The 72,089-nt window shown below is 41.6% G+C and overlaps 3 protein-coding genes across 5 annotated transcripts; 2 read left to right on the top strand and 1 right to left on the bottom strand.

Annotated features, from left to right (window-relative positions):
• Window positions 1-16,457: 16,457 nt before the first annotated feature.
• On the top strand, window positions 16,458-21,882 carry LOC126470036 (small nuclear ribonucleoprotein Sm D1). The gene is made up of 4 exons (XM_050097532.1): window positions 16,458-16,692; window positions 17,016-17,092; window positions 21,266-21,463; window positions 21,577-21,882. Exons 1-4 carry the CDS (start codon window positions 16,679-16,681, stop codon window positions 21,645-21,647), a joined length of 360 nt encoding a protein of 119 aa, XP_049953489.1. The 5' UTR covers window positions 16,458-16,678; the 3' UTR covers window positions 21,648-21,882.
• Window positions 21,883-26,924: 5,042 nt separating this feature from the next.
• On the top strand, window positions 26,925-31,598 carry LOC126470014 (uncharacterized). Its single transcript, XM_050097493.1, has 2 exons — window positions 26,925-31,038; window positions 31,579-31,598. Exon 1 carries the CDS (start codon window positions 27,141-27,143, stop codon window positions 28,713-28,715), a length of 1,575 nt encoding a protein of 524 aa, XP_049953450.1. The 5' UTR covers window positions 26,925-27,140; the 3' UTR covers window positions 28,716-31,038; window positions 31,579-31,598.
• A 15,480-nt stretch (window positions 31,599-47,078) lies between these two features.
• Window positions 47,079-71,220, bottom strand: LOC126470021 (uncharacterized). 3 transcript variants are annotated; one of them, XM_050097518.1, is made up of 3 exons: window positions 71,040-71,220; window positions 47,658-47,752; window positions 47,079-47,357 (listed from the first exon to the last, which is right to left on the bottom strand). In XM_050097518.1, exons 1-3 carry the CDS (start codon window positions 71,082-71,084, stop codon window positions 47,186-47,188), a joined length of 312 nt encoding a protein of 103 aa, XP_049953475.1. In that variant the 5' UTR covers window positions 71,085-71,220; the 3' UTR covers window positions 47,079-47,185. The 3 variants fall into 3 exon arrangements, 2 of the variants coding, with proteins under 2 accessions (XP_049953475.1, XP_049953467.1); XM_050097510.1 differs by lacking the exon at window positions 71,040-71,220 and adding an exon at window positions 62,112-62,259; XR_007586110.1 differs by lacking the exon at window positions 71,040-71,220 and adding an exon at window positions 58,931-62,105 and having other exon boundaries at window positions 47,316-47,357.
• Window positions 71,221-72,089: the final 869 nt, after the last annotated feature.

Below are 72,089 nucleotides of genomic sequence, written 5' to 3'. Positions count from 1 at the left end.
ACGACATGATCTGGTAGCAAACCCGTGAAGAATATCAGAAGTTATAACGCCGGGAAAGTCTACAAAATCACATCCAAAGCCTCTACGGGGAGGAGATGGTGAGTCTTGTTAGAAAGTTGGATAATTTTCGTAAGAAGAAAGGGAAGTTACTGAGTGCACTTGTGTTTTTATTGAGATGTCGGGATGAGCGTATTATCCCTAAATTTGCCAGAATTAATCATTATATTGACACAAAAGCAGCCAACAAAATCAAGAAGCGGGCCAGTCCAGCATTGGTACGGGAACGTATTCGTTTTACGCGGCCACAACTGGACTTTGTATCCAAAGATTTATATTATTTGCACTTAGAAATTTCTTCAAGGCTATCTGCCACATCGTGGGAATGGGTGGATAGCGCTTCATGGGCTTTTTCGGATTCAGTGCAGAAAATTGCTATTAGTAAACAGTCATCTAAGTTCCGACGTCTCTGTGTTTCTACTACAATGTCTGGTTACGACACCCGCCAGCAGGTGGTTATTAATCTTACGAATCAGGAATTTTATGATGCTACATTATCTGTTTTGGAAAAAGGTTTAAATTTTGCACCTACTCCTAAGAGGACTCCTATTACTGATTTTATTTGTGCTGTAGAACAAGCTGTGGCCCGCCTTCCTGAGAACAGGGCAGAAGAGATCAGGCAGGAGGTTGCCTATAAACTTCGTCGAGTTCCCGCTCCACGGAGTAATATACCATCTTGCGAAAGGGCTGCTATTCGGTCTCTGAGAGAAAATCGGGATGTAATAATTCTACCGGCTAATAAAGGTAATGCCATAGTTATTCTCTCACGTGAGGATTATGTCGCCAAAATGGATCTTTTGTTAGAGGAATCGGCCTATCGAAAAATCAAAAATGATCCCACAGATTGTATAAAATGGAAGATCCTCTCACTTTTAAAGAAGAGCTCCTTACCTAGTGATGTCATCAAGAAATTTCATCCTGGTGCGGCGATTCCTCCAAGATTGTATGGTTACCCAACATTCATAAGAGTGGTATTCCTCTGCGTCCCATTGTCAGCAACTTGGGCGCCCCTACCTATAATTTGGCCAAATATTTAGCTTCAGTCCTCACGCCATTTGTGGGAAAATGTGAACACCATATCAAATTCGTCCGACTTTATTTGACGATTAAAAAGTCTGTACTGTGGTCCTTCTGACTTGCTCGTTAGCTTTGATGTTATTCCTCTCTTCACTCAGGTTCCTCTTGAAGAGACCATGTTACATATCGGTGAGAAATTATATGAAGAAACTACCAAGTTATGTCGTCATGTGTTGACTTCAACATATTTTCTTTTTAATGATGTATATTTTTAGCAAATTGACAGGGTGGCTATGGGGAGACCATTCTCCCCCATAGTCGCCAACCTTTTTATGGAAGACTTTGAGGACATGGCACTCAAAACTTCGTTTCTTAAACCAAAGTGTTTTTTGAGTTATGTTGATGACATTCTTATGGTTTGGCCACATGGAACTGATGCTTTGAATCGTTTCTAAGATAATTTTAATTGTCTACATCCGAGTAGTAAATTTATTATGGAAATTGAAAGAGATGGTAAACTTCCATTTCTTGATGTTTTAGTGCAAAGAAAGGATGATGGAACTTTTGGACGTAGTGTGCAAAGGAAACCCGCTCTTACTGACCACTATCTTCATGCGACCAGTTGTCATCCACCACACCAACGTAGTGGAGTTTTGCGGACTCTCGTTAGAAGAGCTTATACCATTTCAGACGACGATCATTTGAAAGAAGAACTTGATCATTTGAAGATTGTTTTTAAATAGAATGGATATACGGAACAACAAATATGTCGTGCTCTTTAGTTTGGTCTGTCATGTGAGCCAATAAAGGATACTTTTGAATCGGTTGCTTGTTTACCCTTTGCGGGAAGTATATCAACCAAAATTTTAAGAATTTTAAGAAAACATAATATTAAAAGTGTTTTTACGCCAGTGGCCAAGACTGGAGCCCTTCTTGGCTCAGTTAAAGATAATGTGGGCTTGAGGAGGCCCAGGGTTTATGAAATTCCGCGTCACTGTACAAAGAAGTATATTGGTCAAATTATTCGAACTATTCAGGACCGGTGCGTGGAACATCATCGGCACACTCGGTTGTTCCAGCTTGAGAAGTCGGCAGTGGCGGAACATTGCCTTAACGAAGAACACAGGATGATGTATGACAAGACACAATTCATCTCTCCTGCTTCTTGCTATTGGGAATGTGTTCTTAAAGAATTGATTGAAATTAGATTATCCAGTAATATTATTAAAAGGGATAAAGGTTTTCCTCTAAGTAAGATATGGAATCCGATTTTGTCCGACATTAAACAACAACGGTCTTTTTTTCGATCATTGGATTCTTCCAACTAATGCTATTGCGATTTATCGTTTCTGCCGTCTTCTCCCAGCGGCGCGCTGCGTGTTTACTTGCCGCCTGGAGGCGCTGCCCCTCATCTCACGCACGCGCGGTGCTCTCTTCGTGGTGTATAAAGGTTTCCGTCATTGTGGCTAGAATTCAGTTCCGGCGAGGCAGTGCACTAGCATTAACTCACCTGAAGATGGCGGCCAGCTGGTCCGCCGAAATATTATGTCAGGACGACGACATGATCCAGCTGCAAACCCGTGAAGAATATCAGAAGTTATTACGCCGGGAAAGTCTACGAAATCACTCCACAGTATTGCTAGATCCTTCTCAGCATCACAACCCTTTCAGACGACACCATCAAAACTTTTTCCTTCTCTCTAACTGAAAGCCCAGATCACGTAAGAAACAAATTGACCGGCCTGACGGCGGAACAAGCAACCGTAAAAATAGCTTTCCCGTCGGTCAACAGATATCGTAAGCGACGCTACAATGCTAACTGACCTGTCCATGTCGCGGAATTGGCAACACTGTATCTTCGGTGACGTGAATGACGCTGATTTGCTTTTGGCTAGTGCGCTGTGCGTGAAATGTATTCATCACACTGCTGACTGTAGCTTATGATCGGATGTGGTTTTTCCCGAGTTTTCAATCTAAGAATGTAGATTAGCTCCTGTAATTCTACAAACCAAGTTTATTTCTCACAATCATATATGAAATGAAATAAATGGAAAGTAAGACACAAACATTGCTCGCGAGTTACTATTTAAATGCAGACTGTATTGCAGTAGCATAGGTTTTATACTCGCCTTCCATGCCGTCTATTTCCTCTTTGCTATACAGCTCTTCTGATACGGATTATGGTGGTAAAAAAGATTTCCACGTGCAGGTTAACACTAGAAAGTTTTCAAAATCCGCACTCGGTTATGATGCGAATTAAGGCTGGACATATTTCAGTGACAAATTTAAATTCTTTTACTTTGCATGTAACTTATCGTAAATGATATAAGAGTGGCACAAAACGGTGAATTTTGGATTGTTGTTGAAACGGGGCTGCAAACGCTGTAATATACAAGTGAAAACGTGTTATTCGAGCATATCTTGGCGGTGTCAACTTTGAAGAGCCACAGACGGCAAACCATATTTATGTTAAAAATGTACTTAGTACAGTTTAAAGATAACCCGCAAATATTCGCAACAGATGTACGCTTTTATCTGCAACACGGTTATTACTGGGGATATCGGCACTCGCGCAGACCTGTTACTATAAGTAGTGTTGTTTTCAAATGAAATCTGTGTGAGGATTATTAGCGCACAGATAAAAAAATTAAAATAGGCACCATCTATAGTTTGCATGTTATGCTCGTTCTTTTCTATTCTCCTCCTTTCATTCCAGTATAAACGCTTGTTCACAAGTATAAACGAATAGCAGTGAACATCTGCGAATTATCTATGAATGCTCGTTTGCAGCAGTGTAAACGAAGTTTTACACTCATTCACTTCGTTCACTCTAGTACAGTATATACCAGGATTTAGAGGGACTGATGACCTAGCAGTGAGATGATGGCTATTATTTTTATTTCACTGTTGCGATTTCAGCTCTAGAGCCATTTTCAAGTACCAAGGGAAAGGTCTTGTAAGGTAATACTTCTTAAATTGTTTACCAAATGTTACCACACTATGCTTTGCATTTTGTTATCCATATCTTATACTGGTTTCAGTTTCCACATTGCCAACAAAACTGCCTCTACAGCCAAAATTGCGATAGTAAAGTGAATAAACAGTCTAAAAAAGTCCATATCGCAGCAAAGATTTCATTTAAAAATTTTATGATATGATTCTTGTACAGGAAGGGCTGCCATGTTATATCAGAATATAAGATCGACAAAATTTAGATAGGATCGAATGCTTAGGGCTCTTTAATAATTCTTACTCGTAACTAATTTATTGATTTACCTGAATTTAAAATCCACTCCCGTAACCTTTCTTCATCTTTGACGGGAAATCAGAAAATTTTCAGTTCAGGATTTGTCCGTCTACTCCTTCCACAGTTGATATACTAACAGGCCTCGGCATGATGACTCGATCCACTACCACCGATATGTCAGAAACAGCTGTACTTCACAGATGCCATGGTGGAAATCTGCATGCGTTCGGACGATGTTGCCACATATTTCACAGAACGGAGTGCCATCTAGTGGTTGGTGCCACAAGTAAAGGTGTGCCTGCTAGACCAAGCGATCGGGCAATCTGTTTCTTACGTGATCTGGGCTGAAAGCTCACTCCTTATCCCCATCCTCCATCTACTGCCCACCAAGATCTATTCACAATTACGCCTTAACAGGAGCGACACATGAAACAATAAACGACATCAGTATCATCTTCTTCAACTCATCGCCTCCAAGCAGCTCGCCATACTGCATCGAGTTTATCACATCAGATCATTTTGTTTTTTAATACCATCCTTCTCTTACCATTATATGTTTTAATGAAAATTTTATGTTTTACAAACTGTAAGCTGAAGAACAGCTCATTGCTCCTGTCAGCCCACTCCCACATGTGAGAATTAAACGATAATAAAAAATCACATCATCTGCAGTGATGCAGTATGTCCCAAAAGTGTTGTATCTGATGGTACAGTCTCTGTAAGTTTCACATTGCTGCAGAACTGATAATATTGTAAAAATATTTTGATGTCAATATAATGATATTAGTTTTTGTGTTAATCACTGATAATAAATATTACATTGTGGGTCAGGAGTCCTCCATTCGGGGAAGTTCGGCCGCCGAGGGCAATTCCTTATTTCATTCAACGCTACATTGGGCGACTTTGGTGTCGGAGATAGGGATGAAATGATGCTGATGACAACACAACACCCAGACCCTGAGCGGAGAAAATCTCCTGCCCCAGCCGGAATCGCACCTGAGCCCCTTAGTGTGGCATTCCGCCGTGCTGACCACTCAGCAAATATTACAGTGAAGTGGAAATGGAAAATTTATTTATGCCTTATGAGATTTGAAGCTACTCTTGGCTAAAATATAATCCCATATAATTCTAAACATGAAAACAAAGCAGAGCTATTAATATAAGAGCCTTTTCTTTACCATGTACTTTTAGGATATTGTAAGCAGCAGACAGAATTTCACTAAAAATTAGAAATCGCTCTTCAGGAATTCAGTAAGCATATTATACTTACAATATAATATCTACAGACACCAGGTATCTTGGTGTTATTTATAACTTAACAGAACTGCCATGTCATCAATGTGTATTTGACTTCCTCATAGAGAAGAAATGTAGCTCAAAGGAAATTCAAAGTTAGTTTCAATCGAATGAAAAGGATTTTCAAAGGACACTTCGTCTTCTGTTGACAGTACCTTTAAAAGGGTGTTGATCCCATCATCTCAAATCATTTTTTATGAAAATGCAGTACAATGCCCAATATTTGTGGGACAATTTCCTTATTGTTAACGTCTGCGTGAGATCTTGCTCTAAAAATTTGAGAAGCTACATTCATGTCCATATGAAGTATTTCTGATACTGCCATCTTGAAACAGTTGCCAGTAGGAATTCTGATCATATCTGTGGAAACATTTGGTGGCCTCCAACGTCGATGTTCAGAAAATGTATGTACAAGTTCTTGTGTCACGTGAAAAAGCTAATTTCTTCTATTTTTATTCAAGTTTGATGGAAAATTTATTAGTTAAATATAATTTTATGATGCAAATAATTATTCTTGATTAGTTTTCTTTTCTACATGATTTAGAATATTTACTGCGAAATCACCACACACCATTATTGGCTGTTTTTTATTTAACAGATAACTAATAATGAAGATGCCTCAATAACAATTCAAAGTTTCCCTGTGGAAATCTGTCTACAGATACAATATCATAACAAGTTCTGTGGACAGTCTACTTTCTTAGTATGAGTATGTAGTTTTTGATGCTTGTGGACATATAGTAGTATATATTGTTCAGCAGCATCAACACCTACTACAACAGCAATAACAGCAAAGAGTATGAACTCAATAGCAGCAGAAGACTCAATATGTGGTGAAGTGGACAAAAGGAGAGTAGTGCATACACATCACATTATCAATGAAACAGCAGAAACAATGTAATGGAAGCAGCAGTATTACTGCACCCAGAGGAAGAGTCGACAGCTACAACAGCAGTTATGTTAGTAGTAGCATCAACAACAGCACAAGAAATAGAATGCAGCAGTGTGAGTAAAAGGAGGACAGCGCCTCCTGCTCATCTGAAGGATTTTTTAAGAAACGGAGGGAAGAAGAAGTGCCCAGGATAAATAACTTTTTTTGCAGTGTCTCGCCAGAATGTCCACTCACTAATAAACTAAGTGCAACAATTAGAAATTGAACTGGAAACTGTTGCTAGCTTTGTTACTCACATTATGAATACTGGTGTAAACGAACTGAAATTGAGTACATAGTTTCACTTTCTTATCAGTTAGCGTATTACATCAGCATGTTTTTAAAGAGAGACAGAGGCTTGTATATTTTTATTATGAGAGGACTTCAATTCATAGTTAGAAGAGATATGATTTCTTTGAGTGAGGATGGAGTTAAAAGAAGATGAAAGACTTGAAAACTGATTATACTTTTTTTATATATGTCTCTTAATGACGATGTCAGTATCTTTTTCCCTAAAGTAATGCCAACCATAGACAAGATGTCTACTGATAAAGAACATGGTCTAATGTGTGGATATTTAAATACCAATTTGATGAAAGTGGATGAAGTCAGCAACGGTTTCTTGAATATACTGTAAGTTGCGGTATCTCACAGTGGGTAACAAGTACAACAAGAATAGCCAAACACTCAGTTTCAATTATTGAACACAGATATCAACCAAAAATATTGTGAGGTAGCTGTTAAAAACCTTGGGATGTCAGACCATTTCGGTGGCTCAACATATGTGGGAATACATCTCTCAGATTCAGAATATTTCAACCTTGGAGTCCCTCAAGATAGTGTGTTGGGTCCAACACTGTTCATCATTTACATTAATGACTGCCCATTGTGGGTCACACAAGGTGAAACAGTGTTGTCTGCTGATGACAACAATATAAAAATTACGGATAAGATACCAGAAATATTAGAATTAAAAGCTGGCAAGGCGCTTATGGCGGTCAGCATCTGGTCAACAAACAATCAGGTAGCTCTTAATATAAAAAAGACTAATAGCATGAACTTCTACATAAGTAAAAAACCTATTTCAAGAAAACTTAAAGAAGATTATAAGACCATAGAGGGTGTAGGTAGCTCAATTTATTTTAATTCATTTTGATAAGCATTTGAAATAGGTTGAACATATCAGAGTACTTGGAAAAAGAATTAGCACAACATGCTATGCCTTATGAATTCTAAGAACAGTGTGTAATTGCTCATGCCTAAGAACAACATATTTTCATACATAATTTCTATCATCAGTTATGACATAATACTCTTGGATGCAAATGCTCAGACTATGGAAAATGTGCCCAAACTCAAAAAAGGGTCATCAGAAAAACGAACGAGATGCACAGAAAGGCCCACAGCATTGAGTTATTTGAAAAAAGGACATTTTGGGAGTTCCAAGTGAATACGTTTAACTACAGAACTTAAAGATAAAAATAACTCCATGTATAGTCACTAAACCAGATGGAGTGGTTACGTGACTTGGAGAGAAAGAATCAAGTCGGATTCAAGCCATTATGTTTTGGCAAGGAGACACACCATATAATAAATTGCAAGAAGAGTTTGCAAATATGAACAGATGGTGTAAATTTAAAACATATCTTAAAGTACACTTACTAAAATACTGTTTTTGGTCAGTTAAAGATTTCATACAATAAAAATTATGACCTTTAATAAGCAGGATGAGTAATAACAATTTAGCCAAAGAGAATGTAGTACCTGTGTCTGTAGCAACATAATACATGACTAGTTTGTATATTTTTCCATGTAATTTAAATACATACTGTAATATCAGAGGAGTTTTGTGATTTATTTCTATTGTCTTAATCAGTTCTTTCGTTTCCTTTAACACTCCAGTTGCAGGTAACACACACATGTGTATTCAGCATTTTCTATATGATTCCATGGGGCAAGCTGTCTGTGGTGGATATAGTTTCTGGGCTATTTGTATATAGAATCCTTTCTTTCAGGAGTGCTAGTTCTGCAAGGTTCGCAGGAAATCTTCTGTAAAGTTTGGAAGGTAGGAGACGAGGTACTGGCAGAAGTAAAGATGTGAGGATGGGGCGTGAGTCGTGCTTGGGTAGCTCAGTTGGTAGAGCACTTGCCTGCAAAAGGCGAAGGTCCCGAGTTCGAGTCTCGGTCCGGCACACAGTTTTAATCTGCCAGGAAGTTTCATATCAGCATACACTCCGCTGCAGAGTGAAAATCTCATTCTGGGAACTATTTGAATGTCTTGGTCTCTAGCCTATGCTAGAAGATAAATGAATAATTTAATAGAAAAGGCCCTATTCTAGTGTCTGTAATTGCTGTAAACAACAGAGAATTTTACTGAATAATGTTTAAACAAGAAAGTGAAGTTCAAATAAACAGGAACTGGTCCTACGATAACAAAGTGTAATACAGACACAAATATTCTTCTTCATTCTTCTAAAATGCAGTAAATTTACGTTGATAGCGTTACAAGAATGGAAACAAAATCCCTAAATTAAATAGTCATCAAAGATATGCAAAAACTTTGTCCACTGCATGATCACAATATACGAAGTATTCGCCAGTTCAAATAATTCAGAGTTCAGTATTGCGATTCACAAATCTCACGAAATACAAAGAGTAGTAACTCATACCCTTTCTGTTCTCAATTCCATAATGCAATCCTAAAAAGTTAACATTTCTACATATTCAGACGTCATGTGAGTTAGAATCCCTTCAAAAGTGAGAGAATAGTAGAGGCTGTTCACTGCCCAAAGTCTATCACCAACACAAATTAATATCACACATCACCACATGCTGGTCTGCCTTCCACCAGATCTCCATTTGAAATGTCTAGTATCGCTTTCTTGATCTCTTCTACTCAAAAAATCCCATTTTCCACTTGGCTCCCATAGTGTTCTGCTACTGTCTGCTTTTCTGTAGCTGAAGGCTGTCCTCAACAAAAATACGACATTCTACAGGTATGATCTCACACAACCTGACCATGTCCTGGGCTAAAGTACTATATTCCAACAATATTTAGATAAAAGAACTGTTCTAAATGTTCATTCATACTCAAATCATTTTCAATAAATTACAAATAATGGTTTGTTCATAAATAAATAAACTAGTATTCTTATGCAAGTGCACTCACTCTAAATGACAACAGATTGTCGCTAAATATTGTTCGAAAAATTAACTTCTTAAATTATCATGATGTATTCCCAGTTCCAATCAATAGCTAAAGAAATATTTGGTAAAAATAGTTATATATTCATTAAGTTAATACACAAGTATGAAAAAATATTAGGTATTCATGCTACATTCAATTGCTGTGTTATTGTAGAGAATGCGCTTTTCTGTCACGCATTTGCATAATGAAAAGACATAAAAAATTTAATAAATCAAGAAATAAAATAGATACATATATGTAGCTTTCAGAAATTGGCTGTTCTGCAATGCTATCATCTGAGATATCGTTTGTTAAAATCACATGAAGCATTTAAACCAGAGGTTCATTGTGAAAATGTTCAGTCACATTTATCGTGTTATACTGCCTTAACACTTTCTGGTATCTTGTTCAGAAACACCATGCCACAATGTGCAAAATCGCTTTTAATTTCGGAAAGTATAGTCCAGTGTACATTTATCTGATTTCTGTTCGTGGTTTTGTAAGTATGGACATTAGCTCTGGTTTTTTATGTATATGCATTGTCTTTGGCATAAACAAGAACTTGGAGTATGTACGAACTGGGAACAATAAGTGTGAAGTATTGTTTTGTAGACCAAAGGTACATCTTATTACTTTCTCCTGACAGATGATGCCATTCTTATCTCCATCAGAGTTTCCCCAGAGTATCAACCCATAGTTCAAGTGTGGATGCAAAATGCATAATAGGCCATCAAGAGGTGGTCTTGACTGACACAGCTTTTTAATTTTCTTCTCAAGTATAAAACGCTAGATAACTTATTACAAACATTTCTGTTTGAGTATTACAAGATAACGTATTGTTGAGATGTATGTCTAACAGTTTTACTAACTTTTACTTGAGATTTTTCCTGTCAGTATCACGATTCCTGCAGAAGAAAAGTATCTGTTCTGTTTTATTGTGGTTTAGCTTCAATTTATTATCACTGAGCCACTAATTTGCTTCATTCATCGAGGGCTCAGTCATTTGCAGTGTGACCTTTTCATCTGTATGACATGTGATGAAGCTGATGTCCTCTACATACATCACTGCTTTACACAGTATAAGACTCGACAAGTCATATCACAAACAGGAAAGGTCATACCACAGAGCCTTGTGGAACTCCATAACTTACTTTCAGAAAATAAGATTTTTTGCTTGGATTTATTATCACTGTCTGTTTTCTGTCAGCTAAGTATGATTTCAAAAGCACTAGTTCATTGTAATTTATTCAGTAATGTTCTGTTTTTTTATTAAGGTATTGTAGAAATCCACTTGAGTGACATGGGCGTGTTATCTACTTTCGAAGACATGTAAGACACAGAACACAACATCGTGAACTGTATTAGTTGTAGACAGTCATTTCGAAACCGGTACAGAGACTTGTTTAAGAGGTTTTTACTTTAAAAAAATCATTCAGTTTGCTTCTTACTATGGCTTCAACGATTTTTTGGTATTGGCACTACTGCAACAGGGCTATATTTTTCCAGTGAGTTTCTGTCTCCTCTTTTATGGAGAGTTAAGATGTTGGTTAACTTCAAGTTGCCTGAAAATGCACTATATTTTTACATTAGACCTATAAGGATGCTCTGGGGCTGATTGATTGTATTCACTATTATTTTAAGGATAAAGTTAGACAAACCATAGATATTCTCTACTCTAGATACGCTCGCTCTGAAGACCACATCTAATATACTTAGTGTAGACTGTCTTCCACTGAAATTGACGTTAGCTCCTTCGTTCCAAGAACTGAACAGTCTGTCTGTGCTTCCGTAATTACTGCTTGTCTTGACTTCATCTGTCGTATTAAATTATCCAACATTTATGAAGGAATTATTAAACTCACCTACACTTAAGGGAATGGGCACTTTTTCTGTAGTGGACCTAGTTTCTGTTTTAATTGGATTCCAAGTTACTTTAAATTTGTTGCTGGAATCAAAAAAGTAATCATGTTTGGCCTTTCTCCGAACAAGAATCAGCTCTTTTCTGTATATATTTTTTAGTTTGTTATAAGCAGGTGTAGAGAGAATATGTACACAGGATTTTTCACAACATATTCTTAATCTATGGAGATAAGGTATATACAAATTGTTGGAACTTTTTTCTTCTTGTTGGTATGAAATCAATTAGATTTTGTTTTGAGTGGACAACACTCTTTAAAAGTATTTACAATAGCATGTAGGAAACATTCAGATGCTGACATTATATGATCTCAAAGTATCTAACAGAAGGTTGATTTTAAAATTATGTACATCCCCATCTATATTACTATCGCCAAAGATAAGAATGTTATATCTCCTCACTCTAAGTAGAAAAATTAACAATCTCTCTACATGGTCCTCTGTAACTTTTGAGTCAGTATTTGGAGTGAAGTCTATGAAAATCACAATAACCAAACGTTCAAGGAACTCAGCAGCAACAGCTACAAATTTTCCTTCCTGAATTAAATGCTTAATATCTATTACACTAACCTTAATTTAGATTAAAACTGAAGAAACTGCAAAAAGGTGGGAATTTAAGGAGATGGGACCTGGATAAACTGAAAGAACCAGATGTTTTACAGAGTTTCAGGGAGAGCATAAGGGACAATTGGCAGGAATTGGGGAAAGAAATACAGTAGAAGACGAATGGGTAGCTTTGAGGGATGAAGTGGTGAAGGCAGCAGAGGATCAAGTAGGTAAAAAGACGAGGGCTAGTAGAAATCCTTGGGTAACAGAAGAAATATTGAATTTAATTGATGAAAGGAGGAAATATAAAAATGCAGTAAATGAAGCAGGCAAAAAGGAATACAAACGTCTCAAAAATGAGATCGACAGGAAGTGCAAAATGGCTAAGCAGGGATGGCTAGAGGACAAATGTAAGGATGTAGAGGCTTATCTCACTAGGGATAAGATAGATGCTGCCTACAGGAAAATTAAAGAGACCTTTGGAGATAAGAGAACCACTTGTATGAACATCAAGAGCTCAGATGGAAACCCAGTTCTAAGCAAAGAAAGGAAAGCAGGAAGGTGGAAGGAGTGTATAGAGGGTCTGTACAAAGGCAATGTACTTGAGGACAGTATTATGGAAATGGAAGACGATGTAGATGAAGATGAAGATGAAATGGGAGATACAATACTGCGTGAAGATTTTGACAGAGCACTCAAAGACCTTAGTCGAAACAAGGCCCCCGGAGTAGACAACATTCCATTGGAACTACTGACGGCCTTGGGAGAGCCAGTCCTGACAAAACTCTACCATCTGGTGACCAAGATGTATGAAACAGGTGAAATACCCTCAGACTTCAAGAAGAATGTAATAATTCCAATCCCAAAGAAAGCAGGTGTTGACAGATGTGAAAATTACCGAACTATCAGTTTAATAAGTCACAGCTGCAAAATACTAACGCGAATTCTTTACAGACGAATGGGAGACCTAGTAGAAGCCGACCTCGGGGAAGATCAGTTTGGATTCCGTAGAAATGTTGGAACACATGAGGCAATACTGACCCTACGACTTATCTTAGAAGCTGGATTAAGGAAGGGCAAACCTACGTTTCTATCATTTGTAGACTTAGAGAAAGCTTTTGACAATGTTGACTGGAATACTCTCTTTCAAATTCTGAAAGTGGCAGGGGAAAAATACAGGGAGAGAAAAGATATTTACAATTTTTGCAGAAACCAGATGGCAGTTATAATAGTCGAGGGGCATGAAAGGGAAGCAGGGGTTGGGAAGGGAGTGAGATAGGGTTGTAGTCTCTCCCCGATATTATTCAGTCTGTATATTGAGCAAGCAGTGAAGGAAACAAAAGAAAAATTCGGAGTAGGTATTAAAATCCATGGAGAAGAAATAAAAACTTTGAGGTTCGCCGGTGACATTGTAATTCTGTCAGAGACAGCAAAGGGCTTGGAAGAGCAATTGAACGCAATGGATAGTGTCTTGAAAGGAGGATATAAGATGAACATCAACAAAAGCACAACGAGGATAATGGAATGTAGGCGAATTAAGTCGGGTGATGCTGAGGGAATTAGATTAGGAAATGAGACACTTAAAGTCGTAAAGGAGTTTTGCTATTTGGGGAGCAAAATAACTGATGATGGTCGAAGTAGAGAAGATATAAAATGTAGACTGGCAATGGCAAGGAAATCGTTTCTGAAGAAGAGAAATTTGCTAACATAGAGTATGGATTTAAGTGTCAGGAAGTCATTTCCGTGTAGCCATGAATGGATGTGAAACATGGACGATAAATAGTTTTGACAAGAAGAATGGCTCTGAGCACTATGGGACTCAACTGCTGAGGTCATTAGTCCCCTAGAACTTAGAACTAGTTAAACCTAACTAACCTAAGGACATCACAAACATCCATGCCCGAGGCAGGATTCGAACCTGCGACCGTAGCGGTCTTGCGGTTCCAGACTGCAGCGCCTTTAACCGCACGGCCACTTCGGCTGGCTTAGACAAGAAGAGAATAGAAGCTTTTGAAATGTGGTGCTACAGAAGAATGCTGAAGATTAGATGGGTAGATCACATAACTAATGAGGAAGTATTGAATAGGATTGGGGAGAAGAGAAGTTTGTGGCACAACTTGACCAGAAGAAAGGATCGGTTGGTAGGACATGTTCTGAGGCATCAAGGGATCGCCAATTTAGTATCGGAGGTCAGCGTGGAAGGTAAAAATCGTAGAGGGCGACCAAGAGATGAATACACTAAACAGATTCAGAAGGATGTAGGTTGCAGTAGGTACTGGGAGACTTAGAAGCTTACACAGGATAGAGTAGCATTGAGAGCTGCATCAAACAAGTCTCAGGACTGAAGACCACAACAACAACAACAACTTTAAGTTTTACATAAGATCTGATAAATATGCCTACATTTCCTTCACTCATATTGAATCTAAAAAAAAGCAGATGTTCTTTCTTAGCCATCAGGAATGTACAATTGACTTTCATCTTTTGTGAACCAGTGCACATTGAGACACAGAAGCAGGCAACATTTTCCATATTGACTATATATTTTTGTGGAAGGCAGAAAGAAGTTCAGTATTCATCAATTGAAAACCTAGTTCAGATTTTGCCTCACATAGTAACTGCTCAGGATTTTCGCATTCACAATTATTTTGGTCAGCTTTTGGGTATGTTATTTCATGTCTCAAATTAGATCCATCTTTAATGACCTCGATGTCATGGGACATTAAACCCAATCTTCCTTTCAATTTAATGTCAGTATTTTGTAAATGAGCTGAGTGCCCATGTACAAATTGTATGGGCCCTTTTACATGTTTCCCTGATCTTATCATGGAAGTGCTATTGTGCATACAGTGTTTACTTCTCATTTAGAGCTTAATAAGTATATACAGTCACTGGCAAATTTCTGTTCACTCAGTCTGTTCATACGCAAACTGTGAGTAGTGAAGAATATTATACCAAGATCTGCTTCCTTATTTTGCATTCCAGTCCAGAAAGGATGTGATAAAAAATTTCCTTAAGTACAATAATTCCGTACATCCCCTCTGAATAACTTGCCACAGTGCTGCACATAGTCACATGCTACCCTAATTTCCAAAAAGAAAAGCAATAAAAGGCATACGAGCAGAGCATATGAGCACATACTTCCTGTGTCATCCTAGCAGATCATTCACGTTAAAGGCTTTTTTCTGGCGCTCTCTACCAATCGCTCAAACGAACCTAGAAATCCTTAAGGCGGGTTAACACAAGCATCAAAAGTGTCTCTACATCTAGTGACATACTGTAGCCGCAATGCACTAGCATGTGTGAACTCCCAATTTTAGTGGCGCAAGTTAAGAGACTCAACTTTTGTGATGCCACAAGAAGTTCATTTTGGTTGTACTTTGTTGCGCTTCTTTCGTACCACCACTGCTCCCTGGCGACAGTATTTCGAAACACGAGCAGTCTGTCGCAGTTATCATGCAGTAATTGCTGCTGTACTCCATTCGATTTCAGTTTGTTTTTATTTTATTCCTGAAAAAATGAAAACAATGGTCTACCAATACATTTTCGCAGCTTCTAAACCTACAATAACAACAACCTACGTTTGGACTCTGCAGCAGTGTGTGTGTGTGTGTGTGTGTGTGTGTGTGTAAACCAATTGCATATCCCATGAAGGAAAAAATTAAGAAACATAATGTATGTAACGAAAGAAACGAGTCGTATAAACTTTATAATTTGTGAGACCAAGCATTGTATAAATTGCCTATTATATGCAGGAAATAGCTCCAGAGTGTAATATGGCAGCTGTTAAACTAAAATGTAGTTATTCAAAATGCCTGTATCGACGAATGCAATAAGATTCTCAAATCTTGAAAGATTGGCGTGTCTGCAAATGATATTTACATGGCAGCTGTCGATTAGTCTGCCGTTGTAGACAGCATTTTGTCTCTCATTGTCATTTCTTTTATATATATGTGTTTATTTCCCTGTGTGAAATTTATTTTTTGATCCAGCATTTGGATTTCGTATTCCTCTTACTTAACTCTTGTCATAGCGCTAAGCCCGTAATTTATTCATACACGCTTATGTGAGTTCAATTGACGCCATATTGAAAGCTGTGTAACTACGTAGAATTTGTGGCGTCCTGTGTACTGTAGCTCACGATGTCACTACAGGAAGCAACAAGCTGTGGCGCCACGATAGATGCGTATGCCCTGCCGTACCCTATGAACTACATACACGAACTTTGGCTGTGTTTAGCTTTGGGAAAACCGCCATATGTACTTTTAAATATCTTTGAATTGGAAGTGGCGTTGTGTATAGTGAATTGTAGGAGCGGTAGAAGCTTAGTGGAAAGAGTATTAAAGTTTCCAATTTTTTTTGTGCTGTATATGTAACACGCTTATGCTGTGAAACAAGTGCGTAATAGATTGCTCTTGATACATAGCTAATAGCACGTGTGTGTAAATATTTGACCGGCAGTCGTGGTCTCACAGCAGTCATGAAATTAGTGAGGTAAGTAAATAGTTAATACAAAAGCAATGTTCATATACTATTTCTTCTCTGTTTAGGAAATAGCATAACCTAAGTTTTAAAGTGAACTTCACATAGTGTATTATACTTCAGTGTTGTATGTACAATTTTCGTTGTAAATGTAGCTCGTTTGTAATGGAAGTTTCTTTGTTCTTATTTGAATTGTCTTTTTTTTTATTTTAGAAAAACGACTTGAACTGTAAGCTATTGTTAATTTTTGAGGGGTGTGTGTTAATCGTCTTCCAATTTGCGTTTGTTGATTAACGACGGATTTGTATGTTTTATCGTAATTATCATTTTTGTAGGTTTTTGATGAAGCTTAGCCATGAAACGGTTACCATCGAGCTCAAGAATGGGACCCAAGTGCATGGTACTATTACTGGTAAGTTTCGTGTTAGAGTGAAGTGGGGTAAGTGTAACCATGTTTTGGCATAGTTCAACTTTAACACCAAATTGCCAACTTGTTATTGAAGATATGATTTTGAAATTTCTCATGCTTAAAGTTTGACTTATTGACTTTTAAACAATCTACATTTTGTTTTTGAAAAAAGAAATTATATGGTCAATTAATTGTTTTCCAAATTTTGTGTTGTGAGGTTACACTTGCCCCATGGTTCGGGGCAAGTGTAACCCCGCATTGTTGTACCCATACAGAGCATTGTAAAAGAGGCTTGGGGCAAGTGACCTGATTACCCAATTTTTACTGAATTTGAGGATTTTTAAATTATTAAAATATCTTAAATTTTACTCAAGGTATGAACTTCTTTGCACACGCCTCTTTGTATATTACGAAATACACAGAAAATGTTAATTAAACTAAAAATATGTGTTAGCCTAAACCATAAAACACTGAAACAGAATGCTTCATAGATGATTTATTTTTGTTTTAGGCTAGTAATTGATTAGTTTAAATTCTACAAAAGTAATATTTTTTCTTTAGTAGGCAATTTAACAAAAATAATAAAATATCTAATATCAAGAGAAAAGAAAAATTCACTTTATAAGTTCACTTTCTATTATTTTTCGTGGTAATTGAACTAAAGTTGTTGGCAATTTGTGTTTAACACTAAACTGCCCTAATTCAACTTATTATATTCACACTTAGGCCCTAACTATTATTTAGTCACTGAATGTTGTATGAATCAAATGTAACACCAAATGTCAGGTCTCCCCTGCGACTCAAAGTAAGCTCAGGCAGCACTGAAATGACATCAGAGGATGGAACTTCCGTCTCATCTCTTCTATCAGGCCAGTAGAATGTGGTGCCATGCTTTGTCTTAATTTTGCATCTGAGGAAAATCACTTCTGGATCTCCTAAATCACTAATTTTTGTAACTTGGCCAATAAAATTAACTTTCTTACCTTTTGTTGCAAAAGCTACCAGAACATAGTTTCCAACTGTAATTTTATCTTTGGCTTCAAAAAAGTTTGCCTTTTTCTTCTTCACAGTTTATCATTTCTTTCCTGATATTGTCCAGTGTTATGGTCCCATTTCCTTCAACACTACTTATTAAAGATAGGCCTCCTTCAGTTTCACTTTCTTCACTTGTTGATTGAACTTCAGGTCTTTTTTTCTTGTTACCCACATGAGCAATCAGGAATTTTTTTCCACAACATTCCGAGATGCCATTTCGAATAAAGTAACAGCACTTTGTTTGGAAGATTTACTTTTCATTACCAAGCCCTTTTTTATGTCGATAATGCTTTTTCGTTTTGCTTTCTCCTTATTATTCTTGTTTCCTTTAAAATCTTTTTCTTTATAGATGGCATCTTGAAAAGTGATAACTTCAGCTCCTGGTGCAATCCTTTCTTCTTCGTTTTACCAGTGGGACTACACTGTTGGACTTTGTCACATTTTATAAAAGGAAACGTGGTTTAAAAATATAGTAGACTTAAATAAAAAATAAAATACATCTCACACAAACTCAGTAGGCCAACAAATCCAGCACATCAAGTATTCTGGTATCCATATGTACAGGAAGGCCAGTTTAGTTGATCTAGAGTGATAGCAAAAACAAGGCTACGGCTTAAATAAATAAATCTGTTCCGGTAAGTTTGTTTGGGGCAAGTGTAATCCCCCCCTGGTTACACTTGCCCCAGCCTGTTGGTTACACTTGCCCCACATGGGAAAAAGTTGGGGTAAGTGTAAGCATGCCTGGCATATCAAGAGCTTTATCAGTAGAGTAAAATGAATCTAATATTTGAAATTGTCATGCAAAAGTTAGTTTGTAACCAAAAAATTGTGCAGTTATCTTTAAAACTGCAAAAATGACAGACCACCAAATTCTGAGCATGTCACTCACTTGCAGAGTGAAAATGTAGACGTCAGTTCAAGTCCAAAAATTAATTACCAATTTATGTCAGATTTGACAACTTATGGTGAAATATAACAAAGAAAGGAGTAAATTAATATGTGTGATAGGTCAGAGGTAAAAATACAGCTTCTTTAAGGCACCATAAGCCGTGGTTACACTAACTCCATGGTTACACTTACCCCACTTCACCCTACATAAATGTTACGAGTGTCTTCAGCTGTAGTTGATTGCAATATGCGCCATCAAATGTTTTATTGTATTTCCCATTCGCTCAAAGAAGAACCGTTACAAAATTTATCTTGTGTTGTATAAAATCTGTTCCACCACTTCGAATTTTGTTGTGACGTATTTATATTTCGTAGCGTGGGATTGGTTGAGCTGTGAATTGAACAGTTAACCTTCGTTACTGTTCTCAACGGATTTAACATAATTGGTTTAGTGAGATTTGTGTAACACCTTATTTAATATCCTGTTTGGAAGTAACGTTTCGTAATTTTAGCCATAATGCTCAAATTGTCAGAAATTAGAGAAATAGTATTGTCCTAATTTTGGTTATGTTTAGTTCCCTTATATGTAGTATTTGGAACAAACTTTAGTTCATTCATTGCCGAAACACTTATCAGTGTGCTCTGTAGTGGGGGGGGGTATAACACACTTGAAGCACTTCCTTCGTTATGGCGATTCTTTAGGTGCAGATTCATTCGAATTAGTGTCAATATTTCCTTTTCAGATTCAGATGGAAAAAGAAAAAAAAAATCTGTACACCAGCGAAGTCTAAGTTACAACTTTACCAAGACATTAGCAGTTGAAAGTACTTATTGAATAACTAAGTTACAATGAACTCGTAGATCACCTATAACACATTTTGTATTATAATTTCAACTTTTCATATCTGTGAAAACAGGCACCACTACTATGGTGGGGTTTTGTGAACTGCCATTAAAATTTGTCTGTCTTTCTCCACAAATGAAGCTACAGTGATGTTAAGCACAGTCTCATCTATAGCTTATAAAAGTAAGCTATCAAAATGTCAAACTATAAATTATTTGCCCTTTCATGACAACATTAAGAAATATGTTGGTGTGTGTGAAACCCCAGATCACCATGAAGGGATAAGAATGAATTTGTGTATGAAGGGGCTAGGAAGAGAATGGAGTACTGTTAAATTTAGTATTCTGATGAGATGGTCTGCGGAGGACAGTGTGATCTTGAGAAACACAGTAATCATGTATATGACAAAATTTATCACTTGATTTGCATACTAAGCTGCAACCACTGTGCTGCTTTCTACATGGGCATGACAAGTAACAAGTTGCCTGTCCGCTTGGGGGACACTGCCAAACTGTGGCCAAGGCAGCTGGATCACCAAGGTGCTGAACATGCTGCCCAACATCGTGTGCTTCACTTCAGTGACTGCTTAGACTGCTTAACAATCTGCAATATATCCTACATCCCTGTAACCCTCCTGACCTCAGTCTTTGCTACCCCCTTTGCTGCTTCCACTCCAGCACTATACAGTCTTGTATTCCAACAAACCTACTAGTCGTCTTTCCCACTCTGCTTCTTACTCCTCTCCCCCCACTCCCTCTGCCGCACCAAAAACTTTCTGACTGCACCTAGAAATCCTACACGGTCCCCACCATGTCACTGCATGCTCTCGCAAGCAGCACTATACCTTCCCCCCTCCCAAGCTATCCCTCCGCAACCTGTGCCACATTCTTACTCACACGACAATGCAGTTGCAGCCCAGCAACGGTAACCGGAGACAATGGTCATGTCAAAATTTTGAATATGTGCGTCTTCTATTTCGAAAGAAGGCCTCTTGGCCAAAAAGTTAAACTTATAGCAGTCTTTTTGTTCTACCCGTCCGCAACTCAACATTCCAGCGTATATGGTGAGTTGCATTCTGTCCTTTCGGTAATATTGCCGTTTTCCATATTTCATGCACATTATTGTATGCAAAATCTGGTTGCGGCAGATGATGATTACTTACTGGTGTTTTTACCCCCCCCCCCCCCCCCCCCCCCCCCCCCCCCTCCTGTATCCATTTGTTTATGTGGATGATTTGTAATGATTACTAAGTGTATCATCCTACAGTCTGCGTAGGTGACATTCTCAAGGTAAGCTTTTTAATTGATTTGGTTTAGGGTTTAAGTTACAACTTTTCACTAAATTATAAAATGTGTTCTTCCTTTGTAGTAATTTATATTTTACATACACATTTACTTTTTTGCTTGAAGGTGTCGATGTTGCTATGAACACTCACTTAAAGGCTGTGAAGATGACAATAAAAAACAGAGACCCAGTGCAGTTGGAGACACTGAGCATACGTGGAAATAATATTCGATATTATATTTTGCCAGACTCATTACCTCTTGAAACACTGTTAATAGATGATACGCCTAAAGCCAAAGCAAAAAAGAAGGAAGCTGCAAGAGGTAATATATTCTGTTTTAGTTATAACCATTCTTTTGTGGCATGGCGGATTATATTACACTGCTTGAAGAGAAGTGAAAAATGTGTACAGCTGTAACTTATTCTTTCTATATAGGTGCCAGCAGAGGCCGAGGACGCGGCAGAGCAAGGGGACGTGGGCGTGGAAGGGGCAGAGGAAGAAGATAAGTGTTATCAAGAAAGAAATTGTTCTGTATGTGTTCTGATCAATCTCACAGACTTGAGCATTGTGACACTTCAGTTAGATATGAATCCTTGTGTGTTTGTGTGTAGCTGTATTCACACCATTGGTGTGAGCCGTGTGGTTGTGTTCTTTCCTTAATATGCATAAATTTACTGTGGAAGTTTGTATGTCAAGCATTTTTATTTGTAATATGTAATAAAGATCTATAAGGAAGTGTAATCACATTGCACATTTGTGTGTGTCACTACATTGCTGCTATGCAGTGCAAGGATTTATTTTAAGAGGAGGCTTGAGTGTTCTGTTTCAGTGGATAGATTTGTGTGTCAGTCCTACAATCACTCGATCTCAAATGAAACTTAATTTCACATGGAAACATAGTAACTGTGTTTTGCCTCCACTGACAGTAGTTGGAAAGTTTATTTTTACCATTTTGAAGACAATCTATTCCTTCGAAAACTGTCACACTTCCTCAGACAGTATGACATGTTACATGGAACAGGAGGACGATACAAGAAAAATTATAGGCAAACCTAAATTAGCTGTCTCTGGGAACTAGATTTGAGCTCATGCTGCCAGCTCTGTTTCATGGATGTTCACACAGGGGACAGATAAAGCTTGGAATCTGATTACTTGAATTTTGTCAGTTGTAAGAAAAGATGAAATTGTTTTCCAGTGTAAAAAAAAAATTGGCAAGACCAAAGTTTGCTCTGGAAGAGCCCCGAGTTACGAGAAACTAGAAGTCTTCGTACAGAAGTACTCATGGAAACATTTTCACATTGATTTCTTTGATACAGAAGGAATCGACACACATTGTGAAGGTAAGTGTACCTCTTGCAAGGGTGTGTGAACATGTAATGAATCACACTGTATTGGGCACTCAAAGCAGGTTGAATCCTGAACTTGGTAGTTTATGAGCTTTTATACCACAAATTCTTCCTGTTTCGTGAGAGATACTGGAATGGACTAATGCTTATCCCTTTTTTACAGGTATGACATAAAGGATAAATATTCAGAATAATTCTTATATACCAACAGCTTTTTGTTTTACTGATTTGGGAATATTGCAGTGATAGTTGCGTATCTACTTGCCTAAGTTTTCCATAGCTTTGTAAATAACAATATTAAAATTAGTTTAATGTGGTGACAGGAATAGTATGATTTTTTTTACCCATCAAATTAAGTGCTCTATTTCTGTGAATCCTTTCATTCTAAGGAATTTATTATTTCTCTAATTTTACTTGGGGTGTCATCTCCTATGGTGCTTTGAACTGTTACCAGTAATAATAAAATTATATGATATACTTATTTTTAGTTAATGGTTATGGGTGTTACATGCAAAAAGTTACTTTCAGAACAGTGGAATTTCATTTTCAGTGACTTTGAAAGTGTCTCCTTTTACATTTTATTTGAAAGTCATGTGTTGGGTATTGTTCGGAACTCTTTGTTCTTTTAATTGGGGTATAGCTTAATGCTGGCAACTTTCAGGATAACACATCTGAATATGTATCTGCTTTTCCAAGTCTCTTCAGGTATTTCAGGTGAAATGAATCACTTTACATGGCCTTGATCTGAGAACTGTTTCTCTTTGCAATTGCTGCTTGTTAGCAGAGTATAAATGAAGTCACCACAGTCAATGTTATCTTAAAATAAGTCTGGTGCAGCCATAGTTCCGTCTGCTGCATTCTGGTCATTACCAGTCATTGTTATCACAGTGAAGAACTTGTTGTCAGTATAGATTGTTACCTGAACGGACTTCTGAGGTTTCCATCTTTCATTTACCACAGTTCTGCATATTTGTTTCTTCCTTAGGTATAAAAATTATGTTTATGTTCTTAGTCACTTGACTAGCACATTCAACAAGTGCATTACCATCCTTTAAATTTTCTTGTAAGCACATTGTTCCATGCACTTTGCTTAACAATGCCGCCTACTTCTACGTACCTGTACTGTGCAAAGATACAAGGAATTACCTTTCTCTAATGCCAGTGGAATCCCTGGTTACTTCAAATTATTCCTTTCCCCCCTCCCCCCTTTTTCTTTTAGGAAAAAATGCCCTATAGATGTTGGCAGTTTTACAATATAACTCAAGTCTGACAAATACTCAGCTTCTGCTGAGTTGTGTTCATATCAGCATCTATATCACTAGATATATAATACACACACAGAAAGCACATCATTGCTGAAACTTTCATGAGTGGTTGAAATTTGTTGGTGTGCTTTCGACTATTCCCAGGTCATTATTTCTTTATTCCCAACATTGCAGCTAAGTCTCATTCCACTTATTCACTACTATTGTTTCCCCACCCCCTCCATGTTACTGCATCCATCCCACATGATACTTGCATTCTGGCCAGAGTTGGCAGTTATGTATACTAGGTGTGTATTAATGGTAGGGTTTCTCTTTTGCTGATCAAGACTGTGGCCGAAAGCATTTTGTGTCTTAATTGTGCCTGTCTGCAATGTAACGTGTTTTCTTTTTTTCAAGTTGTTTTGTTAGGGAAACATCTGTAACAACTGTTCGGCCCTCCGAAATAGTTGTTCAAAAGCTATAGCATTATACTTTTTGCAAAGTTTGTGTCCTATTTAAGTCAAGACGTGTAGAATATATAAACACATTTGCACAATTCGAAAACCTGAATACCACATTTATTCCTGAATATACAGTAAAAATGAAAAGTGTCCTCTAAGTGGATACCATGGTTTCATCTATGGCAACGAAACTTTCTTTGCAACACATCCTCTATCTCTGTTAACTTCTGAGTTTTAACACCCTCTTTGGCTGATTTAATAGTGAAATGGATGCAGTTGAGGATAACCTGAAAGAAATTTCTGCTGCTTATTTTAGGCAAAATGTCATTCTTGAACACAGGATTTGTACTGCAATAATCCTCTATTGTTAGGCATTATCAGTCCATTGTACATAATAATGCCAAAAAATTTGTGTATACCTTCTTGATTCATTTCTTTCCAAACTCCATCCATGCATTTTTCTTACATATTTGCTGTTTAAAATCTTAGCAGCATTTCAATTGGATTCAGTTACAATCAAATTAATCACTTTCTTGTCAAACAATACATGTAGTTAAAAAGTATTCCTATTTGTAGTATACATCTACATTTATACTCTGCAAGCCACCCAACGGTGTGTGGCGGAGAGGGCACTTTATGTGCCACTGTCATTACCTCCCTTTCCTGTTCCAGTCGCGTATGGTTCGCGTGAAGAACCACTGCCGGAAAGCCTCCGTGTGCGCTCGAATCTCTCTAATTTTATATTCGTGATCTCCTCGGGAGGTATAAGTAGGGGGAAGCAATATATTCGATACCTCATCCAGAAACGCACCCCCTCAAAACCTGGACAGCAAGCTACACCGCGATGCAGAGTGCCTCTCTTGCAGAGTCTGCCACTTGAGTTTGCTAAACATCTCCATAACGCTATCACGCTTACGAAACAACCCTGTGACGAAGCGCGCCGCTCTTCTTAGGATCTTCTCTATTTTCTCTGTCAACCCGGCCTGGTACGGATCCCACACTGATGAACAGTACTCAAGTGTAGGTCGAATGAGTGTTTTGTAAGCCACCTCCTTTGTTGATGGGCCACATTTTATAAGGACTCTTCCAGTGAATCTCAACGTGGCACCTGCCTTACCAACAATTAATTTTATATGATCATTCCACTTCAAATTGTTCTGTGCGCATACTCCCAGATATTTTACAGAAGTAATTGCTTCCAGTGTTTGTTCCGCTATCATATAATCATACAATAAAGGATCCTTCTTTCTGTGTATTCGCAATACATTACATTTATCTATGTTAAGGGTCAGTTGCCACTCCCTGCACCAAGTGCCTATCTGCTGCAAATCTTCCTGCATTTCGCTGCAATTTTCTAATGCTGCAACTTCTCTATATACTACAGCATCATATCCGGATCATATCCTTTTCACGGATATGATGCTGTAGTATACAGAGAAGTTGCAGCATTAGAAAATTGCAGCGAAATGCAGGAAGATCTGCAGCAGATAGGCACTTGGTGCAGGGAGTGGCAATGCAATGGTCCCATAACACTCCCCTGTGGCATGCGAGAGGTTACTTTAACGTCTGTAGGCATCTCTCCATTGAGAACAACATGCTATGTTCTGTTTGCTAAAAACTCTTCAATCCAGCCACACAGCTGGTCTAATATTCTGTAGGCTCTTACTTGGTTTATCAGGTGACAGTGTGGAACTGTATCGAACACCTTCCAGAAGTCAAGGAAAATGGCATCTACCTGGGAGCCTGTATCTAATATTTTCTGGGTCTCATGAACAAATAAAGCGAGCTGGGTCTCACACAATCGCTGTTTCCCCCCTGCGGGTCCGGGGGTTAGAATAGGCCCGAGGTCTTCCTGCCTGTCGTAAGAGGCGACTAAAAGGAGTCCATCCCCCTCAAGGGGGTAGTTAGCGCCCGCGTCCGGAGACGGACGGTCCCACGACCTATATTTGTGGTCTTTTTGGTTTTTCACTTCTCGTTTCTTCCTTCTTTGGTTGGTTCCTTTCTTTGTTCTTCTCCATCTCACTGTCTTCCTTACTCTTTCCCTTGCCTTCTTTCCCTTGCCTTCTTTCCCTTGCCTTCTTTCCCTTGCCTTCTTTCCCTTGCCTTCTTTCCCTTGCCTTCTTTCCCTTGCCTTCTTTCCCTTGCCTTCTTTCCCTTGCCTTCTTTCCCTTGCCTTCTCTGGTCTCCGCTTCGGCGTTTGAGTCAGTCTGTCCTCTCTCTCTTCCTTTCCTCTTCTTCCTTCCTCCCTGTGCTTGCCTGAAGGCCGACCCACGCGTTCGCACGCGTAGCCGGTGACGGGGTAACGCGTAATTCCCCGTCCTGGGTAGACAAGTAAGGCATGCATGTACCCCCTGGTAAAGGCCAGGCCCAGGGAGGGGTGATTGCCTGAGCTGATACCTTCTGACCATGCCGATTGGTCCCTCCGTCTGTTTCTCGGGAGGTGTGACCTGAGGTGTAAACATTCACCTAAGGCGGGAGTGCCCTCTGAGAGGGTCCCCATAAGGAAGGAGCGCGCCATCGGAGATGCTGGCAATCATGGGGGATTCCTCCGCAATGGATTTCTCTTCTTCTCTCTCGACTTCTGCCCACAAACGGAAACATGACCAGCCACCAGTGATAAAAGTACTACCGCCTACCCCACAGTTCCTAGTCATTTCTCGATCTGAGGACGGAAAGGATTTTTCCTCTTGTCAACCCTTTCGTTATCCAGAAGGGCGTAGGTGCCATAGCCGGTACTGTTAAGTCTTGTACGAGGTTGCGTAATGGTACCTTGTTACTAGAAACTGAGAGCGCCTTTCAGGCACAGAAACTGCTTCGAGCCACACTCCTGTACACGTTCCCTGTCTTGGTGGAGGCTCACCGAACTTTGAATTCGTCTCGTGTGGTCTATACTAGATCCCTCGACGGATTGACTGACGAGGAGATTATCTTTCCTCGCTGAGCAGGGCATGACGGCTGTCCATAGGGTCATGAAAAAGGTCAACAATGACCTTGTACCGACCCGGAAACTTTTCTTGACCTTTGATAGTGTTAAGCTGCCATCGCGCATCAAAGCGGGCTACGAGGTTATTTCTGCTCGCCCCTATGTCCCGACACCTACGCGCTGCTACCAGTGTCAGCGTTTCAATCACACTCGACAGTCTTGTTCCAATTCGGCTAAATGTGTCACTTGTGGCAGGGATGCCCATGAGGGTGACTGTCCACCTCCGTCTCCTCGTTGTGTGTACTGTCAGGGTGACCATGCAGCATCCTCCCGTGACTGTCCCGTCTATAAGGAAGAACGCTGTATCCAAGAAATTTGGGTCAAAGAGAAAGTGTCCACCTCGGCTGCTCGCAAGCTATTGGCTAGTAGGAAGCCCACGCTGCTCCCAGCGGGGAAATACAGTACTGTCCTCGCCTCTCCTCGGACTACCAGGGAGGAAGCAACCCAGACATGCGATCTGACCTTCAGCACCACGGTCGTCCGTTCGGCCAGTGCTAAGATCGCGCGGTCGACATCTCCTCTTCCTCCCATCACCCCACAGACACCAGCCCCTTCATCAGCTCCTGCTAAGATGAAGACCCAGAAGTCAGATGCACGGGCCTTCAAGAAGGAACCATCCCGTGCAGACTTCCTACGTACCTCGACCTCCCAGCCATCGACCGGTACTTCCACCAAACGACCTTCCAAGAAGGCTCATAGGAAGCACAGTTCTCCTTCTCCGCCACGGCGCATTTCTTCTCCTGCGCCACCCAGCGGTTGCCGCCCCAGGCCGTCATCCGTTTCGCCTGGCCGCACCGCTGGTAGCCGAACATCTGGCCGTTCACTGGCGGAGGAAGCTCCCCCTCCCGGCCATCTTACCAAGATGGCCGATGAACCTATAGAACCAATGGACGATGACTGTCCGCCTTCTGATAGCGGCAGCAGTGCTCGCTCGAAGCCAGGCCTTTGCGGTGACCCCTTCTTTCATCTTCCTTTTCTTCTTACGAGGGCACTTATTCACTGGAATATTCGCAGCATTCGCTCCAACCGAGAGGACTTGAAGTTGCTGCTCCGCTTGCACCGTCCGCTCGTCGTAGCCCTCCAGGAAACGAAGCTACGCCCATGCGATCAAATTGCTTTGGCACACTACACCTCTGTGCGTTTTGACCTACCCCCTGTGGTAGGTATCCCGGCTCATGGAGGGGTTATGTTGCTGGTCCGGGATGATATTTACTACGATCCCATCATGTTGCACACCAGCCTGCAGGCAGTTGCCATCCGAATTACTCTCCCCACTTTTACATTTTCCATTTGTACCGTTTACACTCCATCGTCGTCTGCCGTTACTAGGGCAGACATGATTCAACTTATTGCTCAGCTACCTGCACCATTTTTGTTAACTGGAGACTTCAATGCCCACCATCACCTTTGGGGCTCTCCAGCATCCTGCCCGAGGGGCTCCCTGTTAGCAGACCTTTTCAACCAGCTCAATCTTGTCTGCCTCAGTACTGGCGCCCCTACTTTTCTTTCGGACACATCTCACATGTTGGTTCCTACATAGTAGATTCGGGGTTTCCAGAAATGACATGATACTCGAGCAAAAAACATGTTCTAAAATTCTATAACAGATCGATGTCAAGAGATATAGACCTATAGTTTTGCGCATCTGGTCGATGACCCTTCTCGAAAACTGGAAGTAACTGTGCTCTTTTCCAATCACTTGGAACCTTCCGTTCCTCTAGAGACTTTGAGTACACGGCTGTTAAAAGGGGGGCAAGCTCCTTCGCGTACTCTGTGTAGAATCGAATTGGTATCCCGTCAGGTCCAGTGCACTTTCCTCTGAGTGATTTCAGTTGCTTTTCTATTCCTTGGACACTTATTTCGATGTCAGCCATTTTCTCGTTCTTGCGAGGATTTAGAGAAGGAACTGCAGTGCGGTCTTCCTCTGTGAAACAGCTTTGGAAAAAGATGTTTAGTATTTCAGCTTTAGGTGTGTCATCCCCTGTTTCAATGCCATTATCATCCCAGATTGTCTGGATATGCCGTTTCGATCCACTTACTGATTTAACGTAAGACCAGAACTTCCTAGGATTTTCTGTCAAGTCGGTACATCGGATTTTACTTTAGAATTCACTGAAGGCTTCACGCATAGCCCTCCTTACGCTATCTTTGACATCGTTTAGCTTCTGTTTGTCTAGAGATTTTGGCTGCGTTTAAATTTGCAGTGAAGCTCTCTGCTTTCGCAGTAGTTTCCTAACTTTGTTGTTGAACCACGGTGGGTTTTTCCCGTCCCTCACAGTTTTACTTGGCACATACCTGTCTAAAATGCATTTTATGATTGCCTTGAACTTTTTCCATTAACACTCAACATTGTCAAGTGTCGGAACAAATTTTCGTTTTAATCTGTTAGGTAGTCTGAAATCTGCCTCCTATTACTCTTGCTGAACAGATAAACCTTCCTCCCTTTTTTTTATATTCCTATTTACTTCCATATTCAAGGATGCTGCAACGGCCTTATGATCACTGATTCCCTGTTTTGTGCAGAGTCAAAAAGTTCAGGTCTGTTTATCAGTAGGTCCGAGATGTTATCTCCACGAGTCTGTTCTCTGTTTAATTGCTCGAGGTAATTTTTGGATAGAGCACTCAGTATAATGTCACTCGATGCTCTGTACCTACCACCCGTCCTAAACATCTGAGTGTCCCAGTCTATATCTGGTAAATTGAAATCTCCACATAAGACTATAACATGCTGAGGCAATTTATGTGAAATGTATTCTAGATTTTTCTCTCAGTTGTTATGCCACTAATGCTGCCGAGTTGGGAGGTCGGTAAAAGGAGCCAATTATTAACCTAGCTGGTTGTTGAGTATAACCTCCACCCATAATAATTCACAGGAACTATCCACCTCTATTTCACTACAGGATAAACTACTACTAACAGCGAAAAACACACCACCACCAGTTGCATGCAATCTATCCTTTCTAAACACCGTCTGTGCCTTTGTAAAAATTTCAGCAGAATTTATCTCTGGCTTCTGCCAGCTTTCCGTACCTATAATGATTTCAGCTTCGGTGCTTTCTATCAGTGCTTGAAGTTCTGGTACTTTACCAACGCAGCCTCGATAGTTTACAATTACAATACCGATTGCTGCTTGGTCCCCACATTTCCTGACTTTGCCCCGCACCCTTTGAGGCTGTTGCCCTTTCTGTACTTGCCCGAGGAATTATTATTTATTTCTCTTCATCTGTAAGTGCAGTGGTTGCAGACTGACTGACATTTTGAAACAAGATCATTCATTGGGCCATATGAATAAAACTGAAGCACGAGCTTTGAGCAAAAGGTAGAAGTAAGAGCATTCACTTGGAAGCAAAAGGTAAAAGCAGAAGCATTAGCTTCTGATTGTAAGAATAACCTTTTTCTTTTCATCTCTACCTTTTACTTCTAACACAGTTGCAAAAGCTCCTAGCCACCTGCTTGGTACGCATTGTCAGCAAACCATTGTTGAGCAAGAGCAGGCTTCATCACTGTTTCCTTTGCTGTGCGACTGAATTTCGCTTCATATATTTTAAGTGAGTACTGTCACTTATCGACTGAAGCTGTCCGATTCAGATGAAAGCTCGATATGTGCAGAAAGTACAATGTTTTTAGTCACGACTTTAGAAAATCATCCTGAGTTATTAGAGAAGTCACAACTTCCAGAAGGAAAAAGAAAGAAAGAAGAAGCAATCCTAAATGTTATACATTCATTTGAAACTGATATCAAATTGACAGGAAACAGTTGCTAAAGAGAACAGAAAGGGAACCGATTGTTTTAAATGTTTGGGAGAAAAAGCTGTACTGCTTGCTACAAGGAGATGGGAATCCTACAATGAACCAGATACCAGGTAAGATAAATTATAAGCTCGTGTGGTGTTAATATTTTTTTATTTTCATTCGGTTAAAAAATTACACACAATCTGTAAGTCGTCGTCCCCCCCCCCCCCCCCCCCCCCCCGGCCCAAATCGTTAACTTTCAGGGGCAGTGACACTAGGGGTTGCACCATCGCCAGTAGAGCACTCCAACTCATCTGGTAAGATTCAGTTCTAGTTAAACAAAATTAATTATTGCTACTTATAAAGATACTAGTGGAGATTTGTTTTTTGTGAGAGTAGCTAAATGTTCTTATTACTGTATCATAAGTATTACTACTATTACTATTATTAGTGATGCTAGCAGTAATATGATATGTAAGAGCCATGTTTGCTATTTTGTTTCATTAAGTGCCATGGCTAGAGTTAATGTGGGCCACCAACATTTTGTAACCCTTTGCGAAGGAAAGTTTCCGCTGTTATCTATGTAAAGTAAATCATCATAAAAATGCAAACATGCATCAAGTTCTACCGTTGTATACATCTCTGGCATACATATGTGTTTCTAAGAACAGATGTCACACCTCGTGCTGGCCCACCATCCTCTTCGTCTAGAGCAAGTCCATATGCCAGGCCACCACCCTTGAAGGAAGGAGCATTGCCAGAAACAGACGAGACGAAGATGCTCAGTAACACAGAATTACATAGGCTGGTGCTGCTGGAGCAACTGAAGCTCACGACTGCAAATGGAAAAAGAATTTACATTAATGAACTTCCTTAATATAAAGATGAATAATGTAAAAAAATTTGCGACAGGAGGAGATGAAAATAGTTTTAATTTATATATCATTCTGTAGACTGTTAGTCCTTTTGTTGTAGACAATCAGTAGTTTTGTATCTTTTCGTAAATAAAAAATTCTAAATCCTGCATTTGTATTAGAGCTGCAATTTCTTGTCTTCTTTGACGTCCTCTCCGAAGAATATCCACTTCAGTTAAAGGCTCCTCCTCATCGTTATCACTATCTTCATGTAAATCCTGTGCCGTGTCTTCAAAATCTTCATCTTGTAGATGTTTCGCAACATTATGCAGTATAAAGCAGCAAGCTATTATTGTTGGAACATTTAGTAAGGCGACTCTACACATATACTGCAAAATAGGAAACGGCCTCTTCAGCTGACCAAAGCAACGCTCTATCACAACTCCTTTTTTTAAAAGGTTATTGAATAACTTGTGACTGTCCTCAGTTGGATTACAAAATGGGGTCATCAACCAGGGCTCTAGGCCTTCATCACTCAAAAGAACAGTGTTCTTACATTCGCTAAGCACTTTCCAGAAACTTGAATTTCTCCAGATCTGATTGTCATGTAATGACCAGGGCCAGCTAGCCTAAACACTAGTGAACTGTCCCTTCACGTTGCATGCAGCCTGCATATTTATACTAGCAAAACCCTTTATGTTGATATATTTGTCGCCAAATTGCACAGGTTTTGGAATTATCACATGTGTACAGTCAATTACACTAATAACACTTGGGAATTTGTATTTTTGTAGCCACTCATTTTTAGCCGCAGTAACATTATGCGTTGGCGACGGAAACTTGATCCACAGATTAGCTTTTTCCATTATCTTTTTACACTACTGGCCATTAAAAATGCTACACCAAGAAGAAATGCAGATGATAAACGTGTATTCTTTGGCCAAATATATTATACTAGAACTAACATGTGATTACATTTACATGCAGTTTGGGTCCATAGATCCTGAGCAATCAGTACCCAGAACAACCAACTCTGGCCACAATAACGGCCTTGATACGCCTGGGCATTGAGTCAAACAGAGCTTGGACGGCGTGTACAGGTACAGCTGCCCATGCAGCTTCAACACGATATCACAGTTCACCAAGAGTAGTGACTGGCGTATTGTGACGAGCCAGTTGCTCGGTCACCATTGACCAGACGTTTTCAATTGGTGAGAGATCTGGAGAATGTCCTGGCCAGTGCAGCAGTCCAACATTTTCTGTATCCAGAAAGGCCCGTACAGGACCTGCAACATGCGGTCGTGCATTATCCTGCTGAAATGTAGGGTGTGGCAGGGATCGAATGAAGGGTAGAGCCAGGGGTCATAACACATCTGAAATGTAACGTCCACTGTTCAAAGTGCCTTCAATGCGAAAAAGAGGTGACAGAGATGTTTAACCAATGGCACCCCATACTATCACGCCGGGTGATACACTAGTATGGCGATGATGAATACACGCTTACAATGTACATCCACTGCGATGTCGCCAAACACGGATGCGACCATCATGATGCTGTAAACAGAACCTGGATTCATCTGAAAAAATTATGTTTTGCCATTCGTGCACCCAGGTTCGTCGTTGAGTACACCATCGCAGGCGCTCCTGTCTGTGATGCAGCGTCAAGGGTAACCGCAGCCATGGTCTCCAAGCTGATAGTCCGTGCTGTTGCAAACGTCGTCGAACTGTTCGTGCAGATGGTTGTTGTCTTGCAAACATCCCAATTTGTTGACTCAGGGATCGAGACGTGGGTGCACGATCCATTACAGCCATGCGGATAAGATGCCTGTCATCTCGAGTGCTAGTGATATGAGGCTGTTGGGATCCAGCACGGCGTTCTGTATTACCTTCCTGATCCCACTGATTCCATATTCGGCTAACAGTCATTGGATCTCGACCAACGCGAGCAGCAATGTCGTGATACAATAAACCACATACTGACCTTTATCAAAGTCGGAAATGTGATGGTACGCATTTCTTCTCCTTACACGAGGCATCACGACGACGTTTCACCAGGCAACGCCCCCCCCCCAGGGGGTCCACAACTCTTTTGTGGACACGTGCGTAGCGAGCACGGGACCCCGAGCTAATGTGGCCCTCCTTCCTTTTCCGGGCTGCATACCTTCCCTTCCCTTTCCGCATCCCTCCCCGTCCCCCATCTTCGCCCCCCCCCCTCACCTCTGTCTCTTTCCTTCCTTTCTCCCCCTCTGGGAGTATGGTTTGTGCCTACGTCCGGAGACGGACGCTCGAAACTGTTCCAAATTCCTTGCTCTTACACTTGCCAGTCCTCGTCCTTCCTCTGTCCTTCTCTTTTCCTCCCCTCTTCTCCTTGCCCTTTTCTCCGCTACGGCGTTTGAGACCCCCTCTTCTTTCCTTTCCCTTTCTCTTCTTTCCTCCCTGTGCGTGTCTGAAGGCCGACCCACGCACTTCCATGCGTAGCCGGTGACGGGGTAACGCGTAATTCCCCGCCCCGGGTAGACAGGTAGGACACGTACGTACCCCCTGGTAACGGCCAGGCCCAGGGAGGGGTGATTACCCGAGCTGATACCTTCCGAAAGTGCCGATTGGTCCCTCCGTCCGTTTGTCGGGAGGTGTGACCTGAGGTGTGAACAATCACCTAAGGCGGGTGTGCCCTCGGCGAGGGCCCCCACAAGGGAGGAGCGCGCCATCGGAGACGCCGGTAATCATGGGGGATTCTTCCGCAATGGTTTCCTCACCTTCCACTATGTCTGCTCACAAACGTAAGTTCACTGAGTCTCAGCCACAGACTGTTCTTCCATCGTTGCCACAGTTCCTTGTTGTTTCTCGGTCTGACGAAGGTCACGACTTTTCCACGGTCAACCCTTTCATTATACAGAAAGGTGTCGACGCAATTGCGGGTCCTGTAAAGTCTTGTTCCAGATTACGGAACGGCACCCTGTTGTTAGAAACACACAGTGCCCTCCAGGCTCAAAAATTGCTGCGTACTTCTCTGCTCCACACCTTCCCTGTCCGGGTGGAACCGCACCGTACCTTAAATTCCTCGCGTGGAGTCGTTTATACGCGCTCCCTCGATGGATTGTCTGACGAAGAAATTCAGCATTACCTGTCTGACCAGGGCGTCACAGCTGTTCATCGGGTTATGAAAAGGGTTGATTCGAACATCATTCCAACCCGCACTGTCTTCTTGACATTTGACAAAGTTCAACTCCCATCAAAAATCAAAGCAGGCTATGAGATAATTTCCGTTCGCCCTTATGTCCCAAACCCTACGCGTTGCTATCGATGTCAGCGGTTCAATCATACCAGCCAGTCCTGTTCCAATCCGGCCAAATGTGTTACTTGTGGCAAGGATGCCCATGAGGGTGCTTGTCCACCTCCATCCCCTCGCTGCATCAACTGTATGGGTGACCACGCTGCCTCCTCTCGAGATTGCCCCGTTTTTAAGGATGAAAAGCTCATCCAGGAAATAAGAGTGAAGGAAAAGGTGTCGACCTTTGCTGCTCGAAAGTTACTCGCCAGTCGACAGCCCACCGTGCCTCAGAAAGGTACATACAGCGCTGTCCTTGCTTCTCCTCGACCAACAAAGGAGGCGGCCACGCAGACTTGCGACTTCACCTTTAGTACCACGGTCGTCAGATCGGCCAGCGCAAAGATCGCCCGTTCAACCTCACCCCTTTCGCCTGCCCACTCTATGGCTCACCCTTCATCGGGTTCTGTTAAATCTCGAGCCCAAAAGTCAGACGCCAAGTCTTCGAAAAAAGAGCATTCTCGTCAAGAGTTTTTACGTACCGCAACTTCACAACCATCGGTTCCTCCTTCATCTAAACATCATACTTCTAAGAAGGCTACGAAGAAACACAGTTCCTCTCCTTCTCCGCCAAGGCGTGTCCCATCTACAGCACCACCTGGCGGAAATCGCCCTCGGCCATCTTCTGTGTCGCCGAGGCGCACTGCTGGTGGCCGGTCAACTGGCCGATCGTTGGTGGCAGGAGCTGCTCCTGACCAACCTATGGATCAGGATCTTCTGCCTTCGACTGAATGCCATTCCATGCTGTCGGTCGCAAGCTCTGAGCAGTCGTTGAGTTGACAGCACCCTTGGTCACGTTCCTCCATTTTCTGTTCACCCTATGTCCATTATCCACTGGAATATCCGCGGCATTCGCGCCAATCGGGAGGAATTGTCGATCCTTTTACGATCCTACTCGCCGGTCATCTTCTGTCTTCAGGAAACAAAGCTGCGTCCCCATGACCGCTTTGTTCTCCCTCATTTTCAGTCCGTCCGATATGACCTCCCCTCTGTTGAAGGCACTCCAGCCCATGGAGGACTCATGATTCTGCTCCATGATACTCTCCATTATCACCCAATCCCCTTAAACACTTCCTTCCAAGCTGTCGCCGTCCGTCTTTCCCTTTCTGGATACACGTTCTCTCTTTGTACGGTATACATTCCATCGTCTACACCAATGGCACGAGCTGATCTCCTTCATCTTCTTGATCAGCTTCCACCCCCCTATTTGCTGGTTGGGGACTTCAATGCCCACCACCCGCTTTGGGGATCTCCACATCCTTGTCCACGTGGCTCACTATTGCTAGACGTCTTCCACCAAGCGGATCTAGTCTGCCTCAACACTGGGGTCCCCACATTTTTGTCTGCCTCCACGGCAAATTCATCTCATTTGGACCTTGCGGTCGGTACTGTTCCGCTAGCTCGGCGCTTCGAATGGTTCGGCCTTGATGATACACACTCGAGTGACCACTTTCCATGTGTTCTTCGACTGCAGCCTCAACTGCCATATATGCGCTCGCGTCGCTGGAAGTTTGCCCAAGCCGATTGGACACTTTTTTCGTCTCTAGCGACATTCGATGACCGTCGCTTTCCCAGCGTCGACGATGAGGTCACACATTTTACCGACGTTATTCTCACAGCTGCGGAACGTTCAATACCACGCACCTCCGAATTGCCCCGGCGCCCTCCAGTTCCTTGGTGGAACGAGGCATGCCGTGACGCAATACGTGAGCGGCGACGTGCTCTTCGCATTTTCCGTCACCATCCAACTTTGGCCAACTGTATCCGATATAAGCAGCTCCGTGCGCGATGCCGTCGCGTCATCCGCGATAGCAAGAAGGCAAGCTGGAAATACTTTATTAGCTCATTTAACACCTTCACTCCCTCCTCGGAAGTTTGGAGTCGGCTTCGACGGTTCTCAGGCGCGCCTAGTTTCTCCCCGGTCTCTGGGCTCACTGTCGCGCATGATACCTTAGTGGACCCCGTCGCAATTTCTAACTCATTGGGTCAGCACTTTGCTGAGATTTCGAGCTCTTCAAATTACCCGCCAGCGTTTCTCCCGAAGAAACGTGCAGCGGAAGTGCGACATCTTGCTTTCTCCTCTCACAATCGCGAAAGCTACAATACTGTTTTCTCCATGCGCGAACTCCAACATGCACTCTCTTCTTCTCGCTCCTCCGCCCCAGGACCGGATGGTATCCATGTCCAAATGTTGCTGCATTTATCAACCCATAGCCTGCGTTACCTCCTTCGCCTTTATAATCGAATTTGGACCGACAGTACCTTTCCCAGGCGATGGCGGGAAGCTATTGTCGTTCCCGTTCCGAAACCTGGAAAGGACAAACATCTCCCCTCTAGCTATCGCCCCATTTCTCTCACGAGTAGTGTCTGTAAGGTTTTGGAGCGTATGGTGAATTACCGTTTAGCTTGGTGGCTGGAGTCCCGCAGTCTTTTAACACCAGCCCAATGCGGATTCCGAAAGCATCGTTCTGCCGTTGACCATCTTGTTGCTCTCTCCACTTATATCATGAACAATTTTCTCCGGAAACGCCAAACGGTAGCAATATTTTTTGATCTGGAGAGAGCATACGATACCTGTTGGAGGACAGGCATTCTCCGCACACTGTTCTCTTGGGGCTTTCGAGGCCAGCTGCCCCTTTTTCTTCGCGAATTTATGGCAGAGCGCACATTTAGGGTGCGGGTGAACACTACTCTCTCCCGTACTTTCTCCCAAGGAAACGGGGTACCCCAGGGCTCCGTGCTGAGTGTTGTACTGTTTGCCATCGCCATTAATCCAATTATGGATTGTCTCCTTCCTGATGTCTCGGGCTCCCTCTTTGTGGACGATTTTGCGATCTACTACAGCTCTCAACGGACCAGCCTTCTTGAAAGACGTCTTCAAGGATGTCTCGATCGCCTCCACTCGTGGAGCATCGAAACCGGCTTCCGTTTCTCACCCAGTAAGACCGTTTGTGTAAATTTTTGGCGACGTAAGGAGTTTCTTCCGCCCTCCTTACATCTAGGTCCTGTCAACCTTCCATTTTCCGACGTCGCTAAATTCTTGGGTCTTATGTTTGACAGAAAACTGTGCTGGTCCTCCCACGTTTCCTATCTTTCGGCTCGCTGTCTGCGTTCGCTTAACGCCCTCCGTGTCCTGAATGGTACCTCTTGGGGAGCGGACCGAGTGGTCCTTCTCCGCCTCTATCGTGCCTTAGTGCGCTCGAAATTGGATTATGGAAGCATAGTCTACTCCTCTGCTCGGCCGTCTATTCTTCGGCGTCTCGACTCTATCCACCACCGTGGATTACGTTTAGTATCTGGAGCTTTTTACACCAGCCCTGTGGAAAGCCTTTATGCTGAGACTGCTGAACCTCCGCTGTCCAATCGGCGGGCAGTCCTTCTGAGTCGTTATGCTAGCCATCTGTCTTCCATGCCTGCTAATCCAGCGCATGACCTTTTTTTCGACGCCTCCTTTGATGTCGGGTATGCAGGCCGCTCCTCCTCCCTACTACCCCCGGGAGTCCGCTTCCGTCAACTGCTCCATTCTCTTTCCTTCCGCTTTCCTAAAACCTTCTTGACAACTTGGGGTACAGCTTCGCCTTGGCTCCGTCCCCGGATCAACTTGCTCAGAGACCTATGTCAATTTCCCAAGGATGGTACCCCTACACTTGTTTACCGTCGGGCATTTGCTGCTCTATGTGCACAAATGACGGATGCCACATTTATTTACACCGATGGCTCGAAAACATCGTTAGGTGTAGGGAGTGCCTATATTGTTGGCGACACCCCAAATAACTTTCGGCTTCCCGACCAGTGTTCGGTTTATACTGCGGAGCTTTACGCTGTTCTCCAGGCTGTCCACTACATCCGCCGCCATCAGCGGATACAGTACGTAATCTGCTCAGATTCTCTCAGCTCTCTCCTAAGTCTCCAAGCTCTTTACCCTGTGCACCCTCTGGTCCACCGGATTCAGGACTGTCTGCGCTTGCTCCACCTGGGGGGCGTCTCAGTGGCGTTCCTCTGGCTCCCGGGACACGCTGGTATCTGTGGAAATGAGGCGGCCGATATAGCGGCCAAGGCTGCAGTCTCTCTTCCTCGGCCAGCTATTCAGTCTCTTCCGTTTACCGATCTACGGAGCGTTTTATGCCGCCAAGCTGCTCATTTATGGCATGCGCATTGGTCAACACTTCCCCACAATAAATTGCGGGAAGTGAAAGCCCTTCCTTGCGCTTGGACCTGTTCCTCCCGAACGCGTCGTCGGGAGGAGGTAATTTTAGCTCGACTCCGGATAGGGCACTGTCTGTTTAGTCATCGACATCTTTTAAGCGGTGATCCTCCCCCACTCTGTCCCCACTGCTCTCAGCTGTGGACGGTCAGACACCTTTTAATTGAATGCCCCTATTTTAATCCGTTACGCTCCCGTCTACAGCTATCGCCTGATCTATCGTCGATTTTAGCAGATGACACGCGCTCAGCTGACCGCGTTCTACAGTTTATTAGTGACAGTGAAATGACGTCAGTCATTTGAAGCTTTTTTTTGGGGGACAACCAACCCCTTTCTATAGTGGATTTTTAAGCATTCCTTCTGCCTTTAGTTACTCAAATTTTATGATTTTGTTCCCATTGCTGCTGATTTTAAATTTCGTTTTTTTCCTGTTTTCTATGTCACGGGCTGGGCGCTAATGACCATAGAAGTTTTGCGCCCTAAAACTACAAACAAAAAAAAAAAAAAAAAAAAAAAAAAAAAAAAAAAAAAAAAAACAGGCAACGCCGGTCAATTGCTGTTTGTGTATGAGAAATCGGTTGGAAACTTTCCTCATGTCAGCACATTGTAGGTGTCACCACCGGCGCCAACCTTGTGTGAATGCTCTGAAAAGCTAACATTTGCATATCACAGCATCTTCTTCCTGTCGGTTAAATTTCGTGTCTGTAGCACGTCATCTTTGTTGTGTAGCAATTTTAATGGCCAGTAGTGTAGAAACACTACTCACTGTTTTACTGACTGTAGTTTGATTAATTCCTGTTTCTTCTGCTGCTATTCCAGACTGGAGTCCTGGGTCAGCTACAAACCGAAGGAAAATCTTCACCTTCTGTTCCGACGATAGTGCTCCACCTCTTCTTTCCCCTGTCTGTCAGAAAATGCTTTGCAATTCACTTAACATTTTCTTTGTTGAAACGATACAAGAGTTTTACAGTGCTCTCCAGGTGGACATCGACGTGGTCTGTAGCATTTTTCGCGGCATAAACGTGCTGGTATTTGAGCCATATCTGCACTCTGCAAACTTGAGCCTGCTACTGACCAGCCTTCAAGTTTCACAAGCAATTGCTTCCAGAATGAAGTCAGAGCTTCTCTTTATTCTTACAGTTCATCTAATACCGAAGCAAGAGCTCAAGGGGAAAGCAAAAGCTTTCATTGTTCTTTTTGTTCCTGCAAGCAAAAGCTCTTGCTTCACATTTTATTCATGAATTCCAGTTTTAGCTTCGAAATTCGAAGGAAACGCATTTGCTTCACTTTTATTCTTACGGCCCATTGTAATCACCAATACTAGCAAAACTGGTGATATCACCATCTATGTCCATACTCTGGTAGCTACTGTAAAGTGCATGGCAGAGGTTACTTCGCATTGTACCAGTTGCTAGGGCTGCTTCTTGTTCCATTTGTACAAGAAGCATAAGAAGAATTTTTAACCTAATCTTGTCAACATGATCCGTTTGAGAGTGACAGGTAGGGGGTTGTAGTTTACGCCCAGAGTCATCACCTAAAGTATGTTCTTGAAATTTTGTAAGTATTCCTTCTTGGGATATTTTGCAACTATCTTAAAGTGTCTGCCAGTTCAGTTTCTTCAGCATCTCTGTCACTCCCACAAGTCAAACAAAACTGTGACCATTCACACTGTACTTTTCTGTATATGTTCAGTGTACCCTGTGAGTCCTGTTTGGTATTTGAGCAACATTCTAGGATGGGTTGCGTAAGTGATTGATAAGCAGTCTCCTTACCAGACTGATTGCCTTTCCCTAGTATTTAACTGATAAACAGAAGTCTGCCACCTGCTTTATCTACAACTGGGTCTATGTCATCATTCCATGTCACACTTACGAAGTGTTACATCCAGGTATTTGTATGCTTTCACCAATTCCATCTGTGACTCGATAATCTTGTTTTAGGATACTATATTTTTCATTTTGTGAAGTGCACAACATTTTTGAACATTGAAAGCAAGTTTCCAATCTTTGCACCACTTCGAAATCTTATCAAGATCTGACTGAATATTTGTGGCTTTTTTCAGACAGTGATTCTTCCAATTACTGGGTACAGTTTTTTGTTTCAGGAATCTGCAACGGATTACAGTTAAGAGGGGCTAACTCCGTCACAAATTCAGTATCAAATCTCATTCACATTCCTTTGGTGCTGCAGCTTTGTTTTGTTTTAGCAATTTCTGCTGTTTCTCATCACCGCTAACTCCACATCACTCATCTTTGCAGTGGTACCAGAATTAAATTGTTGCAATACCCCTGGATTTTAATTTCTAGAGCACCATTTGGAAACTGAGCTCATTGTTTCTGCTTTTGCTTTACTAATCTGTCTCAATCCCTGTCCCATCCATTACTGTTTTGGCACCAACTTAGGTACTTTTATATATCAACAGAATTTCTTTGGGTTTTGTGTGTGTTTCTTTGATGAAATTTTGCTACAGTAGTCACTGAAAGCTTCACACATTGCCCTCATGACCGCCAAACTCGCTTAATTCAGTGTTTCGATATCTGTTGCTCTATACATTTGCTATCAATTGTATCTGCAGGTGCATCTTATTCGTCAGAAAATTCTAATAATTCTGAATCATCTGTATCAAAATGTGATTCTTCCAATATCCTCAGTAATTCATCTGTGAAACCATTCCTCTGTTGATGTTTACAGTAGCCTGACATCTGACTGGTTTGAGCTAAAACCATTTATACTTGTACTATATAACAAAGCAAAACTAACTGCTCAAACAAAACATAATTAGCAGTCAACTTTATACTGTGTACAAGCTCACTCTACACTGGTGTCAACTCAACAAGAAATAAAAATTAATATAAAATACAGCAAGATGAACTGTAAGAAATTACTACTGCCACCAGGGTGTAACTGACAATACCTCGCCAATCCAAGATTGCACATATAGGCGACATTCATCTTCAGTATGTTCGATCGGCAAGGCATAGGTGACTGAATGGATTACATATTACAAACACACCATTCAAGGACAAACAAGAGTGGAACTTGTTGTCACCATTGTGCACAAGGTGTCAGATGTCTGGGCTCTACTATGTCTACGAGCAGTTAACATGTTAATCTAGTGACTATGAAAGAAGTGGGAGGTGATATGTGGACTGGTGCATCTTTTCCAATCCAATGGTCTGATCTTGTAATCTTATTGAATGCAATTGCACTGACGAGCCGAACCCTATGACCATTGCTCACCCTGCAATTGAAAGATATCTTATCTGGTAACACTGTGGGCACGTGACATGGTGAGGAAAGTATGTTATTGGAACAGCAATAAATTTGGAATCATTCTGGTGATGAGGAGGGCTTGCCACTTTAGCATTGGAGAATGGTGAAACTACTGTTAGGTAAGAAGTTGTCGGATGTCCAAACTGCACCTGAGAACATAGGCATCTGAGGCTTGCCTACTGTGGAGAGCAGGGTAGGTGGCGCCCTGTGGCAGATACGACCGAGTACAGCGCTGGTGATGGTACAAGTGTTTTCACAGCAAGCTTCAGTACACACTGTGGAATGTGAGGCCCCACAGTAGACAATCCCTACTTGTTACCATGTCAACCTGTTGACATCACAAATTATGATTGCAGTGGACACAGTATCATCAAGATTGATCTGTGGAAACAGGGCACATAGTCACGTTTCTTGAAAGTTGACAAGTGTGTCTGGATTCTCCATCGCCTAGGTGAACTGCTGCTTGAGACGTGCACTGCGCCATAGGTTCAGGCGGGTGGGGGCCAGCATTACTCTATGAGGGACATTCACCTGGCCTTCCATGGGACATGTGGTAGTTGTCGAAAGCACGATGACGACTGTGGAACATGAACATCATTGCAGATAACCTGCATCCTTTCATGTTTGATGTCCAATGATGATGGCGTATTCCCATAAGGTAACCATATGCTTCTCAAGCTTTAATTGTACTACAGTGATTTGTGGAGCATGGTAGTGAACTCACATCGATGTCTTGTTCACCACAATTCCTGATCTGAACATTATGGAGCACATCTGGTAGTGTATTGGGCACTAACTTTGCACCTACAAACCACCAGCCAATAATTTATGGCAACTGCATGATCTGTGTATAGACATCTTTTGCCACATACCTTTAGAATTGTACCAGGGATTTGTTGAATCCAAACCACACAGAATTGCTTTTAAATTTTGTTTGTTCTATGTATCATGAAACTAAACTGGCAATTCACATCAGGCATGGAGACCAAAGTTGTATTGAATTCTGCACAACTATATGGTTTCAGTTAGGAATTAGAAATTCCAGTCTTTCATTCTCATTCTATTCAGTAAGTCTGCAGATCTGGGGTTGTGGGCAACTTTTCTGAATTCTAACCCGTTTCCTAAACCTGGTCATTTTCCTTCACCCTTCTTCCAGAACACGCCACTGGCTCCAAAAGCTTGCATATTTTAATACCTTTGATATGTGTATTCTCCTGCCACCACATGGTGAGTAGATTTTCTTATCTGTACAGTTTCATTATATTTTCAAAAAAAATTGTAAAAAGGGTTATGCAACTAGAATTTTACGGATGCTGTCAGAGTAAGGCGGCAGTAAAGTTTAAGGTTAAATTAATAACTGATGACGGCTTATATGTACATTACATTTGGGCATAGCTGTAGCATTTTATCTTGGTTTAATTTTGTTAAAAAAATTCTTGATATGTTCTGCTATAGTTTGTATTAAGCTGAAAAGATCTTACATTTTGAAATATACTGCCACTGACTTTCAACAGAAGGAAAATGTGTGTTCATTTAGGCTGTTGTAGGCAAGTACAGAACAAGTCATGCAAATCAATATCCTTAATAAATGATGCAAAGAAATGTTTCAATAATCATATACAATTTGCAAAATTGGTCTCACACTTTCCTATTCTGTTATTGTTACACTGGAATACAATAGCTCCCATCTACTTGGACATAAAATGTAAACAGGGTGGAAGACTATACATAAAGTGAGGTTTTAGTTTTTTGTACCGTGTAGCAATAAAATATGGAAACTTTGGACTACTTTATGTTTCATCCATATCTATACTAAAAGGAAAAAAAATGACGGAGGAAAGCACTGCAGGCACAGAGACAAGTCACAGAGGTTAACAGGTTAAATGGTTTCTGTCTTTGGTGCATAAGATTTTCTACACACTTGTTCACTGTTCCACTACATCTGTCCTTTTTTGAATGAATTTTCTGTTGGTTAAAAATTCAAATTTTTTCTTTCACTTTGTTCCTTTCCCCTACAATACCAAAAGAGTGAATCACTATGTGTTACGTATATTTGCTAAATTCTGCTGGAAGACCCTGACTATCTTTAGTAGCAGACCTCAATTGACGAAAAATAGCCCTACTACAAGCTTTCTCACAAAATTCTAATGTCTATGGATATTTGTCTGCATAAGTATGGGGTAAACAATAGGTAAATTTATCATCAATCCAAAGACTGGTTTGAACACTACAGTGCTTTACTATGTAGGGTCCTGTTGGTCATACACTATTGCCTTCCCTTGACTTATGAAATGACTTACCCAGCATGTTATAGAGTGAGCTACAGAGTAACATGGACTTCAGACCATAGTGAACTCAGTATTTCTAACAACAAACATTGCCAGAAAACGTAGGGTACTGAGATTCATAGTAATTGTTTACATTGTGTACTGTTGTCAGTGTGTGTCGTCTTCACAGGAGAACAAAATAAAGATATGTCTTGTATCTCACCATAAGATATCGATATTATTGAGTCAAAGATGTTGTGAGAAATGGCACTTGTAGCAACTCACCCTTAAGAGATCAAAATGCCTTTATGAGCAGCGGCCAGGACCTCCACTAACAAATCGTTCGCTGAATGAAGACTGTTGGCATAATCTTTGCGGCACGGTACTGGAACCTGGTAGATCTCTCTGCATTGGCCTACAGGTTGCTATACGGGCTATTAATCACTGCACTGATAATGACTTTGCAAGGACTTAACAAGACTGCCTGGTATTCTTCCACCACAAAGTCTGTTCACTCGTGCCAGCCTAGCTCATTCATGTTTTGTGGACTAACTTTGTTCCCTGCTTGTTTAACTATAAATTAGTAAAAGCCGTGCATGTTGACAAACAGGAAACAAATGTGTACAAAAGTAAGTAAAATTTGCACAAACAAATGAAGGGAGTATGAAAAGTGCTCTGCATGCAGGCATCTTATTTAGTGGTATGGCCAAATACAACAAATTCTAATTTATCATATACTACACTCACAAGAAACTCAAGAATGATTAGCCATTTACAACACTAGCCACTCCTTGTTGCTGTGCTCATCAAAAGGAAGACTAAGGTTTATGTCCAAATTATTATGATTTCATTAAATACAAGCTTTGATAAAAAAAAGGATGACAAAGGGAACAAGCCATGTCCAGTTTTTATCTAACAATTTCGGAAATTATGTTAACTGTTTTAGGTACCAATATAAGATCTACATTAGGAAGGATGTGTGAAATACCTGGGTGTAACGATTAGTGGCGGGCATAGAAAAATGATTCTTATGAGCTCAGTCATAGGTAAAGCAGTTGGTAAACCTGAGTTTATTGGGATTATGCTGAGAAAATCCATTCAGTTCACAAATGAGACTGTTTACGAGACTCATGCAACCAATACTAGAACACTGCTCAAGCATGTGGAACCCATACCAAACAGGTCTAATAGGAGATACTCAATGTCTACAACAAAAGGCATCATGAATAGCAACAGGTTTCTTTGATCCATATGAGTGTCTCACTAAAGTGCTGGAAAACCTGAACTGACAGTCAGACACCAATTATCTCACAAAAGCCAACTTATAAATGAAATTGCCGAGGTCTCCATGACCACTTCTTGTCGTGTTTTTTGTTGGTGCCCGCCCGCCTAAGGATTCAAATGGTTACTCAAATTGGAAAAAAAAAAAATAATAATACTCTGAGAATTCCAGGTGTGAGGAGGAAGTTGATATCAAGAAACTTGTGATAAATTAATTGTGAGTGGAGAGGGGAGGGGCATGCCATAATAGTAACTATTCTTTCCTCGCAGCTGAGATGTACTACCCATAAGCAGCAGGTCAACTGCAGTTTTGAAACACCAGTGATTTAAATGGAATAATATTCATATAGTTAGCACATTTTGAAATATCAAGTATTTTGAAATTTGTGATTTATAAAACTCAATAAAATTAGATTTCAATGCTAGGTTAAAAACAAATTTCCCTGAGATTTTATGAAATTCCTGAAATTTTTCGAGGTAAAATATAATTCACTGAGAATTCCACGTTTTTCAGAAGAATCACCAACCTGGGATTCCAGCAGCTGACAGTTGTTTAGCAGCACCAGCAATGGAGGGTAACCTTTGACAATGCTAGCCACTCAAAGTTATGAAAAGTCAAAAAAACCTCCAAAAATCAGTTGGCCTAAGACCTGAGATGAGTGCCAAGAGCCTACTTAATAAAATTTCAAGAACCAGTTTCAGTGAGAATCTAGGAATGTAGTACTACTACTACTATACTGCATCCTACATGTCACTGCCATAGGGTTTGCAAAGACATGGTCAGAAAAATTACTGTGCACCTACAGGCATTTAAGCAGTTGTTTCAGGAGTATGAATGTAGCTATAGATTTGAACTGTGTTCTTCCAAGTCAGGTATAGTGTGTTTTGAGACTGGTTTCTTAATTTGATGCTCCATAATATAAGATGATAATTTTGTCACCATCACATACAAGAACATAATGAATAAGTAAATATCACTGTCTGAAATATTAGTTTATACATTACAGGATTTGAGATCAGTAATAAAAATATTAAAACTGAAAATTCTATTCTTGAACAATGGTGTGTTATCTATTGCTTATTCTGTAACATTTTGTATACACCAAATACTAAGAAACAAAGGAACATTAAAATTGCAGCCATAGCAAATGATTTGGTATTTTCTTTCTGAAGATGCTTTAATTCATGCTGATTCCTTTTTAGTTCTTCTTTCACTTCTTCAAGCTCTCCTTCAATACGCTGCCTGCAACAAAAGGGTTTCACTTGTTATGAGTAGATAATATTATGGAAACACACTGGCATTAATTGTATTTTGTCACAAAATCACAGTAGAAAAATACACGGGGGGTAATATGTAGAACAGATAACCTGAAAAAGTAACCAGAGTGCAGCAAAACCATACAAACATGGCCTTTGTGTCAAAGTATTCTTAAGAAACATACTACTATCTAGAAACATGCAAACATGTGAACTATGAGAATTTGAAAACCACCACCATTCATATCATTGTATGCCAACTAAGCAAAATGTAAAAACCAAGTACCTTTCATCAGATGAAAGATGCCTACTTCTGAGGTTCCTTTCCAGAGCTTCTATTCTGTAAAAACCATACTTTATAGAGTCTTCTGCACTTCTGATCTGTAAAAGATTATATATAGACTTTAGAACGGAAATCACATTAAAATAGACAAGGAAATACATCAAAGGAATTGAAAATTCTTATTGTCCTTTAAAAATGTACAGTTCTCAAAGGGTAACATTCACATATCCTGTATTTATAGGTTACAGCAAGGGCTACTGAAAGGAAAGAGTGAAGGAAAAAGTGCTTACCATAACAGTTTGACAAAAAGTTCAGTTCGGTATTGAGAATAGTAAAATTTGAAGCTGCGATTAGATGAAAAGATCAAAAAATAATAGTCAAAGGTATAAAAACTTAAGTAGGACTGTTGAAGACAGAGTGGCCAAGTTATATAAATAATTACTATTAAAAATGCATGACACATTTTATATTTGAACTTAAATAAGAAAATTTTAAATGTTAAAGCGTACTATTAACATTAAAACAGTTCCAACAATCTGACATGAGGTGTTAAAGGTATTAGGATACATATCCATAATCTCAGTATGTACAAATCAAACACTTAGATTCAACTGTAATTGCAACTGCTCCACATACACGAATGCACTTGGAGGGCAATATTAAAATATCATTCAGTGAAGAAGTGTTTCTCAAAAGCGTTAAGTATTCAAAAGTAATACCTTTGTTTAAAAGCTGTTGATTTGCCAACTACAAATATGACTGAGGAGATGGTCCAGCTGATATCTGACCAACTGTACTTGCTCCAATGGCGGAGTAAAGAGGTATCCTTCTGCTGGGTGCCTGGTCATGTCGGCATATGGGGCAATGAACAGGCCGATCGGGCTGCCAAGGAGGCCTGCAGAGAGCAGGATGTGGTCCAGTGTCCTATCCCCTTGCAGTCGGTCATTGCTGCACTCCACAGGAAGGGCATGGAGTTGTGGGAGGACGAATGGCTGGCGGTGACGGCCAATAAACTGCGGTTGGTAAAGTCAACCACTCGGCCGTGGCGTTCCTCCTGCCGGTTGCTCAGGCGGGAAGAGGTGGCCCTCACACGTCTTCAGATCGGGCACTGTCCTCTCACACATAGCTTTTTATTACGGCGTGAGGATCCTCTGTTTTGTGATGCTTGTGGTGTGCACATCTCTGTCCGGCACATTTTAACAGACTGCATTTTATACCGTGATGCACGGGCAGAAGCACAAGTTGATGGGGATCTTCCTTCTGTTTTAGCTAATGATGAGTCGTGTGTGTCTAGGGTTTTTAAGTTTTGTGACGTGTCTGGACTCTGGCCTCAACTTTTAGGCTGGAGGTTTTAGTGTATTGCAGAGTGGCTGCTCCTCCCCTTTTTTCTTTGTGGTCAGCCAGCCACTTCCATCTGCTACATTGTTTTAGCTCCCTCTATCATTTTCTTCCTGTGTTGTCCATGTTTTACTGTTGACACCCTGCTTCATCCCATGCTTCGTTGTGGATGAGCACATATTTTTCAATGATTGTTACCCGTGTTTTATGTTCCGTTTTATATTCCTGTTCTGGGATTTTTCTTGACACCCGTCTCCCTATGTTACTGAACGGGCGCTGAAGACCTTGCTGTCGTGTGCCCAAAAACCCCTCTACTACTACTACTACAAATATGAGACCGGGGGGGGGGGGGGGGGGTGGTACAGGCTAGGCATGAGATGAATGGTTGTCGGGGCTAGAGTGGAGCAGCAGGTAACATAGGGACATGAATAAAGAGGGGGTAACACAACAGGCCAAGGGGAGACTGTGGGGACAGGTGGTTACCAGGGATTGACGCCAGGACAATTATGGCAGTGAAGGGTGTGTTGTAAAGACAACTCTTATCTGTGTAGTTCAGAGAAGCTGGTGGTGAAGGGAAAGATCCACATGGCCTGGGTTGTGAAGAAGCCATTAAAATTTAGTGTGTTATGCTCAGCCACATTTTGTGCTACTGGGTGGTCAACTCTTTCCTTGGAAACAGCTTGGGGGTGGCCATTCATCCTGGTCAGCAGCTGGTTAGTAGCCATACTGACATAGATAGTTTTACAGTGCAGAGTTGGTATATCATATGGCTGGTTTCATCTGATGGGGAAGGATAAGCGTTTTGACAGCATGGGAGTGAGTACAAGGTGTTGGATAAGAGGAAAGGGCAGGTCTTGGACCTCAGTCTTGTACAGGGATCCTCGTCGCAACAGGTTGGGAGAGGGAGTGGTAGTGGGATGGATTAGGATTATGTGTATGTTGGGCGGGCAATGGAATACCACTTAAGGAAGGGTATTTCGTAAGATGTCCCACATTTCAGGACATGATTAGAGATAATCAAAGTCCTGATGGATATGGTTCAGTTGTTCCAGTCCAGGAAGATACTGGATGATGAAGGGGTGCTCCTTTTGTAGATGTTTCTTGGTGGTGGTTGGAGGATTGATGTGTGAGGATATGGCTTGGAAAATCCGTTTGCGGAGTTGGTCTGTGGGACAGTACCTATCTGAGAAGGCCTTCATGAGACCTTCAGCATACCGGGCAAGGGATTTCTCGTCACTCCAGATACATTGTCCACAAGTGGCCAGGCTATATAGGAGGGATTTTGGTGTAGAGATGGCAGCTGTCGAAAGGTAGGTACTATTGGTGTTTAGTGGGTTTGATGTGGACAGAGATATTGAAGGAGTCATCACAGAGGTGGAGCTCAACTTCTGGGATAGTGGCACATTGGTGGTTGAGACATACCAGGTGCAGTGGACGGGAGAGATGGTGTTGAGAGTGTGAAGGAATGGAAATACGCCGTCTGGGCTCCGAGGCCTGGTCGTGAAGATATCATCAATGAACCTGAACCAGACTATACGTTGGGAGTTTTTGGAGGTTAGGAAGGTTTCCTTTAGATTGCTTGCAAACAGATTAGCATAGGGGCGCCATGCGGGTGACCATGGCTGTGCTGAAGATTTGTTTGTATGTCTTCCCTTCACAGGAAAAGTAGTTATGTGTAATGATATAGCTGGTAAGTTGCGTAAGGAATGAGGTAGTAGGTTTGGAGTCTGAAGCACATTGGGAGAGATAGTGTTTGATAGTAACATAGCCATTGGCATGAGGGATGTTTCGGTATATGGAGATGGAATCAAAAGAGAAGATCAGGGATCCAGGAGGTAAAGGGGTTGGGATGCTGTTGAGTCAGTGAACGAATGTGGGAGGCTAGTTTTGGGCAACTGGTTGGAGGTGTTTGTCAACAAGAGGAGAAGTTATTTCACTGGTAGTACAATAGCCAACTGCGACAGGGCATCCAGGATTTTGTGGAGCACATAGGAGGTGGGTATTCAGGGTGTCATTGGGATGAGGAGGGAGATGGGATCTGGGGAGAGGTTCTAGGAAGGGCCTACAGATTTCAGTAGCGATTTTAGGTTATGGTGGACTTCTGTGATGGGATCACTATGACAAAGGATTTAGGCGGAGACATCAGACAATTGGCAGAGGCATTCTACCAGGTAGTCACTATGACATCATGACACTGATGGAGCCTTTGCCTGTAGGTAGGATGATTAGGTCATGGTGTTTAAATGTTTTGTATGGCTTGCCTTTCTTGTGCTGAAAGTTTAGTGCTCTTAAGAAGGGATATTGGGAAGAATGGTTTGACTAAGTTGAAGGTAAGGAAATCCTGCAAGATGACCAGAGGGTGGCTAGGTGGGAGAGGGACGAGGGTCACAGTTGGATGGTGCTACATACTGAGAGAGGCAAGGTTCAATCTTGGAATTAGGCTAGCTTTGGTTGGAAGGACGGGTGGCAAAGAAGTGTTTCTACTGTAAGTTACAGGAGGAGGAGAGTAAGTCTTTAACAAAATCAACATGGTTAAACTACGGGTGGGGCTGAAGGTGAGGCCTTTTGAGTGGACTGAAACTTCTGTGGGACTGAGCTTTGTGTTTGAAAGATTACCAACAGTGTTTTGGGTTTGACTGGGCTCTGTATTTTGCGGACTGTTGGAATAGAAGTTTGGAGGATGTTATAAATTGAAAAGGTCAGTTAGGCAGTTTGTGGGCACTATGAGGGGTTGAAAAGCTGGTTTACATCTCCGAAACTGAAACCCTTGTACTCCAACACCTGTAGAGCTTTCCAGATATCACCTCCATAAATCATCCAACCTGTTGACATCCTACTCTCATCTTGGGACACCACTATCCATCAACACCTAGCCTATCCACAGTGAACCCTCTCAACAATGCCTCACAGCACACCCACCTTCAACATGCTCTTCAGGCTCGAAACCCACTACCTCATTCGTTACACACCTTGCCAACTATACCCTGACAAATAACTACTTTTTCTTTGAAGGGAACGTATGCAGACATATCCGTGGACAGTCATGGGCACATGTATGGTGCCCTACTATACCAACTTTTTTATGGGCCTTCTAGAGGAAACCTTCCTACCCCCCCAAAACTCCCAACCTCTAGTTTGATTCAGGTTCATTGATGACACCTTCATGATCTGGACTTAAGGCCAAGCCACCCTATTCTCATTTCTTTACAACCTCAACACTGTGTCTCCCATCTGCTTCACCTAGTCCACCTCAAAAGTCAACAATCCACTATCTTAGACGTTGACCTCCACACCTTTGTTCACATCGAACTCAATAAGCACCAACATTATTACATTTCGACAGCTGTCATATGTACCACACCTGACAATTCCTCCTATACAGCCTGGCCACCTGTGGGCAATGTGATTACATATCTGCAGGGACAAGAACTCTCTTGTCCGGTATGCTGGAGGACTTATGGTGGCCTTCATAGACAGGTACTCCCCAGACCTTGTCCACAAACAGTTTTTCCGTGCCATATCCTCACACACCCTGAATCCTCCCACCAACACCCAAGAATCAGCTACAAAAGGACCATCTCCCTCATCGCCCAGTATCTTCCTTGACTGGAAAAACTCTCACCATGCCCTGAAATGAGAAATATCCTACAAAACATCCACCATACCCCTCCTGATGTGGGGTTCCATCACCCTCCCAACCAATACAACATCTTATCTATCCCTATGCCACTCCCACTCTCAATCTGCTGTAGACCAAGGCACAAGACCTGCCAAATCCACCCACTCAGTACTACCTATTCCAGTCCTGTCACAAGCTTATCGTACCCCTTAAGAGGCTGGGCAACCTGTGAAAGCAGACATGTTGTATACCAACTCTGCTGCAAACAGAGTACAGCTTTTTAAGTCAGTACAGCTACCAACCAGCTGCTGACCAGGATGAATGGCCACTGCCAAACTGTTTCCAAGAAAATAGTTGACCACATAGCATTCTGTGTCCAGATTGCTCTGAAAGCTAGCAAGTTTTCTTTCTTTTTTTTATGTGTCTGTCAATGATTCGGCACTTCTGCTTTTCAGTGAGTGGCCTCCTTTACTTTTGAAGTATTTACATTAAGATCACAAGACAGCTAAAATCATGTTGTCAGATGAAATTAGTGAAAAATCAGTGATATATAGCTTTAGGTAGAACTACTGCTGAAGCCTGCGAAAGGACACATTCATAGTCCAATACCAACAAGTTCACCATGTAAATACAAAGTACTTGATTTGGAAAAATGAGACAAAAATAAGTATTCATATTCAAAGATCCGTGATCCATGTTGAAATCATACTTTTTATTGCAGCTTACATCAAGGAGAGGGACTCAATTGGAAACATAGATACACATAAGAAAAGCTTTTGCCCTTCAGGTTTGTATATTGTCTCAAAGAACTGCCAATTGTTCAAGATATTAACAGAATGCAATTACACAGTCCAGTCACACAAATGTGACCACTGGACAAAAGCCTGAATAATTACCTTTTGCAGCACAGACTGCTATGAGCATGCAGGTAGAGAGACAATGAGGTTCTGGAAGGTACTGACAGGGATGTGGAACCGCACTGATTCCAGTGCTGTGTCCAATTGCACTGGGTTTCTCAGCTGAAGATCCATGGAGTAAACAGCCCTATCAGTGTGGTCCTAAACTCACCCTGGTGCTCTTCGGGTCCTAAACTCATCCTGGTGCTCTTCGGTCCATGCACATACACTGTGAGCTGTGTGACACGGTGCACTGTCCTGCTGGTGTATGCTATCATGTTGAAAAACAAACTGTGTGTGGGGGGTGGACACAATTCCCAAGGATATGTGCATACTTGTGTTGATCATTATGCCTTCCAGAATGGTGAGATCACCCAGGGGTTGCCACAGAAACATTTCCCAGACCCTAATACTCCCTCCTCCAGCCTAGACCCTTCCAATGATTCTTGGATGATGTTTGCTTCCAATCATTTCATGAGATACACGCCAATGGCCATCTGTGCAATGGAGCATAAAAAGAGATTCATCAGAAAAGGCTCCCTGTCGTTACTTGGTGGATGTCCTGTTGCTGTACTGGTGTACAAATTCCAGCCTTTGTTGTCAATGAAAGAAATCAGCATGGATGCATGAACCAGGAGCCTGCAACAGAGACCCCTATGCAGCAATGTTCACTGAACAGTCATTGAGAATACACTGTTTGCAGCCCTTTTGTTCATCTGGACAGTCAGTTGCTCAACAGTAGCATGTCTGTTTGCCCGTACATACCTCCGCATCCTTCGTTCAGCTTCATTAATGGCTAATGGTGCACAACAGTTGCCTTGACGCCAGTTCTGGATAACACCATTTTGGCATGCATGGTACACTTTAACCATGGCAGCATGTGAACATTTTACAAATTTAACCATTTCGAAAAGGCTTCCAACCTTGGCCCGAAAGCCCAATGGTCATGCCCTTTTGATCTTCAGATAAATTTCTGTGTTTCCGGATTACAACCACACATTTTTCTGCATCCCCCGACACGCTTCATATACCCTCCAGTGCTACTAGTGCCACATGCCATGTATAAACAGATAATAGTGTACTGTTTTTATTGGGTATGTTTCCACCAGAATGTTTTTGTTGTTTTTCTCTTTCGCATTTTAGATACAATTGTACTTCCAGTAGCTTAATGAAGAGAGCCTAACAAAGAATGGATAGTGAAGTTTTGTGAATGCAGAAAGGCTTGGAAAGGTGGCGTAGGTTTGTTAAGAGTTAGAGAGAACCAAGTTCCAACGTAACTCTAACATTATTGTTTACATAATTGGTTTATTATGTTAAGTTACTCATACCATATAAATGCATGTCCCCTGTGAACAATGGACCTTGCCAAGGTGGGATGATTTGCATGCCTGAAAAATACAGATAGGCATGAGGTGGAACCACAATGGAGGGGTATTTGTGGAGAGGCCAGACAAACATGTGGTTCCTAAAGAGAAACAACAGTAGCCTTTTCAATAGTTTCAGGGGCAACAGTCTGGGTTATTAACTGATCTGGCCTTATAATATCAGCTAAATGGCAGTGCTGTGCTGACACTGCGACTGGCTGAAAGCAAGGGGAAACTATAGCTGTTACTCTTTCTGAAGGCATGCAGTTCTCCTGTATGATTTAATGATGTTGGAATCCCTTTGGGTATAATATTCCGGAGGTAAAATAGTCCCCCATTTGGAACCCCAGGTGGGAACAACTCAGGAAGATGTTGTCACGAGGAAAAATAAGAATGGCATCATGAGATTTTCACTCTGCAGCAGAGTGTGCACTCATACGAAACTTGCTGGCAGGTTAAAACTGTGTGCCGAACCGAGACTCGAACTTGGGACCTTTGCAAGTGCTCTACCATCTGAGATTTTCACTCTGAAGTGAAAATCTCATTCTGGAAACATCCCCCAGGCTGTGGCTAAGCCATGTCTCCGCAAAATCCTTTCTTTCAGGAGTGCTAGTTCTGCAAGGTTCGCAGGAGAGCTTCTGTAAAGCTTGGAAGGTAGGAGACGAGACGTTGGCAGAAGTACAGCTTTGAGGACAGGGCGTGACTTGTGCTTCGGTAGCTCAGATGGTAGAGCACTTGCCCGCGAAAGGCAAAGGTCCTGAGTTCGAATCTTGGTCCAGTACACAGTTTTAATCTGCCAGGAAGTTTCAAAACTGGCATTGTTTGGGGTGAAGTGTTGAATGTTAGATCCCTTTATCACATATTTAGGTTAGAAAATTTAAAAAGGGAAATGGATAATTTGATGTTAGATATAATGCAAATTTCTATAGTTTGGTGGCAGGATGAACAGGATTTTATGGATAACTTATAAACACAAAATTAAATAGGGATAATGTAGGAGTACCTCTAATAATGACTAAAAAATGGGAATGGAGGTCAGCTACAATGGACAGCATAGTGAATGCAGTCATCACAGCCAAGACAGACAAAAGCCATCACCCACCACAGCAGTACAAATTTATATGCCAGCTATCTCAGCAGTTGACGAAGAGATTGAAAGAAGGTATGACGAGATAAAAGAAATTATTCAGGATACGAAAATTTAATTGTAATGGTGGACTGGAATCTGATAGCATGAAAAGGAAGAGAAGGAAAAACAGTAGGAAAATATGGACTGGGGGAAATGAAATAAAAAGCCACCTGGAAGAATTTGGTACAGAGCATAATTTATTCATTGCTCACACTAAGATTAAGAATAACGAAACAAGGGACCTGGAGATACTGAAAGTTTTCAGACTGATTATATAATGGTAAGATGGAGATTATACACTGTAAGATATTTCCAGTGACAGATATGGATTCCGACCACAATTTATTGTTTATGAAATGTAGATCAAAACCGAAAAAATGGCAAAGAGGTGGTAAATTGAGGAAATGGTGCGTGGATAAGTTGAAAGGCCCAGAGGTTGTTGAGAGTTTCAAAGAGAACATAGCCAGTAAGTGACTGAAATCAAAAGAGAATACAAAAGACAAATGAGTAGTATTAAAAGGTAAAATAGTGAAGGCAGCAGAGAATCAAAGGTAAAAAAATAAGGCCTATTAGAAACCCTTGGATATCACAGGAGATACTGAATTCAACTGATGAAAAGACATAATATAAAAATTAAGCAAATTAAGCAGGTGAAAAGGAACAGAGACATCTAAAAAATGAGATTAACAGATAGTGCAAAATAGCTGAACAGCAATGGTTGAGGACAAATGCTAGCCTACAGAAGCATGTACAGGGTGTTTCCATAAGAGCGTGCAAAAATATAACAGGATATAGTGAATGCTCCACTGACCAATCTTGGTAAGGAATATGGGGTTGGAGAAGCCAACTTAAGGAGATGGGAAGTAAACTTTTCTACGGCTTTGTCTAGCATTACTGTTTTCCAGCTTAATTACAATAACATGCATAAAAATTTACATGTACTGTGCTGTTTATTTACATATATATATTCTTTATTTCCTGCAAGGAAACAAAGAGGATGAGCCTGATTAGTAGGAAGTCATGATGCAAGGTTTTATTTACTTTACATGAGGTTGGCACAAAGAGTTCTACCTGAGTTGTTTGAGAACATACCCTTGACTATCTTCTTAATCTGGCTTCTCCAACTCCAGGTTCCCTACCTCAAATTGTTCAGTGGGGCATCTTCTATGTTTCGTTAAATTTTTGCATGCTTCTACAGAAAAACCCTGTATAACAAGGGAAAAGACAGATACCACCCACAGGAGAATGAAAGAGGCTTTTGGAGGAAAGATCAGTGTTAAATGCTTCATTAACATTGAGGTCATTACAGACAGAGCAAAAGTTCCGATTGTTTCAAGGATGAAGGAGGAAATTAGCCATGCCTTTCAAAGAAACCATCTTACCATTTGCCTGGAGTCATTCGGGGAAATGGATCGTGGGACATGGATTTGAACTGTTGTCTTCCAAAATGCAGGTCTAGTGTGCTACAAACTGAGCCCCTTTGCTTGGTTTGGAGAAAAGGCAAATACCCATATGAAAACTGAGACCTTGTGGAAAACAAGTTCTAAGCAAAGGAGAGAAAGCTGAAAGATGGAAGGAGTATATAATGTGTCTACACAAGGGTAATGAATTTGAAAGCAATATTATAGAAAGGGAAGAGGGCTTAGATGAAGATGAGACAGGAGATACGATACTGCGAGAAGAATTTGACAGAGCACTGAAAAACTCAAGTCAAAACAAGGCCCCTGGAGTAGTAGATATTCCCTCAGAATTACTGATGTTCTTAACACAACCTGCCATAACCAAATAATTCCACTTCATGTGCAAAATGCGAGACTGGGGACAAACACTCAGACTTCCAAAATAATGTAGTAATTCCAATTCCAAAGAAAGCAGTAGCTGACAGGTGTGAATATTACCAAACATTAGTTTAATGTTAGGTGTTGTTTGACTGGCCGTAAAGTCTCGAGGAGGAGGCTTCCCGTACGGACGGAAGTGTCCCCGATGATAACGGGTCGAGATGACAGGAGACGTGGGGGTCGAACCTGCTGGGGCCCCGTGCCCCAATCTGCCCGTTGCGGCAAGTCCAATTGTTACAACAGAAGACATGGGCGATGTGTCGGCACCCCTAGGAGAAGGAGGCGAGTAGAGTTGCTCCGACAGATGATGGTCATCTGGTTCCTGCATGGACACGTCTCCTGGTGGTGTCAGTTCCTGTGCTGGCTCCGAGATGATGGTGAGAGGACTGCGTTGTAAGTACTGAGAGATTCCAAGATCCCGAGCGTCAGGTAGAGCCGAAGGTGGTGTAGCGGCTTTCTGAACAGGCATTGCCGGCATACGAGGCCGAAACTGGTCCGAATGACACACTGCAACACCCGTGTCCGTCTGGATTTCATACAGGCATCGGCCACGGTGTCGTAAGATGCGGCCAGGACTCCATTTTCGCTGCCTGCCATATCCCCGTACCCCTACAAGGTCGCCGGTGGTGAACCGGCCAAGCAAAAGCACCTGCGGCCGTGAGGTGTAAGGCCGCAGAAGAGGAAGTAGCGTGCGGGGCTATCGGCCATGTAAGAGCTCAGCCGGGCTGTGGTTGCCCATGGGGATGAAACGGTAAGAAGCCAGAAATTGGAGAAGCACATCATCAGCATCAGAAGAAGCCAGGAGTTTCCTCATCTGAGCCTTAAATCTGCAAACCAGTCGTTCAGCCTCACTGTTTGACTGTGGATGGAAAGGAGGGGCCATGAAATGCATGACGCCGTGACGGGCACAAAAATCCGCAAAATCAGAAGAGGCAAATTGCAGACCATTATCAGTAACAAAAGTAGAGGGAAGGCCTTCCAAAGAGAAAATGCAAGCCAGAGCATTGGTGGTTGCCGCGGTGGCAGGCGACATGCAATGGACAATGAAAGGAAAGTTAGAGTAGGCGTCAATACCGAGAAGCCAGTAAGTACCTATAAAAGGTCCCGCGAAGTCAGCATGAATACGCTCCCAGAGCTTCTTAGGCAAAAGCCACGGCAACAAAGATGACTTCGGGGCGGCGGCCTGTGACACACAAGGGCCGCAGGCAGCGACCATGTGTGTGATTTCAGAGTCGGTTCCGGGCCAGTACACATGATGGCGCACCAGATGGTTCAAATGGCTCTGAGCACTATGGGACTCAACTGCTGAGGTCATTAGTCCCCTAGAACTTAGAACTAGTTAAACCTAACTAACCTAAGGACATCACAAACATCCATGCCCGAGGCAGGATTCGAACCTGCGACCGGAGCGGTCTTGCGGTTCCAGACTGCAGCGCCTTTAACCGCACGGCCACTTCGGCCGGCTTGGCGCACCAGAGATTTTGTGCGAGAGACACCCCAGTGCCCTCAGTGAAGGAGGCGCAAGACCGAAGCACGCAAAGACGCAGGTACCACAACACGCGGCGAAGCATTTTCGGTGGAAAGAAGGATAACACCATCCCTAGCCGTGAGGCGGTAATGCAAAGCGTAGTAGTTCCGCAAAGGATCAGAAGTCTTAGCAGACGGACGATCTGGCCAACCCTTCTGAATACAGTGTAAAACCCAGGAGAGGGTAGGATCAGAACCCGTAGCAGCCGCCAGCCGGTCCCCGGTAATGGGGAACCTGTCCACAACCCGCTGCTTGGCAACATCCAGGTGGAAACAAAAAAGTTTGTCCCTATCGAATGCCAGATCAGGACCCGTGGGAAGGCGAGATAGTGCATCAGCATTCGCACGTTGAGCCGTCAGCCGGAACTCATAATTGAAACGAGACAAGTAAAGAGCCCAATGCTGGAGGCGGTGTGCAGCCTTGTCGGGAAGTGACGTTGATGGATGAAACAAGGAAACAATTGGTTTGTTATCCCTAACAAGATGAAATTTGGATCCATAGAGAAAACACCAAACTTATAAAGAGTATAAATAATGGCAAAAGCTTCTTTTTCAATTTGAGAATATTTTCGTTGGTCATCCATGAGCGTTTTGGAGGCATAAGCAATGGGTTGTTCAGAACCATCAGAAAAACGATGCGCAAGGACTGCACCAACCCCGTATTGAGAGGCATCTGTGGCAAGAACAAGATGTTGGCCAGGTCGATAAGTAGCCAGGCACGGGGCCTGTTTCGGCATAGTCTTCAATTTCTGGAAAGCCGCATCGCATGACGCAGACCAGTGAAAGGGCATGTTTTTATGCAACAGGCGATGCAACAGCTGAACCACCGAAGCCGCAAACAGTAAAAACCTGTGATAGTATGCTATTTTCCCCAAGAAGGCCTGCAGTTCCTTAACAGATGTAGGGCAAGGAAGGGCATCAATCGCAGCGACAGTTTGCTGAAGCGGACGAATACCATCCCGAGAGAGTTGAAACCCCAAGTACGTGATAAGATGCCTGAAAAAATTTTGATTTCTGAAGATTACGACCAGCAGTCTGTAAGATGAGAAATAGGGTGCGGAGATTCTAAAGATGTTCTTCAGTGGTGGAGCCAGTGACAACAATGTCGTCCATGTAATTTATACACCCCGGGACAGGGAGCAATAATTATTCCAAGAATCACAAAGAGAGCAGGGGCACTGGCAACCTAGAATGGCAATCGTTGGTATTGATAGAGGCCGAAAGGCGTGTTAAGGACCAGGAACTGCCGGGAAGCAGTGTCGAGAGGAAGTTGTTGATAAGCTTCTGACAGGTCAAGTTTAGAAAAAAACTGGCCTCCAGCAAGTTTAGTGAACAGTTCTTCAGGTCGGGGCATAGGGTAAGTGTCGATGAGGCATTGAGCTTGTACAGTGGCTTTGAAATCGCCACAGAGACGAATATCACCATTGGGCTTAGCAACGACAACAACAGGAGAGGACCACTCACTGGAAGTGACAGGAAGCAAGACCCCCGAAGCAGTGAGACGATCCAGCTCCCATTTGACCCGATCACGAAGGGCCACAGGAATGGGCCAAGCCTGAAAAAACTTAGGCCGAGCACTGGGTTTGAGCGTGATATGAGCTTCAAAGTCGTTTGCATGGCCTAACCCAGGAGAAAAAAGGGACGAAAATGTCGTCAACAAGGAATCCAATTGAGCATAAGGAATAGCATCAGAGACGATATTGACAGAGTCATCTATGGAGAACCCAAAAGCACGAAAGGCTTCGAAACCAAAAAGATTCTCCGGGTTACTATGGTCGACCGCAAAGATGGGAACAGTCTGAATGAAGGATTTGTAAGATACCGCAGCATTAAATTGTCCCAAGAGAGAAATCTTCTGTTTATTGTACGTCCGTAATTGCCTAGTGACAGGTGATAGGGTTGGAGAACCCAACTGAAGATACGTCTGAGAATTGATGATAGTGGCAGCAGAACCAGTATCCACCTGCATGCAAACATCCCGACCAAGGATTTGGACAGTGAGGAATAACTTCGCTGAAAGGGAACAAGTACCATTGACAGACAACACAGAAGTAGAATCAGTGTCATATTCACAAATGTCAGGTATGCGGTTGGATTTGCAAATGGATGACACATGACCCTTCTTTTTGCATTTGTAACACATGGCCCAACGTTGGGGACAATCCTCCCGTGAATGTTTCGTTAAACACTGCGGACATGAAAAAAGTTGCCGTGGGTTTTGCTGCAGTTTCTTAGAGGTTTGTTTATGGGTTTATGGGGGACACGCTGCAAGCTTCGTCAACAGTGTAAAGAGGTTGTATGTCCCCAACGTCACCCCCTGCCTCTATTTGCGCTCCAGCGGCACAAGAAATTTCAAAAGACTGAGTGATGGATAGGACTTCATCCAGAGTCAGATTTGCCAACTGAAGGGCACGTTGCCTAACGTCTTTGTCGGGCGCCAACCGGATAATAGCACCCCGTACCATGGAATCGGCGTAGGATTCTTTGTGAACGTCAGTAACAAACTGACGCTTTCGACTGAGGCCATGAAGTTCAGCAGCCCAAGCGCGATAGGATGGATTCGGTTGTTTTTGACAATGATAAAAGGCAACACGAGAGGCTACTACATGCGTATGCTTTTGAAAATATACGGACAGAAGTGAGCACATTTCAGCAAAGGACAAAGACGCAGGATCTTTCAAAGGAGCCAATTGCGACAACAACCAATACATTTGAGGTGAAATCCATGAAAGGAACAGAGACTTACATATTTGGTCGTCCACGACATGAAATGCCAAGAAGTGCTGTCGAAGACGTTTTTCGTAATCAGACCATTCTTCCGCCGTCTCGTCATAAGGAGGTATAGTCAACGACAAGAGACGCGACGAAATCACGAATCGCAGATGTGAGAAGCGTTTGCTGTTCAATGAGACCTTGCAATAGTTGCTCTAAAGTAACCATGGAAACCTGAGGGTTAACGATGAAAAAGAAAAATTCACTACCTTGTCGCCAATTGTAATAACGTCAAGTTTAACAAATATATTTCAAGAATGACACAATACATGTAAGTCACAGATCAAGTAAACAAAGTAAGACATGTGTACACTGTAACAGTCAAATCAGCACTGAGTCCAAGTCCAGCGGCCGCTGGCCGGCTGGCCGCTTAGGTGGCGCAGCTGCTGCATGGCTGGTAGACAGCGCTGCATGTAGAGGACGTGCGTAACTGCGCGGCGGCACTTTGAAAGATCGGCGAGTCACAACAGAATTATTTATAGAAGACTAGAAAAATTGGTAGGAGCCTATCTCGAAGAAGATCAGTTTGGATTCTGGAAAAATGGAGGAACACCTGGCAATACTGACCCTATAATTAGTCGAAGAAGATAGCATATGGAGACTTACAGAAAGCATTTGATAGTGGAATACAGTCTCTGAAATTCTAAAGGTAGCAGGGGTAAAATACAGAGAGTGAAAGGTTACATACAACGTGTATAGAAACTGGGTGGCAGTTACAAGAGTTGAAGGGCATGAAAGGAAAGCAATGGTTGAAGAGAGAGTGTGACAGATTTGTAGCCTACCCTTGATTTTATTCAATCTGTACACAGAACAGTAGTGAAGGAAGCCAAAGAAAAATTTGGATAATGAATTAAAGTTCAGGGAAAGAAATAAAAACTGAATTTGATTACATTTCAATTCAGTCAGGGACAGCAAAGAACTTGGAAGAGCAGCCGAACAGAATGGACAGTGTCTTGAAAGGAGGACACAAGACAACCACCAACAAAAGCAAAGGAAGGGTTATGGAATGTAGTCAAATTAAATCAGGCGAGACAGAGTTAGATTAAGAAAGTAGATGCTACAAGTTACAGATGAGTTTTGCTTTTTGCGAAGTAATTAAATGATGATGGTCGAAATAGAGAGGATATCAAATGCAGACTGGCAGTAGCAAGAAAAACTTTTCCAGAAGAGAGAAAGTTGTTTACACTGAATATAAATTTAAGTATTGGGAACTCTCTTCTAAACGTATTTATCTGAAGTGTACCCATGTACAGAGGTGAAATGTGGGTTAAGTAGTTCAGGCAAGAGGAGAATATAAGCTTTTGAAATGTGGTGCTACAGAAGATGGGCATAACTAATGAGGAAGTATTGAATAAAATTGTGGAGAAAACAAATTTTTGGCATGGCTTGACTTTAAGAATGGATTGAGAGGTAGCAGATATTGAGAGATGTCAAAGAATCATCAATGTAGTATTGGAGGGAAGTGCAGGGAGTAAAAATTGTTGGAAGAGACCAAGAGAAAAGTGCAGCAACCAAATTCAAATCGATCATCGGTTGCAGCAGTTATTCGGAGGTGATGATCCTAGCACAATATAGCAGCAAGGGTTGTCAGGTGCATTTTCTCTGGTGTTGCAGCAGATATTTGCAGTTTTGTTTTCGCCAAGTGTAGAGGAGTCAGCCCAAACAAGTACTGCTCATCACATCTTTCTTGCTATACCCCACATTGACGGAATGATTCAGTTTGGTTCCCATTACAAAGAAAATGTTTTCTAAAGCAGAATTTCACATGACCAATTGACAGAGTGGTCCCAAATTAGTCCAGTATGCTATTCATTTTATCAATACGTATTAACAGAGACAGTAAAACATGACGAATAACCAGTACACCAGCAGCGACAGCACTGCTACGGCCCATGCTGATGGCTGCCATTGTGCAGCAGCACTCCTCTGTCACTGCTGGAGTAACAATTCTTCTTCATGTTTTACTCTCCTGGTTAATAGATATTGATAAAACAAATCTGGGACAGCTCTATCGAATGGTCATGTAAAATTCAAAAAACATTTTCTCTGTAATGGGAAAGAAACTTACACTTTCCATCAAAACTCGATGTCACAAGAGAGACTTAATATGCAGTATTTCTATGGGCTAACTCCAGCAAGAACTGAAAGAACAAAATTGCAACTATCTGCTGAAAAACTATAGACAATGCACCCAAAGACTCATAGAAGAGGCACCCGGTACTGTATGACACTGCAGTTCAACAAAATACACAGTGTTATAGATGGTGTTAGGGAGTAGACTCCATTTAGAGAGAAATGGTCTTCAAAATCACAGTTCTTCGGGTAATTGCAGAGTTGATCCATTGAAAAATTCACAACCAATTTCTTGCCCCCTCCTTGTTCAACCCGATTTAATCTTCTTTCCTTGAGTGTGCACACACATCCTGTTCTTCTGCGCAAAAAGTGAATGATGTAAAGGAATTTTTGTGTACAAGTACTGGTGAAACCTGAAAAAGTGCACTTTTCAGTCCAATGTCAACAAGCTGACCAAGTAAATACCAATTTAATACGATTTGGAAAAAATGAGAAAATTAAGGACGCATATTCAAAAACATGTTATCTACACTGAAATTATATTTTTCTCAACAGCTTTCATCAACTTAGAAGAGAAAAACAAATTTAGTGTCTCATAGAGTTCTAAGCAGATAAAGAAGATAGCAGGGTTCATTTATTTACTGATAATATTTGGTGCAGTGTACACTACACAAGTTCTTGTAATAATACATGTAATGACTTGGATATTACAAAACATTACAACTGACAATGTAGTCATCTTCACATAGAAGCATCAGACTGGAATTTCCTAAAAATCATAAGCTGACAACTTCCAACAAACTAAATTAAAATTTTTCCTCATATTTTGTACTGACTCTGAAATGTATAACTGGATATTCTGCAGAGGTGATTTTGCTCTGAAAAAAAAACTATCTGTGATAACTATTGTGGAATGAATAAGCCTTTTAATTACTTCTCACAAACTCTACACATGAATGACTAACAACAGAATGAGAAAGATAGTTGACACCCCCCTAATGGATCAATGGCTTTAGAAAGGCAGTATGTTGTAATGACAATGTAACTACTGTATGCCAATTCGCTGAAAAACAAAAATAATACACTCTGGATACTCTCACCGCATTCACACATTGCGAAAGGGACTTTCAATAGAATAAGCAGCAGCAAGCTTTGGATTAAAAGGGAAGAAATGAACCCATCCAAGGCATTTAGTACACGTATGTCTACTATGGAGTTTGTATCAGCACACAGAAGTTATAATACATCCAGGGAAAGAGAAGACAATATCAATGAAGATCATCAGAGGAGTGCAAAAAGGGTGTAGCCTTTCACCTACTATGTTCAGTATATATCTAAATGACACTGCTAGATAAGAGTACTGGGAAGTTAAACACTTACTGTTAAGAAAAGATCTCCACGTATTAAGCATCTCCATGTATTGTATTTAATTGTTTTCAAAACAATCTATGACTGAGAATAAAATGGTCATGCAAAAAAAATTGCAAACTTCAATTAATCTACACACTATTAAATTTAACAGGTTACAGCCTAGTTTCACTTAACGGTTGTTGGAGAATCTACTTCTGAACTGTTTTAGTGTAATTAACTGTCGAAAAGAGAAATTTTAAGCATGCTACCTGATACACTAGGAAGTTGAGGTTAACGTGTTGTTACCTCAGTTTAGAATAGAGTCCTCTGAGTTCTAGGGTTAGAAACATTGCCAGCGGAGTTTTGGATTAATGGATTTGTATCCAACAGGTAAATTTTCATCACACACTATATACCGAGATAAAATTCTGCAGAAAAGAACATGCCAAAGAATACTGCACTTAAATTGCTAATTGGAGAAACTGACTACACTGCAGGAATAGGAAAGTAAAGAGACTACTTGGATTACCTAGAATGCGCTTTGTGGATGTTACTGACAAGAAATCAGTGAAGCTCCAGTCACTGGAAGAAGATAAACACAAGTCAAAAAGTATAAAAAACAGATTCGTATAATAAGGTAAATGGTTGTCCAAAGTCATTGAGTCACACAAAGACACAATAAAGAGAATACTAGAAATACTTCACCTCTTGGACGAAGTCTTTCTTCAGAAGTAGGAAAACCATACATGTTCATACGACTGACACATAGAAGGCCATTGTCACCTGGCACTGTGATAGACTGTGTGTGACATGTTCCACACTCACAAGAATCATCTCATTTTTGAGTCTATGGAACGAAAACTGAGTCTAATCTAATTTAATATAATCCAAGCAGCCATCTAGCTGAGGTGAGTTGTGGGGCTAAGGAAAATGCTTGGGGTGGGGAGGGGGACAATGATGTGCTGCCTGTGGGAGAACACAGGGATGTGGCAGGGACAGGGTAGCACTGTTAGGGACAGATCAGGAGGCTATCTGGGATCGGGAGGGGTGGAGGGAAAAAGGGGGGGGGGGAGGGAGATAAAGAAGAGGAAAGGACTATGTAGGTGGGTTGCTGGGATAGAAGACATATGTAGTACTGGAGTGAGAGCAGAGGAGGGTATAGTAGATGGAGGACAGGGAGAAACGTGGATTAAGGGGGCGGGGGGTGTTACAGGAACGAAGGATATGTTGTACGGAGAGTTCTCACCTGCACAGTTCAGGAAAGCTGGTGTTGGTGGGAAGAACGCAGATGGCACAGGCTGTAAAACCAGTCATTAAAATGAAGCACATCAAGTTGGATGGTCATTCAGCAACTGGGTGTTCCAGCTCTCTCTTGGCTACCATCTGGCAAAGGCCATTCATGGGGACAGACAGCTTGCTAGTTGTCATGTCCATGTAGAATGCAGCACAATGGTTGTAGCTAAGTTGGTAGTCCATAAGGCTGCTATCACAGGTGGCCCTGCTCTTGATGGGAAGAAGATGCCAGTGACAGGACTGGAGTATGTGGTAGTGGGTGGATGTATAGGAAGGGTCTTGCATCTGGGTCTATTGCAAGGCATGAGCTATGAGGCAAGGGGTGGAAGCAGAGGGAGAGTAGAGATGAACAAGTATATTGTATAGATTGGGTAGACAGCATAATACCACTGTGGGTGGGATGAGGAGGACAATTCATTTCAGCGTAGGTTGAGAGAGAGTCGAAATTCTGGTGGAGAATGTCACAAAATAAGTGCATCTTTGTGGCTGGACAGTGAGTATGTGGGGAATAATGGATGACTGGTGAGGCAAGGCATGGGAGATCTGTTTCTGGGCAAGACTGTGATGGTAATTTCAACCTGTGAAGGCCTCAGTAAGACCCTTGGCATATTTGCAGAGGGACTTACTGTTCTTATTCCAGCCTGAACTTTCTATTGTTTGATTTAGTTTTGCAAAGTGTATAGTAACAAATGGAATTAGTGATCACATGTATCAAAAGGCCATAAACAATCAGCTAGTAATACACAGGATGCCTTAAAGCTGCAGTTTGAAGCCACATCCAAAGATAATTTGTTTGTAACTTTTACAAACTTTCTCTCTTATGGCTGCACACAAGGTGAAGATGTTTCAATTCATATAGAAAAACTAAAAAGTTTGTTTAATGAGTTGAACAATGGACTTCCAGATAAACTGTAAATATTTTTTCCGGTGTTAGTTTACATATTTTGACAAGAGAGTTCAAAATGTTTCCGTCAATTTGGATGTTACTAACAAAGGATGAGAAGAGAACATTCAATGAATTAACAGTCCAGTTATGTATGTTTGAGAGGAATTTTATGAAGAATTCCAACAGTGACAAAAATGTCAGAAGTAGTGCTAATGGTAACCACAATAAAGTAAAAACAAGATGGCAAAAACAAACTTTTTATGGGTTAATCAAGGAAAAGCAACATCTGCAATTATTGTAAAACAAAGGGCTATGAGAAAAGGACTGTAAAAAGTGGAAACAATAAGAAGTCTTAAATGAAGCAATGATAGTAATGAAGGTGCTAAAACTGTTCTGAAAACAGTCTGTGAAGAGGTCTATTTAGTTGAAGCGCATACAACATGGTGGGTTGACAACAGAGCTACAAGACATCCAGTCAACAGCTCAGATTAATTTACAGACTGGAAATACGGAAGCGTCCGATCCCACCCGTCTGCTTTGACCCATGACGTCACAAATATGGCGGAAACAAAAACAAACACACACACTTTCCACAAGAAGCCTAATGACACTAACGGGACAAGCGCGGGAAATGGGGTGTTTTGGGTGGGGGGCAAACTAAATATAAACAAATTTAGACGCCTTGCGTAGCTACAACGTGTAAGTGAAGACAGCCATGCATGAATACCCACCCACCTCCCCAGGGGTCGTAACCCCTGCAACCCATAGAAGATAAAGATGCTTCAGTAGCTGATTAGTGTTTTTTGTCTTTAAAAAAAAAAAAAATCTCACGGGATAGAACGAACAGATCAGAAAGATAAATATAATAAACTAAAACAGAAATTCGAGGAAACAGATAATTAAAATAAGTAATAAGTGTTTTTAAATTTAAAAAAAAATCTCACGAGATAGAACGAACAGATCAGAAAAGTAAATAAAATAAGATAAAACAGAACTGGAGATGGCCACACTCAAATCAAACTCCGCGCCGTCATGACGTCACACACGACAACACCCTTACGTCACGGGTCAAAGCCGACGCGTGGGATCGGACGCTTCTGTCGACCCTACAGACTTTGAAGAAATCTTTTATAGCCCAGATCAAGTTCAAAACTGGTGTTTAGTACCGGATTTGACAGGTAAGACTGTCATCTCCGGATCTTTAGAAACTTTTTTGGTTCTATATCATGTTCTATTGTGTGCTCATTACTCATACCACATTACCCATGTCTCACATCTAGGTCTATTTGTAAGGATGTGAGTCTTAAGGCAAGGAGCTGGGAACAGGTACGGTGAAGGTACAAACAAGGAATTGCGTAGGTTGGGTAGGCAGTGAAATACCATTGAGGATAGAGTGGGGAGGATATTCCTCACTCCAGGGCATGATGAGAGATAGTCGAAACCCTGGCAAAACATCCCAAGATTAATGAACACACAATGGAATAACATTTACAACCAAAGAAGTTAGATCTGAAGATAACAGTCGAAAAAACAGTTCTGAAAGCAATCTTGGGTACAAAACATTTCTATAATGTGCAGACTTTCTAAAATTTGACAGTCCATATGGTGTAAAGGTGGCCAAAGCATTCGTCACCTCAGTGTATATGCAACAACCAGAAGGGTCCACTGATGGCAGAGAGACAGGCAGTCAATTAGTTATGGCAAAGATCAGCAGGATGCCAGAAATTTCACTGCAGAGTTGAAAGCTGAATTCATGATTGCAACGAGTCTGGCATCATACTGTATTTCCTTGGACTGATCTGATGATGGTGCAGTCAAGATAAATCACCAAGCTTATAAAAGGAAGATTCTGGAGCATTTCAATTTTCAAGAGTGAAAATCTGTTTCAACCTGCTGCAAAGGAAACAGATACGTCACAAGCAAAAACAAGGAACGCAGGAAAGTGTGATTTTCTTTACCCTGATGCTTGGAGCAAGACCTGATTTGAATTATAGTGAGAGATTTTTGTTTTGAAGACTTGACTCACCATTAAAAGAAGATGTAGTGAGGCTAAAATGAGTATTCCAGTATACTGTAAGCACATGTGATTTATTGTTAAGATTCATGCAATGACATATTAAATTCCCACAGTGATTGAGACTTTGGAGGATGCAAGATAAAAGATCAACATCCGATATCCTTTATTACACTTATAGCGGAGCTACCTCCCAGCTCAGCCAAAGACAGGTAATGAATCTCCTGCTGCCTCTGAACCAGAAAGTCACTGCAAAAGGCATTGTTAAGGCAATAATTTAACTGTGCAGACTTAAGGATGGTGAAAGCTGACAGTAGTTCCTGTCCTCAAGGTTGATAATAGAGGAACAGTGAGATCCACACAGAATCCTGAATTCCATCACTGCACAAAACATATAAACGTAAAGCATTTTTTATTGGAGAAAAGTTATACGGCAGTTAGATGTCCAGAACTTGTCAGCCAGCGTATTATAGGCAACGCTCCTGGAAAATCCATAACTGTCTATTTTGTCAGAAAAGGGTCTTTCATGTTGAGGTGTACCATCTTCATTTATTAACGATTTCCAGGTACTGTATTCAACTAATTACAACAAAGTACGAGGAGAGTACACAACAGCCAATCACCAGTTACAATTAATATGCAAACTGTTAATATTAGCTATGAATATGCAAATGATGTCACGACTAAATTACATGACTTTCTAATGCTACATGCTGCAATACACAAAACACTAGATGGCAAGACATGGTAGGAGACAAAATTAACTCCTATTCTAACATATGGAAACTTATCTTGGACATTAAATAAAGACGACAAAAAGTATAGAGTCGCCTGAGATAAATTTTTTGGTGAAAGCTGTAGGACGTGCCCTCAGAGATCATAAACAAAACATACAGAACGAGAACAACTTCATATATCACTTTATAAATGAAAAAAAAAAAAAAAGAGCAGAGCGAGGATGCATAAAATACAAACATGTGAACAGAATGGGAGAGGCAGGTTAGTTAAACAAGTGACCAATCATAAATAACCAGCTGGGAGAGATTCAGGGCGACCGAGAAACATATGGGCTTAGTGAAGACGGAAAAGGCTGTAAACCTCCGCCACAAAGAGAAGACAATTCGGATATTGTCTACAGGTTGTACAAGTAACTGTGACCATTTATAAGGTTACCCGTGTAGGCTTCTCACATTTACACTACTTCGACGTACATTAGCTATGAGCGTTTTGTCGGGGAACTGTAGCGTTATACGTAACAGCAAATAAAATAACATATGTATTTTTACCCCAGAAAGAATGGAACGCGATTCAGAAGTATTTCCCATATCCATCTTCTCTGCTATCTAAGTACATATATTTACTCTAACGTCATTATCTTGAGAGCGCCACAATCTTTCAGTAATTCAGTTTCAAATCTGTCAGTAACAGGTGGCAAAATCAGTGTCTTTCATTACTAAAGATAAAACACAATATGTTTACGTCTCTCCTGCCACAGATTGTGGCTTGCTGTAGTGGCATCGCATGGAGGTAATTCTTACCTCCATGTGGCATCGTGAGCTCTACATAGTTTCACAGCTTTGATTTGAAATCATATGGGCTGGTATGAATGTATAGTGCAAGTCACGGCCTTAGAACTGTGACAAGAGTTAAATATAAGGAAAACTAAACTCAGGTGTTGGATCCGAAAACAGATTTTGCACAGGGATAAATCATGGAAACAAATACAATTATAAAAGGAATAACATCAGGAGACGAAAATGGTGTCTGCAATGGCAAACTAACCAACAGCAAGCATGTAAATATAATCGGCAGATACGCCATTCTTCCAACCAACCAGGATTTCAGAATATTATTATATACGTTGAACAGGCATTTCGAATAACTAATTGTTAAGCCCGTTCTACACGGGATGTTTGAGCTTGCAAGTTTCCCCTTGATGCAGCGGTTCCGCCAGCCTCTGCCGTGTAGACAGGGCCACTTGCACAAATTTACGATCGCTGTTAAGCCCGTTCTACGCGGGACCACGGGAGTGTAAATGGCCAAATGCGGCCTCCCACTCTTTTCTCCGTCATGATGAATCTCGAGCAGTGACGTCATCTGGCAGCTACTGCAGTTTCTTTACAACTGTGTCGTTTGTGTGTATTTCTTGTCCTGCTGAGTGTTCAGTTGGAAAGGAGTTTGTTTCGTGTGTCTTGTAACTTCGTTTTTGGAATTATGTCTACAAATACGTCGTATTGTGCAGTTGCTGAATGTAGTAATAGCGGACGTAAGACTGAAGGCATAATTTACCATCTTTTCCAAAAAATGTTGAACTACAGCGTAAGTGGATTGCTCGT

This window comes from Schistocerca serialis, chromosome 1, assembly GCF_023864345.2.
Source record: "Schistocerca serialis cubense isolate TAMUIC-IGC-003099 chromosome 1, iqSchSeri2.2, whole genome shotgun sequence".
NCBI classification, from domain to species: Eukaryota; Metazoa; Arthropoda; class Insecta; order Orthoptera; family Acrididae; genus Schistocerca; species Schistocerca serialis.
This window is presented reverse-complemented; position numbering and strand designations above follow the sequence as displayed.

Excerpts from the sequence above, each read along its gene's own strand:
- LOC126470036 (XM_050097532.1), top strand. Across the intron at positions 17,093-21,265 it reads AGTGCATGGTACTATTACTG|GTGTCGATGTTGCTATGAAC; the intron begins GTAAGTTTCGTG and ends TTTTGCTTGAAG. Across the intron at positions 21,464-21,576 it reads AAAGAAGGAAGCTGCAAGAG|GTGCCAGCAGAGGCCGAGGA; the intron begins GTAATATATTCT and ends CTTTCTATATAG.
- LOC126470014 (XM_050097493.1), top strand. The coding sequence starts at position 27,141 with ATGACGGCTGTCCATAGGGTCATGAAAAAGGTCAACAATGACCTTGTA.
- LOC126470021 (XM_050097510.1), bottom strand. The coding sequence starts at position 62,198 with ATGACGAGACGGCGGAAGAATGGTCTGATTACGAAAAACGTCTTCGAC. Across the intron at positions 47,753-62,111 it reads TGTCGTGGACGACCAAATAT|ATCAGAAGTGCAGAAGACTC; the intron begins GTAAGTCTCTGT and ends AATCTTTTACAG. Across the intron at positions 47,358-47,657 it reads CATCTTTCATCTGATGAAAG|GCAGCGTATTGAAGGAGAGC; the intron begins GTACTTGGTTTT and ends CTTTTGTTGCAG.